Source organism: Lepisosteus oculatus, chromosome 7 (genome assembly GCF_040954835.1).
Source record: "Lepisosteus oculatus isolate fLepOcu1 chromosome 7, fLepOcu1.hap2, whole genome shotgun sequence".
NCBI lineage: Eukaryota > Metazoa > Chordata > Actinopteri > Semionotiformes > Lepisosteidae > Lepisosteus > Lepisosteus oculatus.
Genome location: NC_090702.1, coordinates 29,040,181 through 29,092,302, shown reverse-complemented (window position 1 = coordinate 29,092,302; position 52,122 = coordinate 29,040,181). Strand labels below are relative to the sequence as shown.

At 34.8% G+C, this 52,122-nt stretch overlaps 1 protein-coding gene across 1 annotated transcript; it reads left to right on the top strand.

The window, feature by feature from the left end:
* The first annotated feature begins 835 nt into the window (after positions 1–835).
* ano6 (anoctamin 6) lies at positions 836–51,325 on the top strand. The gene is made up of 20 exons (XM_015352937.2): positions 836–1,126; positions 18,833–18,903; positions 24,038–24,166; positions 27,035–27,100; positions 27,827–28,105; positions 29,039–29,152; positions 30,961–31,076; positions 31,317–31,451; positions 31,732–31,837; positions 32,273–32,333; positions 33,152–33,297; positions 34,604–34,681; positions 35,320–35,545; positions 36,339–36,508; positions 36,895–36,992; positions 40,372–40,502; positions 41,423–41,628; positions 42,330–42,547; positions 43,492–43,597; positions 46,731–51,325. The coding sequence occupies exons 1-20, from the start codon at positions 1,030–1,032 to the stop codon at positions 46,944–46,946; spliced, it is 2,769 nt and encodes a 922-aa protein (XP_015208423.1). The 5' UTR covers positions 836–1,029; the 3' UTR covers positions 46,947–51,325.
* The last annotated feature ends 797 nt before the right edge of the window (positions 51,326–52,122 follow it).

Sequence of the window (52,122 nt, the reverse complement as noted above, 5' to 3'; positions counted from 1 at the left end):
AAAAACACATATATATTATTGATGGAAAATAAATATCTAATTTATCTCTATTCAACACTACAGTGCTGGTTCAGGCGCATTGTGCAATATGTCGGCTGCTTTAACATATCTTAAGCAGCTCCAACAATTACAACTACACATCAAAGGACAAGACTTGGAACAGGACTTAGCAGGTCAACTCATGCTACATATCAAAGGGCAAGACGAATAACCATGAAGTGGTGAAACAAAACATCTTCCTGAGATCATACTGTATATAAGAGCTGGGAAACCCTTGCAGTGTTGTCTGTTCTGCGGGGCAGACCCAACGCGCGTTGATGTCGTTATTGAGCTCAAAAAACAACTGAATCCACGAAAGACTGTGTCCTGCTCCTTGGATGAAGGATTTCCCACAACAGTTTCCAGTCCTTATTCTGGGCCTCCACCACACCAAGCTCTCAGTTACACAACTGAAACCCAAATTAAACTACTAATAGGATTAATTTAAACTCTTTGATTGTTCTTAGTTCTTAAACATGTTGCAGATTAACAATTGCATTTCCTATGTGAAATAAAATTCCACATTTTTGAGTGGGAAAAAATCAAATTTTCCTGTATGTGCATCTCATACAGTAAAAGAGCTCAAAACACTGTATTTCAAAAGCGATAGGGAGCCCTTTTCAAAATTCCAAACCGTTTTATTAAAGATGACATATTCACAATTAGTTATGAAAAAAATAGTTAAAAATCAAAATGCAAATAAAAGTGGTAAGTGGATTGTCGTGCTGTTTAGACCTATATTATAAACAAAACTGCACAGCAAAATCTCCAGGGCGGCAACACTTACATTCTGGGAGGAGACTTATCATTTTACACAGTTCCTGCTCATTTGTGTGACTCGCAAATAAGCTTTGGAATAAGAAAACATAGCAAACAGACATTCTGAATTTGTATCAATGACAAGGCAAATATCCAAATCATAAAACTTCTTGACGAACTCGTTTCAGTTAACCGTTGTTTGGATTTTCTTTTACAACTGGTTTAACAAAGATGAATACGGATAATGCAACCGAAATATTTGAGATGGACTCGGATTCGGAGATTGAGCAAGAGCCGGAGGTTAACATTGAGATGATAGACGAACCGGGTAAGTTCTGGAGTCAGTCCACTTGTTGATTTTTAGGGTTTGTTTATTGTGTTCTTACCCCGAAGCAATCTGTCGAAATAAGAATGGGTGTAACAGGAGTGGTTGCAAGAACGCAAAAAATAGTTCCATTAGAAGGGATAAAGTGGTCAGCTACAGGTTATACAAAATGAAGTTTCAGTTAATTTTTTAAGACTTACTAGTCAATGAACTGCCATATTATAGAGTAGGTACAGTAGCTGCGTTAACGTGCGAGTTGAACGTGAATAATTCTGCACTGAAAAGTAGAAGAAAAATACAAAAAACAATGTTTTGATTGTCGATAATCCCCCCCACATACACCTGAAGAAGACTTTTTACCTTTAACGTTATTTTTTAATTGTAGCATTAATCTCTACTTGTTCCTTACCACATAATTGTTATGCTTATATGTTAAATTACTGTTGACGATTCAAAGTAAAAAATAAACGCCACCATGTTTTGAAATAGTCTCCGAAAAAGCCTAGTTTCTTTAACTGGAGAAGCATGTTGTACATGAATGTGCCGAAGGAACTTAAAGACAATGTTAAACCACGCCAGTCGCTTTATATGGCGTTTATAAAATAGGGCGTTTCTGCTAGTCCTCTGAATAAAAACATATATTTTACCATAATAGCTGGTAAGCAGCTTTTACGTTGCTTAAAATATTCCATCTTCTACAGTGTTATCGCCTTTATAAACGCTGTGTGAAGAGTTTTGGTCGGGCGTTACATTGTATAACCATTTTGGTTTTTTAAAATGACGTTTCGGCCCATCGTGTCTCGGGAGACACTTAGTCACAAATTCCTTACGCACATCTGTACTTCTCCACATTTTTTAAAATTTATTCGAACTAAGTGTACCCTGTCTCTTAAGGGAAGTTCTGACTCAACTTTCTTAAGGCAAGCTGAAACTAATGTTTACGCGTAAATAAAAAAAGTTAAATCTACTACTATGGGAAATCCAATCCAATCCAAATTAAGGACTTTTTCAATATTCAAGAACAAATTCAAAATCGTATTAGAGTTCCAATAAAAAAAAAATCGGTGTGGTGTCCGTAGGTAACATTAACATTATGTTACGTACTGTAAAACATTGAAAATCGTGATAGAAGCACAGCAGTCCAAGAAAGCTAAAGCCTGCAACTAACCGTAGTAAACAAAACTGCCTACTGTACTGTATGTGACATACTGAAAGCATGATAAAACCCTAGAAAAAATGTCCATGTTAAAGTCAAATCTCTCATACAGTTTAGCGTTTTGAGTTTGATAACTTGATTTTTCTTTAAGAAACATCTGGTAGGACTGTAAACGTTATTATACTGTATATGGATACCTTTATAAATTTATTTTAGTTAGACTACAGTACCAGGATCACTTTTATGTGATCAGTCTTTTGGAGCAATGCTTAACAAAATATCTAGTGAGATTTAGGGCATTGGGAATTATTCTGAAGACTCCTAACCCAGGGGTATTCAGTAACTGCTACAGCCTGTGCGCAAGTCATGCATGACACTCAGTGACCTGGCCATCTCTTTACTAATGTGAATTGAGATGGTAAAGAGGTTGAGTTGTTAAACATATAGTGTTTTGTAAAGGATGGAAATGTGCTGTACAATGCATTCCAACACAGAATCCAGCAAATTTTATTTTAAATTGTATTTTATGTCATAAATCATGACATAGGAGCATAGCGTCCTTAAATTGCGAAAGTTCTGTTTTTCTGGTGATATGGTTGCAGGAACGCATTATATTGACAGGATAAAAATATGATTCCTTACATATCTATTAGGTGTTTAGTTTACATACAAATATGTCATGGAGAGTTTAATTCAATCAGTTTTGGAGATTCTCAAATAGGAAGGCACAATGCAGTTGCAAAAACCTAGAAATGTACTGAATCTCACACTTCCAGTCAGTCAGCTTCCAGAGAACATTAAGCACATACTTTTGTTTACTGTATTGTCCTTGGTGCAGATGGTTTCACAACACAGCAAGTGGGAGGTGGAATTGGAAAAATCATCCGCTGACATGTTGTTACATGAGTTGCCCTTTGTTTTGCAACACACAATGACCACAGGAGTTAAAGTGGCTGCCGATTCAACCAGACCATCTTGTAGCGTACTAGATACTATAGGTTGACCAGTGTGTTTTTCAGTGTTTATTTGGATTGTCTTGGGTTATTAACATTTGTAAAATAGTACAGTAAATGTCAGATGCAGCCTGGGGACAAAGACTGGTTTAGAAGAGATGCATATCTCCATATTGTAAAAAAGGGTAAAGTTTGTTTCTTTTAAAATCATGGTGTGGCATAAAGAGCCTGTATTAAAGTGATCATTTGAATATGTTTGAATAAGCCTTCTATGCACTTTCATTTTAGTAGGATAGTGTGGTTTATGTTTCAAATTATGTCTAAAATGGGCAGCATGGTAGTGTGGTGGTTAGCATTGCTGCTTTTTAGCTTGGTGCCCTGGGTTCAATTCCTGCTACCTGCATGGAGTTTATATATTGATCACATGTTCACAAGGGTTTCCTCCAGGTTCTCGAGTTTCTTCCTACTTTCCAAAGACATACTGGTAAATTAATTAGTTTCTGGGAAAATTAACCCCGGTGTGAGTATATGTGTATGCTCTGCGATGGACTGGTGTCCCATCCACGGTGTAGTTTTACTTGCTCCTGTTGCTGCCCAGAATAGGCTTCAGCTTCCCCATTACTCTGTATTGGATAAAGTGGTTAGAAAATGGATAGATAGATGATCTCTAAAATACTTAATTGAATACACCACCTGTTTTTTTTGATTGATGATGATGATTAAATTGTTCCAGGCCTTTAGAATTTGATAACTCAAAGATCACGTATAAAACTTGGTGCACTGAAGCTCACCAGGACCAGGGCTAAAAACCTCTGTTTTAATTAAAGAAAGGTACTTGGTTATACAACAGACTGTGCATGACACATTATGTCAAATTTCAATGAAAACTGGTAACGGAGTAAGGCATTTGAGTCTGGCATGTAACCTCTTGTGGCATCTGCACAGTATTTATGACAAGTTGAAAAAATATAAATGCCTTGTCACCTACACATTGATAATCAGACTATAATGACTATGCATAGAATGTTGTGTTGCAAATCGTTTCAGAGACCACAATAGGAGTATTAAAACACATCTTAGATATTTCAAGTGTGTTCATACATTCACATGCACATGGCTGGGGGTATGCAAGTCTGGACCTTGAATCCTTGTTTGTTTCAGATTTTCTTCCATCTCGGACCTTAAAGACATTATTAAACCAATTACGTGGACAAGAAGACAAATCAGCTGTTTTCTAGATGCTGACAGAAGTGCCTATAACACCTGTAGTAGCCCAGCATTTTTTCTCAGGCCTGGTTTGTGTATGTGATGGTGGTTTTGAAGCAACCACTTTTTGCTATTGGGTTGCTTATTTCAGTTTACTATTTGAAACACATTTAATTTTTTTAACTATTGAATAGATTAATGGGATTGGTAATTGGTATCAACTATCCAGTTTTTGATTTTCCGAGCTTCCCCTTCCTTAGATAGTTGAAATGCTCCACTGATTAACAGGGATCTCTCAGGACGTGGTTGGAAACAACTGATCTAGGGCAGAGCTAGTCATTTACATAAAGGTTCATGGCCTCAGACGTCCTTCACACTGCACAATGTCCAGTCCTCCCATGGCCAGCTTTGTCTCATGGACAAGTCATAGGCTACTCTAAAACTAAGCAGGGGTCTGGAAATCATTTGGATTAACTTCTCACAAGCATTATACACCAATGTGATAGCATGATAGCCTCTATAAAAGTTGTCTTGTAGTCACAGATAGGTGAAGAAGCCATACAATAGCCTAATGTTATTTTTTTTTTTTCGTCTCTATTGAAATGTTAATAGAGCACAGGACATAAAATATAAAGACTTTTGTACACTGTTTTAGGAATACACCATCCATTGGTTTACAGGTTTATTTTTTTTTTTTTTGCTGTTTTTCTTATACCTCTGCAATGAAGCACTTAGTCATTCCACCTAGTCTTTTTTGAGTCAGGAGGGAACTTTGATGAAGTTCGATCAGTGACAACTTATTTATTTAGGATTTTTCTCTAAATGTTAGATTGATTTTGCATATTTTACTGTATGGTTGAAGTAGGCCTATGCTTTATCGTGTACACCAAAATTGTTGTACTTCAGTGAAATCCCCATAAAAAATATTAGTAAGCTCCTGTCACCTCACACACTCATACATAGTCCCTATATATTGTGGCTTAGGTTTGATTCAAGTTTAGAAGAAGTAGTGCTTTTGAATGCAATAATGTACTGTTCTATCTAAAAAAAAGATATAAGGTTTCCTTAATCTCCACTTAATTTACATTGTCTAATGTAACTCAGGATCTTTCAGTAAGTGCTAGTTGTGATTAAAAGATGTGTGGAGCATTGCAAAGGCTTGATTGGGAAATCAAGTGGAATGCCATTGCATCACTATCTGAAAATCTCTGCTCTGAGCTTGTTTTATATTATAAACCCCTGCTAAAGAGAGGAAGTATTTTCAAATTAATTACATGGTAATTTGGGACAATAGCCATATATTGTAAATACTTTCACCTTTCTGAAAAAGGACCACATGATAACATCCACAGAACCCATCGCCTTCTTTTATTACACCTGTTTCTTATGAAAGCTTTAAAGCTAATTCATGAAATTAAAATCAAGGAAAGTTAGTGATTAGAAGTTAGTGAAACGAGATTGTCTGTTTACTTAAAGTGCACTAAGCATGGGTGGTAGATAAACTGATTGCAACAGCACAGAGACCAGGATCACAGATTGCGATTTAGAAATTATGGCACTTTTTAAAATACTCACTTCAATATTTATATAATAATATATATATATAATGTTCATTCAATATTTAATATATGTTTTCACAAGCATTTCACAAGATATTATCAATATTTAAGAAACATATTTTGAAAACACTTTATATCCAAACAAAGTCTTGCCCCAGACTTATGAAAATAACTTACATTTGAAAACCAACCAAATTTGTGCTTTTGAGAATGCCTCTTTTCAAGGGCATATTAAGTATCAAAAAAGCCATATACATGTTTTACACAAAACACTGCTGTGGAAAATTAGCTTTAGTACCTATAAAATATTAATCTTTTGGAGACTCTACTATTACTTTATTTAAAACGTGGATAACCTGGCATTTTTTTATATTGATATGTTTTATGTTATCTTTTTTTGTGTGTATTTAATACAGTATGTGCTTTGTTGTAGTTGTTTTGTGTTTTCATAGGTATTTCATGCAGTACAGTATCATATAAAATACTTGACATATTTTGATGCACAGCAACCTGAGCAACTTTCTAAAGCCTGGCTTGACATAACACAAATTCACTAATTGTATGTCTGAACTGTCATTATGGTTACTACAGTACAATTATTTAAACTCAGCTACAGGCAAAACTGCTGTGTAGGGCTTCCTGTTGAGGTGAGAAACACCCGAAGCAAATATTGTCAACTGTAGACCATGCAGTTACTAAGTGGGGTTCTAGAAAGATTTAAGTGTGAAGTTAGGGGTTATAGGTCAAAACACCTTCACTCACAGTAGCTGAAAAGATTATATGAAAAGTTTTGATTTCATTAAGTCAGAAAGGTTTATGAAAACCTGCATTCGCTGCTTTAGAGGGAATGTTGGGAATGTTTGTATAATTTATTAATAATATTCTATTTTATTTCATTTCGGACTCTCAATCTGTGCTGAACTGCACATTTTAATGCATTCTGTGGGGGTGTTTTGCCATTTAAAATGGAACAAATGTACAAGTAATTTTGTAAGTATTTTTATAACAAATAAAAAAACTGAACAAAAATAAAACAATGCAATTCAACATTAATGTGTTGCATTTTAAAATTCTAAAGTAATGTGGGACAGGAAAATTACTTAGAAGGAGTTTATGATTGAGGAAAATGGGAGACTAACAATGACATATTTTTTGGAACAATTTTTACTAAATGCCAAGTATTTAATTATGGAGCCAAAATTATATTCTCCAAAATTTTGAATTGCCAAATGCTTTTTGTTATACCCTCCTGCTTTGCAATAGCCAATGATGTGTTTTTCACATTTCACATCTCAGCACACAGCTACAAATGCCACTCTGGAGGAATGAGGAAGGGTAGGCAGACTCCTCTGACCCACTCACATTTGAGCCACCAGCTACACAGCCCTGTGGAGGAGGTTTATGCAAATACAGTACCTCACCTTCAAGGGCTCTGGGTACTACACAGGGATTGCTGTGTGTTTACGTGAGTCCTGTCAGCTAAACTTTACCTCCAGATGTGCTCAGTCAATTGTGCATGCCACTTGGGGAGTCCCAGTTCAGCTAGTGACATGACCCAGACTCAGCCTGCACTCTGGTGAGCGCCTCAAGAGGCCCCTTATTCTACAGTTTCTAAGGGAACATAGAATAAATTCAGTGTTTTTCAATATGTCTATAGTGTTTTCCTATATAACTATATTTCTAATAAGAGGAAATCTATACAGTTACTGTACATGTAACAGTTATGTGTAAGAACGACTGCTAATATTTAACTCATGACATATAGTCATTTGTATTACTGTAAAAAAACTGTAGTAATATGTTTTTATAAGTATTTGCCTGATGACTTCACTCACATTGGAAAATAAGATGCTATACATTTCCTGTGCAATGAAACAACTGATCACAATTCAAACCATAATATCCATACTGCAGTCCCTCCAATTTCCTGTCTGGCCTGAGATAATATTTCATGGCATAAATACATGAACTGTTTTCTTTTAAATTGATTTGTTCTAAAATTTCTAGTCATGTGATTAGTCATGTGACAGCATGGTGCCTTGCAGCACTAGGGCCCTAGGTTTAATTTCTGGGGTACAGTCTATGTGGAGTTTGCATGTTCTGCCTGTGTTCACATGGGTTTCCTTTGGGTGCTCAAGTATCCTCCCACAATCCAAAGACATACTAGTAGGTTAATTGTCTTGTTGAAAATTGGCTGTGGTGTGTGTATATATTGTGTATGTGTATACTGTATATTTGTGTAGGCCTTGCGATGCGCCTGAATTAGATAAGCAGTTACTGAAAGTGATGTGATGGTGATGATGATACTTAGTCATAATTTAGTATGTTGTAGCCGGTAAATGTATGAAATCAACTGCTGCATCTTTCAGGTCTGCACAGTTCTGTGTGCTCGGACATTCTTTGTTTAAAGGCAAAGCCTCAGTTACACTCCTGCGAAAGGTATTTCACTCAGTTTGCTCCAGTAAATGTCCTCCCGTTTAATGTTTCTAGGTGTTCATTGTAAATAAGAAATTGTACACATATTGGTTAAATTTAATTTATAAATCCCACACCTCATCTGTGTGATAAAACCACTACATTTTGAGCACAATCTTCCTGTGAAGCTTTTACAAGTTTCCATAGAAGATTACACATAACAGGACCAACATAGTAAATGTAGTTCAAATACCCTACAAATGAATAACTATACATTGTTTGCATATACAGGCGATAATATGCACACAAGTTATCACTTGCAAATGTTTTTTTGTGCTTTCCCTGATGACACATTTCCTGATTTGACATAGATGTCTGATTAAAAAGCTCAGTAATGTATTTTTTATAAGGCCACAATTTAAAAAGGGAAAAGGTACTGAATGTTTGTGTTTTCACTAGATCAAAACAATTTTTTATTAATTTTAACATGCATAATGCATTTCTGTGTGTTAGGCACTTTTACATCAAATGTATTTTATAAGATTATCCACTTTTTAAAATCGTAAATTGTAACATTTTAAAATAAAAAAAACATTAAATATAAGCATTACATAAGGCTAGAGTATCAAAGTATTTTATACTTTATAGTATCATGACCATGATATACCTTTTACTATACAACAGGAAAGGACAAAGGTATTTATGTTTTAACCATAACGCTATACAAATAATACTAGTGAAATAAATGGGTTAGTTGTTCAATAATAGCTGTTTTAGTTATACAGCTATTATAGGAGGTAAAAGTCACTTGGCTTGGGTTGCGTGACGGTGCTTTGTGCAGGCTGTTCATAGAGTTTCAGCTGTGCAGGATGGCAAGTGTGAGTGACTACATTAGTCACTGACAGGATGACGCTGAAGATTCACTTATTTTTAGTAACCGTTTCACTTCCTGAGTTTAGTTGAGTTACAGTATGTGGCACTCACTGAAGGTTTTTTTTTATAAAACCGGCATCTTAGAAGTGAACAACAGTATATGTCATCGATTAAAGTTTTAAGTGTCTTAATTTGAGCACTTGGCCTCTCATTCTCTTTTAAATCAATTAAGCTTGAAGAGTTTTCTACAGATGCCATAATTAGGACTGCCTTTTCTTGTTTTTCAAAAAGGATGGATCACTTATAATGCATACAGTACATTTGCCACGTGGGAACCTGTTTTATTTCTAACGTTTATTCTTTCATATGAGAAAGGCTGAAGACAGGAAAAAAGGTATTTAGTGTCCTATGGGTAATAATAACTTGGATCTATAAAAAGATTTATAAACTCCCCTTAGATATTTAAAAATTCCCATTAATTACTGAAGATGGGTTTTAGTTTAAAATATGATGGGCTCTGTTGAAACAAAAATATGGATCAAATTCTGAACTCAAGCAAAATTGGTATGTAGTTTTAGCAATGATAACTGTTTTTATGCTAAAATCTTGTTTTCTGAAACTTTTTTTCAGAATATTTTAGTGGATTTAATTATTGCATTTAAAGTAGGTATGTACATCATTTGGGAGTGGTAGTGGGAGGCAATGAGAGTGAGTATTTACTAAACTGAATTTAAGTAGGTTAATTTTGAATGTTTTATTAATCTATGTATTGTCTAATAGCAAGACTCCAACTGGTTAGGATTCTGTAAAATAATTTTAGTTCAGCATAATGATTTTTTTCTAACAACACAAGTAGCAAAGATAGCTAAAAATATGGCTTTTTGAATTCTAAATTCTACTGTTTTTTACCTTTTCAAAAACATGATTTTAGTTTATTTGGGGTTTCATATAGCCAAATACCTGAAGGTTTTGCATGCCTCTGTTCTGATCTCCCAACAGATGAGTGACACCAACTTGTTGGCCATAGGTTCACGGGTGACTTGCTGACTATACAGAGATATAGTTTTTTGTATATTGCATATACTGTATATATATAAATGTACAGTAGTGATTCATCAATAAAAAGGTAATAATTCCAAAAATTATCAGCTTCAGTAGATGCTGTCTTCCACAGCATGGCGAACAACGTATTAATCTGCAGGTCACCACATGTGGAATCATATTTTTCATATGATCAGTACTTTATACAGATTATATTATTTAAAAACAAATTAAGGCAAAACTTTAAATTCCAGATTTACCTCCTGAAGTTGTCGTTCTTGTGGTTACATATACTACATTTCACAGCTTTGTGTATAGCTGTACCTACAGTATGCATAGTGAATATGGGGTAAGTAAAATAATATAGAATAGTCATTAAAATAAATCAGGGTTATCTGATGTTTAGAAACAGCATTAATTGCCCATGGAACAGAGAGCAAAATGTTTTATTCAAAATCTCACAATGGTATTGAAGCATGGAAAACGAACAGCAATTGTTTTGCTACACTAAGGCATTGTTTGGATGTCTCCTGGGTGGCTCTTCTGGCTCAAGCCTTAGTCTGGAGCTGCTCCAGCCTGGAGATCACAACTTTCAGTCCTGGCTGTGCCACTTCTCTGACTGAGACAGGAAGTTGTTTTTTTAATTTTATATATTTCCTTGGTATGTTTCTCAGAGCTGCTGCAGTGAATGTAAACAGTATGTTAACAGTAAGCTCTATAAATAGTATTGTGTACAGTACAATTTGTTTCAAACTACAATATGTTATTGAAACGACTTCATTTTTTTGTTTGTTGTTAATTTAGAAATGTTTGTTTCATTTTCTGCTTGGAGTGTGAGTGTGGGGAATGGTGTATTCATGGCTGTATTCACAGATACTCTATTATCAGTCATTTAGAGGGCAGATGCTGATATAGTTAAGGGTCCAAGCGACAGAGCCGTGCTGGAACTGTGTTTAAATTGCTTGTATTTTTTTTATTTCACAAAATGTCTTAAAATCTTTGAATTTGTGCTGTTTGACAAAAAGTCATGAAACTTCACAGGATTTTAGAGTCCTGGGGAAAATGTCTGAGTGACACTGATGCTGATTCTCTTCCAAGGCGTGTGACCTTATTGTATTTTTCACAATGCTTAGGGGAATATGTGAATTCTGAAATCAAGGTTTTAAAAAGCACAGTTCAGTGCCTGTTGTCTTTATTCTCACACAGTAATCTCTGGAAAGATAGGACTGACTTCTTCTGTGACAGCTGTTTTACATGCACTGAAAGGTGATCTTAACTTTAAGGCAAGCAGTTACCCTCAAGGTCAGGTTCCACCACTGGTCTTAGTTTGAAAGAAACTAAGCATAGTCATACAATTTGTTTTATATAATGACTTTTATGTCAAGATGTCTCAAAGCACTTTACAGTGGAGGTAACAAACAGCATATAGGTAAAAAGAACATAAAAACAACAATTAAAATTTAGGAAACACTAGTACTGTGGAAATGGCTCAGTGTTTGTTGCCTTGTCATGGGGACACTCAGCAAGCCAGAATTGAAAGAGCTGAGTAGCTGAGGTAGTGTTTTATAGTGTGACAAGTCTTTGAAGTAGGAGTGGAGGAATAAAGGTTTAGACAGAAAGTTGACATTCAGCCAATTAAAAAAATGTTTCACAAGTTAAATATTAAACATATTCAACATCACGTTATTCCCTGCAGAACAAACCACACCAGTTTTTTGTGTCTAGCTAGATTGGTGATAATTACCAAGCTGCCACATCTATGAGGTCTTTAGGGAAAAAATAAAAAAAGTTAGAACGAGGACTTATGCAGTCCTGCTGGAATGTTGTCACATCAGGATGAGCCCACAGGTGAACTCCAGGGATGTGATTGATGTACAGTCAAGCTGCCAGCAATCACTACAAGTGGACCTGTGTATCAACTAGACACTCATGCCCCGACCATCACATATGGACCATCCCTTAGGTTGTCTGTTGTGCACATTGTGCACAATAAGAACATAATTCTGCACATGTGACACTGACAACAGGGCATATTGGCTTTTTAAAATGTGTTTTTTCACCAAGCTTGCCATTCAGCGGGGATAAATAACCTTATCACTTGTCCCCAGTCACCTCCACTTATGATTAAGTGCTTACACAGTGGACAAAGGCACTTGAATTTATTATGGTTAACCAGACAGTTAAGTTCAGTCCCTTTTTCAGGCTATAAAGGCACACGGGGAATGGGGGGGCAAGGGCCACCATTGTTCTCAACCATCCAACACCGTTCAGAGCAATCTGAAAGAAATTAGAGCAAGTTACATCGCTTGCCCCTACCTGGGATTGAACCCGGGACCTTCCAGTCAGGACCTAGACACCCTTGCCATCTGAGCTACCACGGTTCCGTAGTTTCCCAGGAATGATCAATCAAAATGATGCCAAAACGTTTATTCACTATCAGTAATCTTTATACCTTATGTTTCTAAAAACAGAAGTGCAGAATAACAAAATTCTTATGATGCTCAGTATATATATTAAAATAGATCAGTATATATATTAAAATAGAAAAGGAAAGCCAGCACTCCTTAAAACATACTTTATTTAAAATAAACAGTGAAGCAAGATAAAACATTGCAGTGACGATGTCCTCATCATTGTTATTACAAACGAGACATTTACTGTAAACTCCATTAAGTAGACTACATTAAAACATCAGAAGCAAGTACAAAAGCTACCACTTACTCAGTTTGAAAGTTAAGGTTAAGGGTCAGGGAAAACAGTTGTGCACCACGTGCATTACTGCAGGTATAACAACCGCCTTTTTCTTCAATTAATATTTTATTACATGGGTGCTTATACCATTTATAATCTGATCAAATGTAAAATATTTCAGTTAAGATGTACATGTTATTTGGTTTTGTACATTTAAACTATTGTTACAGCCAATACTGTATATTTGTAGATGTTTCAAATGGTGCTTAAATAGTACTGTATAGTGGAAATGTATAGATGGACAATGCTGGTGGCTATAGCCAGGGGTTTACTGCAGGCTTGTCCTATTCCTTTAAGAGAAGGACAAGGGAAATGCAACATCTGGGTTTAATTTGCACAGAGACTCTCAGCCAGTGCCAGAGGGTCACTAAGAAACTTTGTTTCCAAAACATTGGCATTAGATGAATCTGACTTAATATAAGGTTCCCATTCTAATATTCTTGTATATATTGTGTATTCTGTATGCAGTGTTTCATGATGGGAAATAGATCTGTAGTGTACAAAATAATGATTGTTAATAACATTATTATTAAAAAAACAACACACTACTACATATTACAACTTAAAAACATACATTTTAATGTATACTGTACCTACACATTGAATTCCTCCCTAGTTTCATGTTCTTGTGATATGCTTAGTGATGTCTTGGAAACAACCAAATTAGTCATCCAGAATTAGTGAGACATATTTTCCTCCCTCTGGAGATCAGCATGGCTTCCAAACTTTTGACATAGATTTTGAAAACAAGTAGATATTTCCAGATTCCTTTTTGAGATGTATTATGCATGTGGTCAAGATGTACTGTACTTCTTTATTTTGTATCTAAAATATTTGTTATAAAATCTAAACCTTTGAGCATATTTAGATTTGGAGGCAAGTGCAACTGGTTTCCTGCTGTTAATTGATACAATGAAATCATTTCACAGAAGTATGAAGAGTTTCTTCTAGTTGGGCGCGCCCCATAGGGGGCATATAAGGATACAAAAGGGAGAGAGAGAGGTTTTTATATATACCTAATTCAAAATACCATTGAATTTTTCCAACTATAAGGCAACATTGTTACAGCGATTTGTGAATAGAAACATAAGACTCTCCTTCTAATCAAGCTTGGTTTGATATTTTGTGTTTTAGTCACTGACTTGTATTTGCTACTAACCAGCAAATTCTTCTAAATAACATTTTTGTTAGCAAAATCTTGCAGATGAAGTCTGATCCAATCACAGTAATTTAATAATAAAAACTTTTAAACCTTTCATGAAGACTGCATTTATTTTGGTTGCCATTTGTGGGATTTGAGTAAACAAGTGGCTATTTGCCATGTAATAATAAGCCATGCTGTTAGCTACACTGCAGCAGAGCTTAAGCAGGCATTGAATCTCACTAAAACAACAAATAATGTCCACTCTAGCAGTCATATTAAGAATTAAAAAAAACATTTTCTATCAGCGTCATATCGTAATGACTATCCACACTAAAGCTTACGAACGTGGTTTCATACAGGTTAGTAAACAATTTGACACTACATGGAAAGTAACAATTCAGTTATTATATCAGACTTTCACAGACTCTCTGCAGTCTTAATTGTCTGATTTTTTTTGTCATTTCAACTGTGAAGTTGAGTCCTTGCCAGAGAACACCCAATAGGAACGTTTGGGACTAAAATTAGACACATTTCCCGAGATATCTTCCATCGGTTAACTTTCAACCGATGGAGAAGTTTGGGTTGAAATACTTTCCTGTCTACCAAAAAACAGGCAAGTGAGCTTTGCACATCCTAGTCCCATTTTCATCCACTTCTCTGAGTGAGGCATGATTTTCTACACTTTTGATGATCACAAATAAGCACTGCAAGAGAACCGATGTTGGAAGTAACTTGTGTTGTGCTCTTTCTTCCAGAGCCGAGAATTTAAATTTTTTTGGCAATTGTGCAGCGTCAGAGCTCACTCTGATAATGTTTGAAGTGAATTTTTAAATTAAGTAATCTGAAGTTCAAATGTGAATTTGGATCATATTACTTCAATCTGCTGCACCATCTTTAAGTAAAGATTATATTTGATGTAAGATTAAATGCACAAAAAGCAAAGGATTTTTTTTGATTAAACATTAAAAAAATTATTATCTTTTACACCAAGGAGGGGGCCTGGAGTTTTGTTATTAACTGAAATTGGGACATTGTGTTTTAAAGGTTGAGAACCACTGCCACTGCCGTAAAGGAAGAGAACTTTTGGGCCTTTATGGGTTTGGTAATTGTCTGAGATATGCATGTCAGACACATAGAGGTGGATGTTAAAATCTGAAGCTCCATTGAATAAGCTATATCAGTAAATCTGTGATGGAGTTGTTTGCCATTTCTTTTCTTATTAGTTTAATGATAATTACCTCTTCCTTTCCCCCAGATAATATTAAAAACTGGGCTCTACTATAAAAATCTATTGCAGTGTTACAATATATATGAATGCTACAGTAATTAATTAAGCTGTGCTACAGGCCATCCATTCTGGAAATCATGTGGTTCTCTGGAAACTTAATTAATGACATTCACATGAAGCACAGAAATTCAGTTATAAAAATAAGACCTTATAAGTTCATTTGAAAGTGAGATGTTTCTGTAGCATTGAAATCCACTGATCGTGTTGCAGACATTTAATACTATAGTAAAAATGTCCTTTATTTAGTGACCGCCTTCTTTTTTAAACTTAGTTATTAAATGACTGTTATATAAATGTCAGTATTAACCATATGCCTCTTAATACTGAACTGACTTATCTGACTTAGCAATGTGACTTAAGAAATCTAAAGAATTATGTCAGGCATTGTGTCTTACTGAATATTTCAAGAATGTCATAGTGTGAAAAGCAGAACACTTAAACTTTGATGTTAAGTAATACTAAATTCCAATACTGTGTCATCAGTTAACATAATTACATGTGTACGTATGTTTGTGCATATCTATATATGGTGTTTATATACTGTAGCAGATCGTCCACTCTGGGTAGTGTAGTCTGGAGGACTCTGTGGCTAAGGATCTGCGCCTGTGGCTGGAAGGTTGCCGGTTCGTATCCTGCAGCCAGCAGAGGAATCCTACTCTGTTGGGCCCCTGAGCAAGGCCCTTAACCCCTGCTCCAGGGGCGCCATATAAATGGCTGCGCTCTGACCCCAAGCTTCTCTCCCTGTCTGTGTGTCTCATGGAGAGCAAGTTGGGGTATGCAAAAAGACAAATTCCTAATACAAGAAATTGTATATGGCCAATAAAGTGATTTTATCTTATCTTAAATACAGACTGTATAACCATATTTTGACTGTATATTCTGTATAACCCTAATAGACCAGAATGAGGTGATTGTCTGAACATGGACCAACCCTCTTGCTTAAACCTTCCCACCCTAGTGTGGTCCTTAACCTTAGCCATTCCTCTTTCCCTGTATGGCATATTTTATCTTTATCTTTTGGTGGATCCTGTTTGGCCAGGGACTCTCCCACTGCCACTGCACTGTCAGCACTGCACTATTTTCCCTTAAGATATAACCTGATCAACTCCTAGTCTTGCACTGATAATTATAATTAGTATAATAATGCATTGACTTGAGGCTATTTAAAATAAATGTTTAGTTCAACTAAATCAAACCACAGTAATCACAAACATCAGTAATCAAAATAACATGAAATCCTGCTCTGCGTCCAGTCTGCACTTTCTCTCTCTAGTTAGGTGATAAGAATGCCCCACTCTAATGAAAAGGGCAATAAAACTGTCAGTGAGCCCAGCCTGTCATTCCCCTCACTGCCGACACGGAACAGGAAGTGTTCATTACAATAAAAAAATAATAGAATACAAACACAAGACCACGTTGGGATGCGGATTCTGTGGTAATTGGGAAGACAATGGCTAACTCACTAGCTATATGTGTCCTGACCCTAGGCTGTTGCCATGCTAATTTGAAAGTTGCTCTTAAAAACCTTTGGCTCGGTTTCATCCTGGTCTGCCTCCATCCAACACCCTGTTGGTCAGACAGAATTGTAAATAAGCTAATTGACGAAAGTTAAATTTACAGATGTCAAGATCCTACTGTATTTAGTATATATTAAAAATTGAGGAAACTGCTTTCCATTTTAATTTACAGGATTGACTGTGAATATAATGCAACAAGAAATTTTAGCCAATAATTCACTGGCGGCCTTCATTCCATCAGATATAAATATTTACTTGGATAGGTTGTATTGTTATAATGAGGACCACTTTCTTAAAAGGTCCCAGTAACCCCTAGATTTTGTGCTAATTGAGTTCTTAATCAATACTCTTATCTGTAGTTAAATGTTAAAAACTTATTTTAGCTCTTAAGAATTTCATTGGGATTAGTAAATATTTTTGACCCCGAAGCACTATCTTAAGATTCATACTGTCCTCTTTCCGGTTGATGCAGATAACTTTTTTAGTAGGTGTTTTTGTTGCATTGCCATTCGTACTTGTTTCTCTATACCATTAAATGTGGAACTATTAGAAATCGTTTAGAGAAAAACAAGGAAACAACTAATTTAAGGAAGCTGTAAATTTGTTTACCAAAATTCTTCAGATTACCGTATCTGTTGCGGGGTATTTGTGAGGCAAGACTGATCATTAAACACAATTAATTCATTCCCTATTTAAAAGCATGATCAACATGTCCTCTGCATTCATTCACACTGCACATGTCAGATTCTCAGGTAAAGCTGAATATGTTTCTTGCTCAACTTGCTGGTTTAAAATCCCTAACAGTATGTGATTTCACCTGTAATAGCCGTCTGTATCCAGACAGATACAGTAAAAATAGTAAAAATAGTTTCAGGTGACAAGACCTGCCACACCTGTTTCCTGAAAGTCTCCTTTAGTATTCTTAATAGCTGAAGTTGAAGTATTGATTTCCCAATAACACAGCCTGAACCTCTTCCACATTTTCAGTTATGCACATTAACAGGCACCAAACATGGCTTTCTTCTCATTATTAATTTTAATAATCATAATTTTTATTAATCATTTTTATTCAAAGTCTCTTGTACAGCATGATACTGTTTTGATTAACAGCTAAGGTGTGTTGGGAAATAGCATGTTTTGAAGAATTAATTATAGCCTTTTAATTTTAATGAAAAACAAAAACTCTGTTGTCGTAACTTCATACTAAACATAGTTTGAAGAGCTTGAAATATATAGGTGAATGTATATTTAATTATTATTTGTAGTCAGCTTGAATGGCTTTAATAACATTAGTATCATGGATCCCTGTCTTTGTGTGTCACTAACTGGCTTTTCACTTGTGATTATAAACTTTACGGCCTTCCTCAAAAACATATAAATTATGTCTTTTAGGTACTTTTCTGACAACATTACATGTTCTGTAACTGTTTCAGTGGTCTGTAGTATCCCTCCTTTTTATAACATGTAGGGGAGATAATTATCTGATGTAAATGGACATTTTTGTTGAAGGAATATGTATATACTCTACAGTACGGTCTGTTGGTATTTTGTTTGACATAATTTACAATATATAACAATAATCACAGTTAAAAGAGAGGTATTCAACAGTAAATGAAAGTGTTAAAGAAGAAGAAGTTTGTTTGGAAAATGTCTTCTTGCCACTACCTGAAAATAGTTTTATAATTTTATATCTTAGAATGAATTTTGATGTTATAGTTATTATGGTAATTAGCAATATAAGTACAAATAGTAACTTGAATGTCACAAGACTCATTGTACTATGATTAAATCATATATATTTTTCAGAGTATGCCCAGGAATTTATACAAAACTGTGGAGCAGTACTGGAGGGCGAAGACATGGCCAAAGCTGAATTTGTGAGTAAAAAACATAAGCATTCAAAGCTGCATTTTTGGAAGCATGTATATAATTAGTTGATATGTTTGAAAATTCAATAAATACATAAAATTGCATTATTGGGTTTGGCAGTATTTGATTTTCACTGCAAAATTACCTTAACAATGTTCTTCCCTGTCAATTAATTCCATTTTGCAGTATACAACAAAAATGTACAAGGATGAGTTTGTTTGTCTGAAGCCAAAAAGATTAAAACTATAAAGCACTCTGGTGAAGCTACAAGTGTTGTCAAACAGAACAGGAGTATTAAAAAGAATGTACTCTGACTTCTCAAAACCTCTTTTCATCAAACAAGTTAATGCTTTCAGTTATTTGCCAGGTCATTGTGGTCATTTATCTAAGTCCAGCATTTGTTCCACATAAAGAAAAAGAAATGAGTGATCTAAGGTAGACCTAAAAGCCCACTGTTGCTTTTGATTACGGTGCTTATTCTCCACACAAATTATTTCATAAACAAAATGCTGCCCTTAGAAACAAACCCTTTCTCTTAACTGTGTCTTAATATAAAACCTCTTAGATTTGTTCTCATTTTCTGGAACAACAAATTGCAAAAATCCATAAACAAATTCTGGAATCAAAATTGTATTAAAAGACTAACCCTGCAAAATAAGGAACAGTAACAGACTAGTGTGTCTGCTGTTCCATATTTTTGTCTTTATTGATGTTATTTCTGATTGCTAAATACCAATGGAACCGCCATTAATTGAGGATTTGTTTAGGCCCCATTGTACTGTTGTTGGTTAAAAATGTTTTCTTTTCACTGTCTGACAATTCTCAGCACTCTCTAGGAGTGAAAACAGAGCAGGTACAGTTCTCAGATTTCAGTTTTGTACTCCATGTATTGTAGAAGCATAACAATCTTTTAGTCTAAAGTACTGACCATCCAGCACTCATATTTTAAAGTCCTTTTTTGATAATCTAGTGTTAATCTAGTGTTATTCTTGACATTCTGTCACTAGATTATCAAATCATTGTCACGTTTACATCCTCATATGCTACTAAAAATGTGGCAGTGATCTGCATATACAAATAGTCTAACCTCTTCCTCCTTGGCATTAAATCTAAATTCTAAAACGTCAGTTTTGTTTCAGAATCAATAACAATATGTTAAATTAGAAAGATAGAGACAAAGAGAGACTTCTGCTGTTTCAGTAATATTCAGACTGAGAAACCTATTAAACATCAGTAAGCCTGATAAGAATCATGTGTGTAATAAATATAAAATATATAACAGATGCAAAACATGTTTTCATTAACAGAGTTCTGTCTCAACTGGGTGGTTCCGTGCCATTAAATCATTGGTGAACCGAAATGAGTACACAGACTCAAACGTATTAACAGGAAAACCAGACCCGTCACATTTACTACCATGATCCTCACTTAAAGTCCGAAGTCAAGCTGCCTAGCAGCAGGTTCTTCACAGTCCCTAAGAGTTTAGGTAACTGGAACAATCTCTTGCTGGTCAATCAAGCTCCTTGAGCATCACTTAGTCAAGCTACGTGAGGAGGCACCCAACCAACTTTATTACTACACCTATGTGAAGAGTTTTGATTCTACTCTGTACAACAGATTATTTTCCTAAACCAGCTAGCGTGTGAAAGGCCATGCTACATATAAGAACACATAGTGACATTCAGTAATGGCCATTTGTCTGCTGCAGATGTAATGGAATCTGCAAGATGTAAATAATAAAAGCAGTCCTAGCAGCTTAGGCTCAATATTGTATGTACTAAACTACAGAGCAGGCCTTAAAGTGAAAAAATCCCTTTTTCACACAGGGCCATGTAGGTTTGGAATTTGTTTTCCCCTTAATAATAAAAACCTTCATTTAAAAACTGCATTTTGTGTTTACTTGTGTTATCTTTGTCTAATATTTCAATTTGTTTGATGATCTGAAACATTTCAGTGTGACAAAAACACAAAAAAACAAGAAATCAGGGCAAACACTTTTTCACACCACTGTATATCAGCATAATTTAAGTTCTTTAAAGTTCTTCACCTTTTCTGGTAAAAAAAATTCTGTTTGGCAGGTTACTGTATAACTGTATTGATACAAGATAAGGAATTTCAAAAATCACTTCTGTTTCTCTGATTTTTCACTGAGCTAAAGATATATCGTTTGTTTTAAGAACAATCTAGATCAATTGGCTAGTTAACCAGTTCTAGATCCAAGTGCATATATTACCTGGGATTCAATTGGCTTTTAACCTGATGATGATCATTTTATGTGAGACCATATCAAAGTTTTTCTGTGCTTTCGTCGTATCAACTTATCTTTTTAGCATTTACTCTCCTAATATCTAACAATACATGTACTGAATACTATGTATTATTTTTTCAGTGGTGAAAAGCAAGTATTCTTACTGATGCTTCTCCAACACATAAAATAATGTGTTAAAAGATCTTTAATAGCATTTGAAGAACACATTTTGACAGCTTATATAGTGTCCTGAAAGGTGATATTATCTCAAGCTTTAACAAAGAAAGTTCCCTCCCTGCCTTTTTTTCTTTCATGACTTGCTATACCCAGTGTTTGCTTCCATGCACAAGAAAACTACTGAGAATGATTATAATAAATAAATACATATTGTAAGTTATCATTGATGCATAAACCTGCTATAACAACACAGCTCTTTGAAAAGCCATGTTAGTCAAATAACCAATGTTATCCTTGTATTATAGTCTTGTTTTTTTTTCTTCTAAATTGAGCAACATTAGCTTAGGTTTTGCAAGAGTAAATTGTATTTATACCATATTCAGGTTGCTTGAGTAAAAGATTAGCATTTCTTTTAACCAAAAGTATTGCAGTAACCCAGTACTTATCACAGGATTGTAAAATTCACCTCCACCTAACTAAAATATAGCATTGCAAAGGGTTTTGTAGGTAAAGGTTTCCATGTTACTTTTGGTGTTTGATTAGCCTTTCACAGTAAAGAAATTAGATTATGCATCAAATACTGCATTATGAAAATGAGGTACATAAGATACATTAATATACTTTCCATTTCAAGATTAATAAAGAATGATTAACTTTCTGGATGTTTGTATTTGTACATTGAGTGAAAATAACATCATTTCCATTGTTTCACTTTATCAGGGGCATCAGAGGTGCTCCCTTTTTTTATCTTTCCTTGATAAAGCCCTAAGCAGCATTTAATAACTCTGTTATGAAGGGGCTATTTAAGGAGACACCTTTTCTCCTGTACCAAAAAGACAGAGAAAGAATGAAGAATTAAGTCCTAAAGAATGCATAAAAAGGTTAATGGTTTTCTGTGGTGCAGTACACCATTGCTGTATTTGGATGAAGTATAGTAGAAAAATGTGTGGATAGGTGTCAAATGTGACTTTTTATTAGGGCTGCCTGGTAAAAACTTTGATTGTCAGTTTGTCTTTGCATTATTGTTACTGTGGAAATCCTCACTCCGAGATGGTAGGTCAGAGACTTTCACACATGAAAAACATTCTAAACTGAAAATGGAAATGAATGACTTAGGGTATTTCCTGGCTTCATTAAAAGTTTGAAATGCAAATAAAGTAAAAGATACTTGAAAGATAATAAAATAAACAACTCTAAACTTAGTGTCTATACACTAAAATTTAAAATGGGTAATACTGAGACGGAAAAGGCTACTTATGAAAAAGGTGTTTGTTGACACATCATTTACATCTTCTAGACAATGTGAGGAAGCAATTAGAAATGTAAAACAATGTTAGGATATATATATATAAACATTACTTAAAACAAGAGATGTTTAAATTGTATAATGCACCAGTAAGGCCTCATTTAGAATATTGTGTACAGTTGTGGAAGCATGGAACAAGCTGCCCAGCCATGTTGTTGAAGTTGATACACTGGCTTGATTCAAGAAATAACTGGATGTTGTTTTGTAGATCAAAACTAACTTATAATGGGCTACATGCTCCCTCACATTTGTAACCTTTCTCATGTCTTCACTGCTAGCAGGTCTACCAACAGGCAATTAACTATAAACACTCTCAAAACTCAAAACTCTTTTCTGCAAAGCCCAACATGTCAACATTCAGACATGGTGACTGAACACATTCAGTTAATTTTAGTGACTTATTTCCTACAGGTGAGTGCCATACAAGTTGTTGAGGATGACCCCGTGACAGCCTCTAGTGGTGGTCTTATTGTCATTGCACCTTCCAGTCCTCTTCCACAGGACACTGCTTCATTATGCAAATATGAATTAATATCCATGTTTGGGCATTTTTAAAGATATCTTCATGCAGTTTGCCAAACCAGTGTCCATAGTTTTCATCTGCAGAAAGGCATTTTGAAAGAGAAGTTTTTTTTATCAGTATCTTAATTTATATTTCATGAAAATGACATATTTGCTGCTATGGTCTTTTTCTGTCTTGCATTTTAGAAATTTGTGCCTGTAAAGGTATCTGTGACCCACAGTATAAGTACCTGGCACTACAAAATCACAACCATAGTAGTTCAACACCACATTAAAGTTTTTCCATCCAGATAAGTTTACAAGCCCAATGTGAAAGAATGGTTTCTTAATTGAATTAGAGCCCTTTTAGAAAATAATGCATTAATTAATGAGCAGCAGTTGACAGCAATTGTCTCACCTCTGTTTCAATTTAAAATGTGAAGGACAAACTCTTCAGTGTGGTGTCCATGTACAAGATGCCTTTGTTGAGCATATTGTGTTTGTGTATTTCCAAGATCATGTTGTTGAAAAAAATAATGAAAAAATCTGAAATTGGGACATTTCAGGTCATGTGAGCAAAGCAGTTAAGTGCTGTGCAGTTTGCTTTCATTGCAAGAGGTGTGGTATTATAGGCCAGTTGCAGGTGAACCGAAGAAGGGGTGGAACTTCATGTTTAGATCTTCCCTTTTTATTTTCCTAATGCAGGTGACTCCCTTATTTCAGATCCTGTTCTCACAGAGCTTGCAGTATCTGGGTTGTTTCTGCTTGACCAGAGTGCAGTCCATTCTTAATTTGCTGCCAATTCTGAGCTGCTGCTCACAACTTAACAAACATGTATGTTATTATGAAAGAAGAACGTGAGTCTGAACACGATACAGATTTACCAGATATTCCTTGGACTTGCCCACAGGTGGAGTTTAACAACAAGCCGGACTCACTGTTCTTTAATGATGGAACACGAAGAATTGATTTTGTGTTGGTCTATGAAGATGAGGACAAGAAGGAATATGATAAACGGCACATGTATCAGAGACGAAAGGTAAGCAGGCTTAAAGCTCTGATATGACTAAATTAAAACATAGTTATTAAAGCACCGCTTCTCTTAATAGAAAATCATAATGTTCTTACTCTATCAACATTATTAAGCTGTGAAACCACTTAATACTTTTGGGCACACTTTAAAAAAACTGTGTTCTCTATAAAAGTAGACTTTTTCAGTGCACCTGGCTTGAAAATACATTTCAGAACATTTCTTTTGCCGGAAATTTCTTCAGGAATGTGCAATATTTTACAAATCTGTTTATGTTAAATGCACTTTAGACAAGGCGAGATTTAAGCTATTTTATACAAAAAAATATTTTTTAAACCGTGTTCATTGTGTCATCAACTAACTACAGGATTGTTTACTTTAGTCTTGAGATCATTTTGTATAATTTGTTTAGTCTTGTAGTTCCTGTTTCAGCTGTGTACCTTTGCATTTCATGTGACTTAGTTTAAAAATCAGAGGCTGGAGATGTGAAAGTACTCATCCAGTCAGATTATACCTGCAAACAGTTACATGTTTTCTTTCTTACATTATAAATTCTTCATCTGATTAGCAGCTTGTCTAGACTTGCTTAAAAATTTCACATTTAACTATTTAAAATGGCTTTTTATTCAATGTGTAATACCGTAACTGGGAAATAACCTTTTTAAGTATGTTCTGTGTTTTTCTGAATAACCCATGTAGTAGATAAAGTAATTGAAGAATCAGGAGGAACAGAACAAGAGACTGAAGAGTAGTGTGTTTTATGCTTGTCCTATAAAATTATTCCAGTTGTAGTGATGAGTTTTGCCTAGTTATTCAGATCTATATTTATCACGAAGTGATGAGTTAAAGACCATAATCAAAGTTGTAGCTGTCATTTTTTATAGTGAAGGAATTGTATATGCTTCTATATACAGTATAGATGCTTTGTACCTGTTTTCCATTGGATTTATGCATGCCACAAAGAGCAAACTACAGCAGGGTTTGCAGACAAAACATAATTGAGGAACCTAGTTTTTACTATTGTTCAACTCAATCAACTTTAAAAACCTGGGACTAAAGTGAAATATTTCAATATATGTGAAATGGTACAATATTTAATTCTCCAGTGCATGAATGTTGTGCATTTTATTTTAAACAGTAAGGCAAAAAGATTAAAAACCTGAATATTCAAATATAGAAAGTGTTACAAAATTACAGAAAGCTTTACTGTTGGTATATTTCTCTTTGAAGTAGAATTGTTTTGAGCTGCTGATCAATATTGAGGGATAATGTCTCTTCATTACAAGAAACAGAGGTCCTGAGTGCAGTACTGAGTAGTAGAAACGTTGAAGGGTAGTGGCTTCCATGAAATTGCAAATTGCATGACTGCTTTTGGCTGGGAAGTAAGCAGTTTTCACCAGCTAAGTTCCACTCCCTCCAGATCTTAGCAGCACAATTCAGCTGTATTATTATGCACAGTATCACTGTGGATTGTCTGCTTGTTGTTGTTTCTGGCAACCGCCAGCCTCATGGGTTTGGAGTTAAGGGTCAGCTACTGCTGTATTGAACTCTTACTCCATACTGTACAACATAAATTATACCTAGTTCTTTGTTTTCAATGTTATGGTATGAACCAAGTAATTATACTCAATTATAATGTGGTAATCGATTGTTTCACTTGTGAAATTAGGTTAAACATTTCATATACATACTGTACATATACATGTATATTAAAGATTCAACCTCAACATTTTTTTTTAATTGATCAGTCAGCCCATTTGGACAAGATATCCAGCCATTATCAGAATGCTAGTTATAATGGTGAAGGGAATTCGGAGCCTATCCTGGTAGCACATAGCACAAGACAAAACCGAGAGAACTTAGCCTCATTCTGAATGGGACTTTGTACAGGGAAATGGAGAAAGAGGCACTTTAAAATCAAAACTAGCCAGCATGACATTGAGATGCGGAAGGAAACCAGGACACCCAGCAAAAACCCATGTGAATGTGGGGGGCGTTTGCAAACCCCACTCAGACACCAAGGCCAGAATTGATCACAGGACCATGGACCTGAGAGGCAGTGGCACTAACCATTGCACCACTGTGCCACTTGTCAAGATGTATATGCATGGTCTACATTACACACTTTGTTTGATGGTATCTCCTAGTTTCTTCCCCTTACTATATCGTACGCAGCTGTGTAAATCAAAGAAAACCAGCTTAAACCTGCTGTTGCACCTGGCAGTAATTTATCATGCAATGGCAGCAGAAGTAAACAAATGGCAAGAATAAGATGGTTTTGCATAAGATTTGTTTTACTGTTGATTCTAAATTAAATGTGTGCACCCGTGACTTAAAGTTGAGTTCATAATATATAAAATGTATTTATATTTTTTAGTATGTTAGCTTCTTTGTAATATTTTACAGCCATCATTGATAGTCATCAATTCATGTTTAGTCCTTTGTGTACTTAAAGCAAATGCTTTCAGTTCAAAGGGTGTGTTGCTTTCAGACTGTTAGGATGTACTCTTTTCGTATCAATTTCTTCAAAATTTCATTGAAGGAAAAGCCTGAGAGCATAGGCTGGGTCTTTACAATGTTTGTTCCTTCATGTACATCAGATATGCATCATCAATTAAATGTAACAAACACATTATAATAGTATCATTTGTCAGTCTGATTTTTTTCAGAATGTAGTATTTAATTTTAAGATTAAGATTTTTTAGAACCAGAGAGTATTTTTGAAGCATTTTATGGTACTTGTTTATCTTGGATAAGAAAGGTATCAAAAATCAATAGAAATGAATAATTGAGTTTTACTGGATGAATTTACAGCAGATCTTTTTTAACTGTAGTAAAATTGTAGTTGATTTGTTGCTTTCATTTCAATTTCAACAGCGAAGGAGGGAGTATTTTGAAGCAAGCTTGATGAAGATGGGATTAGAACTTGAAGCAACACACTCTGTAAGTCTTTTATAAACTTTTTCATATCTCCCTACCCTGATCTTTTGAAAGTAAAACATAGCATATTTAAAAATGTATGTTTTTGGGGGGTGTATGAAGTTCATTTAGTCTTATTAGCTTTACCAAATGAGCTAGATGGGCCGAATGGCCACTTGATGGCCACATCTTACTGGAATTCAAAGTCTTAGCCTACATAAACTCCCATTTATCAAACTCCTGTGACCAATTACTTTTTCAATTTACCTGTGATTAGTTAAAAATTACTGTTTTTTCTATATGGTTCCAGTCTGAAGCCAACATGGTTTTTGAAGAAGCCCATAAATCAGGACTAAACCTGGTAAAATAATAATAGAAAACATTTTAATTTCTTAATTGATACCTCTTACAGCTAAACTATAACAAAATACTTTATAAAAATTCTCCAGTTCTCCTTTTTTTTTAAACCATGCTCCTTTGTTATTCATATGAGTGATGTACTGTTGTTACCAAATAACTGCACTGAAAATGACCGACAGTCATAAGAACATGTTTGCATTAGAGGAATATTGTTAAATTCAAAGGACATCAAAAATTTAATCCATTGAAAAACCTGCACAGACTTTAAATGGGTGCTTTTCTTCTGTTTTTGTTGTGGCTAATTCTGTTTTCAATACCTGCACTGATTCCAGGAATCCATTAACTGAAATATGGTTCATCACTTTGGTGTTGCTTTTTCCTTTCTCCAAGGTTTTGGATGAAAAGGTTATTTTTGTGAAAGTCCACGCCCCTTGGGAGGTCCTGTGCACATATGCAGAGGTGCTACACATCAAACTGCCCATTCAGCCCAATGATATGAAGTCTAAGGATTCGCCCTTCAATTGCTTTACGAAATACTTTTATCCCAGCAAGGAGCTGATCGCACCAGAAACTGAGTACTTTACTGCCCCTTTTGAGAAGGACAGGTTAGAGTACTTCTGCATTAAGGATCAGGACACATTCTTTACCCCATCCATGAGAAGTAGAATTGTAAGTACAGTAAACACTTTTCTGATCACATTGCTCGTCTGTGAAATAGAAAGGGTATAACATGGCTTATGGTAGCTTATTTAGCCAAGTGTTGTTTTTTGATCATGAAGTGCCCCTGAATTTCATTGATTAGATGCACGTTATAATTTGGTTTTTCCATGCTTTTATAATTGACTGCTCTCACTTAGGAAAATCTACAAGCTTGTGCCTAGCATTTTCCATTCACATTTTACATTTTATTACTAAACTATCATACTATTACTTGTGAAAGCAAGTGTTTTTCTTTGTTTACATTTTAGCTGTTGGAGATGGCCTCAGCTGTATCAATAATTATACAATTGCATAATAGAGTTTATTTGCAATGTACACATACACACTTATTTAGTTTTATTTAGTTTGGGGTTTATTAAGAAAAATATGTTCTTAGAGTCCTTACTTTTAAAACAGCTTACAGGATAATTTAAAAGCTTTTTTTGCTAGGCTGAAGAATTTAGTCACTTTTTTCTAATGACAATTTCTAATTACACTTTTATACCCACACACTTGGTCCTTGTCCTGAAATGTAAATGTCCCTATTTTAATTCTTTCTGGATATCTTATCTTTCTGGATAATAAGGAAATTGAGAATGATACAGGGATTCTCTCTCTGCCCAACAATATCTTAATGACCTATTAATAATAGCAACTCTGTGTTCTCAAGTATACCATCAGAAATTGATGTTTCATTGCATGGCAATTTGTAACATTTATATTTTCTACATAATTGTTATACACAAGGTATTTCATTTATTTGCAAATTATGCATCCCCTATCATATTATTGTCTTCTCTGTCAAACATTCTGATGGATAAATAATACCTGATGCTGGAAATGGATCAAATTCATCCTTAGAAGGAACTGGAAATCTTTAATGCCACCTGTGTTTTTTCCTAGGTATATTATATCCTCAGCCGTGCCCTTTATGAGGTGAGGGGCAAAATCAAGAAATTTGGCATCACTAAACTGCTGGGTAGTGTTGTGTACAAGGCTGCCTATCCACTGCATGATGTAAGTTTACCACTTTGACTTAAATTCTGCATTGCAGCCATGATATGGAAACATATCCTAAGGTAGTTTTCTCTGATTCGTTCCGTCTCTGAATTTACAGAATTGTATATCGCATATACAAAATAATATATATATATAATCAGGGTTGTCTGTTTAAAAGGAACGCAGATTTACTGACTGAAGTTGAAGCTGTCTCTTCATGAGAATAAATTGGTTTATTACATAATGATAAAATGAAATAATTTACCTTTTTCCTTTAATGTTATCAATTATCAAATAATGCTATATATATTCACAATTAATGCATATATTAAGTGTCTATTATATTTAAATGTATTATTAAACATATTAAAACTGATCTAAAAAGGTTTAAAAAAAGCTATCAAAGAATAACAGCCCATTGCAATGGATTAGAAATTCTTACTAGGCTAATCTATTAGTTGCTGCAATTTAACCATCACCATTATCCTCTAACCTAATTGTAAGCATACACTCAAAATGAACAGCCTGTCATTTCTGTTTTTAATGATTCGGTACGGTATATTTTGTGTCATTTCTGTAAAAGCATAAAATACATAGTTAAGTTTTGATTTGTTACTAATTCTAAGAGCAGATTTTTTCACCATAGTTCACCATAGTATATGTACCCCTTTAAAAGGTGTTTTATCTCACTTTATAACAACACATTTGAATGATAAGTAATTGAATTGTCAGAATAACAAGGCAAACATCTTCAAACTTCTATTTATCTTGCATTCTTGCAAAAGTATGATTGGCCGGGTTTCTCTTGAAAATCTTAAAATACACTTGTGAATAAAAAAAATCTAGTTTTCTTAGTGCTATATAAGTGTAAGGATTTATTTATGTATTTAGTCACATGGCTCAAGTCATGTTCATAACAGTTTAAAAAGGCATACAAAATATTTTTTCTATGTTTTATCCTCCAGCGTTCCTAAAAAATTAAAAAGTCTTGTAATTTCTAGTCCAATAAAATTAAAACTAGTAGTAACATTTTATCTTTTAAATATCTTGATCTACTTCTTAAAACCATTAAGTTCTTATGTATATAAACCAATTGTGTGGACGACTTCATTGGTTCAGAGCCCATTCACTGGTGACTAGTGGGATTCAGACTGGTGTTGCACAAATAGGAAGAAGCTAGTAGATGAAGGAGTTGGTTTATTGTTTTTGTTGCTTGCTATTTGGACCTTTCTAGTTCCACGTTTGTACTTATTTCATTTCAAATGTGCTCCTGGTAACTGTTTCTGAACAACTGTAAAGACCAAGGAGGAATTTGTCCCTAAGTATTTTTTTTTACTCCTAAGGAGCAATGTGGTCAAAACCAGAAACAGTTTTACATAAACAAGATATCCAATCTGAAGTAGTAACAATTTAAATTAAAGATCCACAGCAGGGTGTTATAAATTTGGGTTTTTTGTGATTTTGTTTTCACATATAAGTTTTCAACTGGGATTAATTTATCCATGTAGCACTGACTCATTTTTGTCTTTCACACAGTTTTTGAACTACTAACTACCTATTCTCTATCTCTCAATATGACTCAATGTATATACTAACTGGTATTGCAGTATATCTCCTTGGACAGCTGGTTAATAATCTGATAGGAGCTATCACCCTATGAATGATTGTGTGGATGTGATCAGAAAGATTTTTATGTGTTTTATTATTGGACAGTTTTTAAGAAAATGTATATGAGTAATAATGGTTTGCTATGCGTAAATGCAGTGTCATTGGCAGCCCCTCTTCTAAGGTTTTGAGTTTGATTGCTTTCTTTGTATCCTTTACAGTGCAGATTCAATGTGAAATCAGAAGACAAAAATTGTCCCAACGAAAGGTACCTCTTGTATAACGAATGGGCACACCCTAAGAGTTTCTATAAAATGCAGCCTTTGGATCTAATAAGGTAATACGTATCCAATAACTGATTTCATTTTTTGTCAACACTGTACAAAATAATATTGTCTACTGTTTTATAACCATTAAAATTGCTAATGTCTCGTACTAAACGTAAGAGTTCAAGGAAGAACTCTAACTCTGTAAGAGTTGTTGAATTTAATGTTTTGCATTATCTGCATACCATGAAATAAAAGGTTTAGAATAGTTCTACGACAGTATTGCAAATACAAGTTATGTTTGTTCACAGAAAGTATTACGGAGAGAAGGTCGGCATCTATTTTGCCTGGCTAGGCTTCTACACAAAAATGCTGGCCTTTGCTGCAGTAGTAGGACTGGGCTGCTTTATTTATGGATACCAAACCAAAGAAGTGAGCACCTGGAGGTATGGAAAGAAAGCTGTTCAGCACTTTGATGTTCTTCCTGGATATTTTTAGTCAGTTGTCAACATGCATTGCGGATTTTCTTATTCCTCACTCGATCTCTGGAGGTCCCTACAAAAGTTTATAGTTTTCTACCCCTGTAGCTATACCTCAGACCCCTGTGCTCTGTTACACATCCTATGTACAGAAAATGTCTCTGTTCTGCTTGCCATTAAGCATGTGAAGACTAAAAGCTGTAAGCAATGATTTGCATTAAATGGTTATTTCATTTCATTTTCAAAGCCAGGAGGTGTGTGATCCCCAGATAGGAGGCAATATTGTAATGTGTCCACAGTGTGACAGAGAGTGTGCATACTGGAGGCTGAACAGCACGTGCGAGTCCTCTAAGGTAGGTGTTAAATAAATCCTTGTTGATTCTAATTAGGTATATTTATTGTATGTAATTTTCTTCTTGTTAAATTTCCAAAATGTTTACAAAGGGTATACTGTTTTTTGTACAAATTTGTCAAATAAAAAGATATTAGTCAAACATGATTTTATTCTAGAAAAAATAAAATAACGCCAATCTGAAACCCAACTGTGAGATATGGATTATGTTCCTAATGAATATAGTCCTATTTTTATTGTCTTGGAGCTAATGGTATAATATTGTAGTAACGACATCTGTCACTTGTATTGAAAATACAAGGTTTTAGAACCTGTAATTAATGTGGAACAATGAAAGTCAGGTGGTCAAATCTATACAAAGGATGAACCTTTAAGTTTATATATGTATAACTGAATAGTCTATAAATGCAAACTAAATGTAAATTCTTTGTTTCAGAAACTCTGCATATTTGATAACTTTGGGACATTAGTGTTTGCAATATTCATGGCAGTTTGGGGTGAGTTTCATTATTAACTAAAGTACTTGGTGGCTGTAGGTTTTTGTTTTCATTTTTGTACTATTTTAAAGATTTTCAGCGATTAGTTTTGTTAAGAAATGAAAATTGATAAAAGCAAACCATGTTGCGAGAATCATATTGTGATAGGGCTAGTTCACAGTTAGAACACTGTTAAAGGAATATATAGGTAGTTGAGGACACCAAATATATTGAAAACAAGGGCTTCGACATAGAAATGGCTCATGTTATTTAAGCAGATAATTTCCCAGCATGCTTAGGTTCATTAAAAAAATGTTGGACAGGCCTGGTTGTAGGAGCTTTAGTAAACAAGACAGCTCAATGTGTTGATGTTTCACAAGTAACAGTGTTTAAGGTGATATCAGCAGACACTTTGAGGCAAGGACCTCTTCAAAGGGCAAAAGTGGGAGGAAGCACATTCTGGAGGATTATGAAATTCATGCATTAATTTGAAGTGCAAGGTGAAATGGGTGAGCAACACATGTAAACTGACTGCCAAGAGGCGTCAGTCAATCATAGAAGGTCAGATCAGATCGGTTTCTGGTGACAATTAATGATAGTCAGTGACAGTGACAATTAATGCAGTTTGCCAGTCAATCTGCCACAAGGTGTCTGTGAATTTCCTGCTAGGTGTTATGGTGATATTAATTAGATCACTTCTTGCTATCTGAATTCTTCCTGTTTAAGAGAAGGATAAATGCCAAGATAAGGAGTTTGGGGTTAGAAAGAGTTTACTTATGTTTTTGAAGTGCAAGTGTTTTCTCACTTTGAAAATAATATACACTTTTTTTTTTATCCAGTTACACTTTTCCTGGAGTTCTGGAAGCGATACCAGGCAGAACTGGAGTATGAATGGGACACAACGGAGTTCCTGGAGCAGGAAGAGCACCCTCGGCCTGAGTATGAAGCAAAGTGTGTTCATGAAAGACTCAATCCCATCACGAAGGTGAGGAGAGATTGTCTGACTTGCCTTGAGTTTATGATCATAAATACAGAGCCAATGGCAGACATGCCTCTGCATATCCCTGTGAAGAAACACTTTGTAATATACTGTACGTGGGTGTTATCTGTGCTCACCGCGACCACAAGGGTTCTGACAGAAAATGGTAATTAGTTATTAGCCCTCTCGGGTATTAAAAGTTGTTTCAAAATATATTTTTAACATTCCCACCTTTTTAAGTCTCAAATTCTGCTTTCTTAATTTTAAAAATATTAATTTAGTATATTTCATATTTATTCTTATTTTTTAGAATGTTGTGGAAATGTATGAAATTTTTGAAACTCGCATCCATGTTTAATATCCCAGTCATGAAATTAATCTTAATTTTTTCAGGTTGCTTCCCTTTAAAATGCAATTAGCTTTAGATCCCAGTTAAACATAATTTAAAATGTCATACTGTATATGTGATTATTGTATACCACATACATTTCTGTTCTGATGAAAAGAATATTGTCAGAACATCTTAGTCAAAAGCTGATGAAAATAAATGAACAATCATGTTTGTATATGTATATTTCTAGGTAAACTGAAATACCGTTTTTTAAATAGGATCTGGGCTTAGTATTTCTAGTGCTTTAAGAGGTGTTTACGTAGAATGTTAACACCCAGAGCCTGTGATAAGTGCAAAGTTGCTTGCATTCTTTCATAATTAGAAGAGCTTTGTTTTTTTTTATTGGGAACCCAAATCTGCAAAAGGCAAGGTTGAGTGTGACAAAAATAAACTCTTAATATGTGTATTGCTAGTTATCAGTGATACAAAAGCAGAAATAAATTAACTTTTACAGCTTGTTATTGCTCTGTGGCTAAACCTATTGTGTACCAATCAAACAAGTCTGCTTTACAGTCACTTCAAAGAAGAAAGGTAAATATCTCCACATCTCTTAAACTACACAACATTCTCTATCTACTTTTATTCTTTTTTTCATTAACATTTAAAATTCCATTTAGGCAAAAGCTGATGAGGAATGCAGTTGAATATATGCTGAAGTAAATCTGAAAATAATTGATTTTATTCAACTGAATTTATGAAATTATTGGAATTATTCTGATTTTAAAAAATGATTAATTATTGGTTCTTCCAGGGTTTTACTGTGAACTCTCTATGATGATGTTGTAAAATGAACAGTATGGCATAAGAGCACTTGATTCTTATGATTTCTGAAGGGAAATAGAATCCCAGAGAATAATATACAGTATGAAAAGACAAATGTTTTGGGGGGATTTTGTTAATGTGGATTGAACTTTCATTTAGGTAAAAGAGATGGTCCCTTATACAACTTGTGGGAAGTGCATGAGAGTGACATGTGGTATTGGGACGGTCTTTTTCTGGGTAAAGTATTCATGGTTTACATTCATACATTAATACATTATAAATAGAAAATGTACAAATACACATTATATAGTAATAACAAGTGTATCCCTTATTTGCTTAATTATTTATAATCTTATTTTCTTATTTAAAAAATTATTTGTTTCTGTTATTAATTAGCTCCTAGTGATTGGATAAGCTACTGTAGTTGGGTCAATGGCCTACTCTCATTTCCATTTTTATGTTACATGGGTAGGTTACCTTGCAAAATCTGTATGCGTGCATTAGAGTTGTGTAGTCCATAGGAAGACAGAAAGTGAGATATATAACTTCTTAAGATAAAATCTGTATACTTAGTAGAGACAATGAAACCTACAGAAGTATTTTGTAAAGGTTAAAGAATAAACCAGCCTGGTGACTATATTTCAGTATTAAAATCTACACAAATAAAACCAATCACTGAAGCAGGAGCAAATGTTCTTTTGAAATTAAGGTGTATAAATATACTGTGTAAACATATTAGTAATTGCATTGCTCATAATGTCATCAATTTGAATTTTGAAGTAAAATAGCTGTGTAGTTGAAAAGGCTCACATACACACTCATATATTATAAACTTCTAGATCTAACCCCCTGCTTTTTTGTGTTCTATTTTTTAGATCTTATTGATTATTGCCTCAGTAGTTGGAATTATAGTGTATCGTCTTGCGGTGTTCTTCTCTTTCTCTGCAAACTTGAGGAGAGAAATAAAAGAACTGGAGCCCTTCAAGGAGTATGTTACTCCCCAGATGGCCACTTCAGTAACAGCCTCTATCATTAGCTTTATCATCATCATGATCCTCAACATTGTCTATGAGAGAGTGGCAATCTTGATCACTGATTTTGGTAAGACGAAATCTAAAATCTAAATCCTGATCTTACTGAAACAATGTTTTGCAAATTACAAAATTACATTGAGTCCTATTGAGTTGGCTGTTGACATTCAACTCTGAATGTACACTCCCTCAGACTTAGAAATGTATTAAATTGATTGAAATGTTAGTTATTCATTGAATAAATTCAATTGTGTAAGATGTTAAGCAAAAAAAAAGATTTTCTTTGGTTGGTGTAATCCAAATTTAAAATTATGTTTTACTCTTTAAAGCAAACCTTTTAATTTAAAAATCATTTCAGAATGCTTTACTTTATAGCAGGAATCTCAAACTTAACTCCTGGGGGGCCCAGAGGGCCTATGGTTTTTGTTATATTGAAGTCATTTACATAGCTGGTCTAATTCTACATAATTGTGATACAATACACTACTTCTAACTGGCACTGATGTTATTCATAAGTGAATGTCTTGTGTAATCAACTGTAAAAAGATCATAAAAATATCTTATGGGTCTAAATTTGGAAAATGAGTTAATTATTTAATTGACCACTAAGGTTGGGGAAAAAAAAAGAAATCAAGGCCCCCAGGAAATTAATTTGAGACCCCTGTTTCATAAGAAAGAAAAGTTAACCATATTAGAAACAGTTTCTGTATGAATGGATATGAAATGCATAATTTAGATGCAGTAGTATTTAAGGTGTGTTAGTAATTTATATGTGGTATTTTTTAATAAATATGAAACCAAACACAACTTTGGTTCTTATTTGAGAACTAGATGCATCACTTTTTTAATTGTGCTATTTCTAGAACTGCCAAGGACGAAGACCGAATACGAGAATAGTTTAACCATGAAGATGTTTCTTTTCCAATTTGTCAACTACTACTCCTCCTGCTTCTATATTGCCTTTTTCAAAGGCAAGTTTGTTGGTCATCCTGGGGATCCAGTGTATTGGCTCGGGAAGTACAGGAATGAGGAGGTGAGCTCACAGATGTAAAAGCTAGACAATGAGGACATCCTGCTTATGGAAAGTCTACGTTCTAAGCATGAGTTTCAGACCCCCTTAGTTTGTGATGTAATACATATACTGCCCTCCAGAGAAGAAAAATAGGCAGATTCGAAGATCCAAAGCAAACTCTTCATTAAAGCAAACACTATAAGTTGTCAAATTTTACCTTTTAATACAAGATCATTTGCAGACTTGAAATCTGTAAGCATCTTCAGTTCTGCATGGAATTATATTGAAACAGTAAATATTAAAGAGCAGGTTAAAAATGTAATGCAGCACAGTTATTGTTAAGGATTTCAGACAGCACATGCATGTAGTATGTTCATTTAGAATCTGCCTTCTGTGTCTGAATGCAGTGCGATCCTGGTGGCTGCCTCCTTGAGCTGACGACTCAGCTGACAATCATAATGGGCGGCAAAGCCATTTGGAACAATGTGCAAGAAGTGCTGATTCCGTAAGTATAGCTATATGCCCCAGTACCTTCAACTAGAGCAGGGCACTGCAAGAATTTGTGCATTTATACCCGTCTCTCCGTCAAACCAAGTTTTGGGATTTGGTTTAATAGATGGTGTTTACAGGCAGCTGTATTTGATTGTCCACAGTTCAGATTATGCTGTCATACGTGACAGAGTCATTTGCTAAGATCTTTCCATGGTATAGTTCTTCACTTTTGTTAGCAAAAAAACCCTTTTGTCATCCCTCACGTCAGTGTTTGTAGTATATTAAAAAGTAGATCCTTTGAAGGATGTAAAAAAATCTCTTTGCATGTAATGCAAATTTAGATTATTCCTGCAATCTTGCAGATTGTTTCTTGCATAAATGTCTGCAAGGAATTAATACAGGCAGTTCCTAAACAAGCAGTAATTTTTTAACATGAATATTGCATGTCATGGACGTTTTGGAATAATGTTACTGCACATACAGTGGGTATTGAAAGTATTGACCCCCCATTGTATATAACTACAGGTTGTTGTGTTACCACTGGAGAACTCAATAAACTTACATAATTTTTTATTCATAGTCATACACCATCCTCTACAATACCAATGTGTTTAAAAGTTTAGCGCTAAAAAAATAAGTGAAAAACTTCGTTGAAAAGTATTCACCTACTTAGCATGATCAAATAAACTCTACTTCAACCAGTTGCCTTCAGAATTTGCAGTTTGTTGATTGGAATCCACCTGTGTGCAATTAAAATGGTTAACTATTCAGATTGAACACACCTGTTTTTGTCAATTTTAATTATATCTGTCAGTGTGAGTTTCTTCTGTTGGAAATTGCATACAAATCAATTAAAAGACGAAGGAGCACCACAGTGTACTGTTAAATTAATTATCAGGAATTGTAGGACAATAAAACTACACTGAATCTTCAATGACCAGGTGGTTTTCCACAACTCGGTAGCCAGGCTAGAAGATCATTAGTGAGAGAAGCATCAAACATCAAAGACCTACAGTGTCTCGTAACTGTGAGAGTCACTGATAGCTGAGGTATTCCACAAATCTGGGTAGTATGGTAGAGTGGTAAGGGAGGAAACCATATTTGGAAAAAAAACTCACATGAAGTCTCGTCTTGAATATGGAAAAAGGCATGTGGGAGGCTCTGAAATGATGTGGGGTAGAAAAAAAAACTTTGTAGTTTGAGTAATTTGTCCTTAATGCCAAGTGTTATGTCATGTGAAGAAGAGCACTGCTCATTACTCACAAAATGCCATTGAAAGATGGTGATGGCAACATAGTATTGTGTGGTTGCTTTTTGTATGCAGGGACTAGTAGGCATGTCAAATTAGAGGGCAGAATGGGTAGAGAAAAATATATTCAGATCCTGGAGCAAAACCTGGAACAATCTGCAAAAGATCTGATACTGGAGATGGATATTTCAACAGGACAAGGACTCCAAACACAAAGCCAAAGCAAACCTTGGGTGGCTTAAAAACAAGGTGAAAGTCCTTAAGTGGCCCAGTCAAACTCCAGACATAAATCCTATAGAAAATCTGAGACGGGAACTAAAGATTGCTAAACACCACTGCTCCCCCATTAACCTGCAAGAGCTGGAACAGTGAAGAAGAGTGGGTAAAAATTAAACCCACAAGATGTGAAAAACTAGTTGCAGTATGCCATAAAAGATTTTAAGCTGTATGTTCTGCAAAATGATGAGCAACTAAATATTAAATGCTTCAGGTCTCAAAGGGGTAAATACTTGTCCATGGTGGATTTTTTAAGTTTCTATTTTTCATAACATTTACTTTTACAATTAAAATGATTATGCCCCATCAAAATGTTAACTATGTTTTGTTAATTGTACAAAATGAGTTGCAATTTGAGGCTGTAACACAGCAAAATGTGACAGAGGTCCAAGGAGTCCAAAATCCAACTTTCTATACACACTGTATATATCCCAGGTGTGGTATTGGTATGGTAGAAAAAAAAGATAAGCTCACACATGAGTAAAATGAGGGACTATTAAACTGGTGTTATCCGTGATTAAATGGTTTTCTTCCTGTTTTTACCCATGTAAAATTTGATTTTTCAATGTTCCAATGTATGAATTAGCATATTCCGCAGAAGATAACATTAATGTGAAGTTTCCATATAACAATCCCTCTGCTCTGTGGGACTAGCAGTGAATCAGGTGTCATAAGATGAACCTGCTCGCTGGGTGAAAGGCAACTGAGACCCAGGGGAACTACTAGTACACTGAAGAGCTGCGCAGCCAGTGCGCAATCAGGAGATTAGAGCAGAGCACAGCAGCGTGCAGGCAAAATGGTGCTGCAGCAGGCTTAGGACTTGGGAAGTAAAGTTCATGTTTATGGCCAAGCAGACAGGGATCAAAAGCCAGTGAATCCAAGACAAAGCACAGTTCAGAGCACAAAGGGGGATCTAGAGGTATGGTAAGAATGAAGCATGGTAGATTTTGATCTTGACATGAGATGTTTTTCCATTACCCTGTGTGGTGGAGACCAAACTCACTAAATTCCTGACCATTATATAGGACAGGGCTGCTCAAACACAGTTCTTATTTATTTTATATCAATTTATTTAATGATTTGATGTTATTTCCACCTTTTATTTTATTAAGTAGACTAGAGGTTCAGTTATTTCACTTATACCATTTCTGCTTTCTACAAAGCATGACATATAAATAGTAAGTATAGCTATATAAACCCTTTGATTACTTAAGGAAAAGGCTTCGAATCCAAAGGGTTTCATGGAATTACATTGTAATACCCATAAATGTAGTGGGGTGTTCACAAATGATGTCGGTTTTTTTTTAGTTTTTAATATATTGCAATTAACTACATATACAGTTCATATGTAAAAGGAGAAAATAAATTATAATGACAACCATAATAGTAATTGCATATTTCCAATAAAATGGGTTGTACTCGCAGCTCTTAAGAAGCACCTTGTAGAATGTATCTTTTGTGACTCAGTGAGTAGGCAAATCCAATTATGTACTCACAACAAATAACATAACATCACTTTATTAGCCCTATACAATTTCTTGCATTAGGAATTTCTTTTCACAATACCCCAGCTTGCTCTCCATGAGAGGCAGACACACAGACAGGGAGAGAGAAGCATGGGGTCAGAGCACAGGGTCAGCCATTGTACAGCACCCCTGGAGCAGCTGGGGTTAAGGGCCTTGCTCAGGGGCCCAATGGAGTAGGATTCCTCTGCCAGCTGCAGAACCAGCAACCTTCCAGCCAGAGGTGCAGATCCTTAGCCACAGAGCCACCACTCTAACCGGGATGGGATTTGTTCAGTTAAGATTCTGATGTTGCATCTAATTAGAAAAGTGGCTTACAGTATGTATCGCCTTTTACATTTTAGATGGTTGAAGAATCTGATATCCCGTTACTGCATGAGTGTAGGATCAGAAAAAGTCATCCCACGGTGGGAACAAGACTACCAGCTGCAGCCCATGGGAAAGCTGGGCTTATTTTATGAATACCTGGAGATGGGTAAGCACCATTTTGAACTGCTTAGTTCTTGCGCCGTTTTATTTCCCATGGAGTAAGCAGAACAGTATTTGAGAAGTGCACTGCTATAGTTACATAATTGTTTCTTCATTTAGTAAAAAGTTATAACAAAACTGAGTTTTTGTAGTTTGGAATATTATTAATTTACTAGCCAAGAATATCAGACTTGTGGAGCTGTAACAAAAGACTTCATCCATAGAGAGGAGGAGGCTAGCATGGACTGGAATCTTGGCATTTTCTTGTTAGGCATAACACTTAATGATAAATGAGATATCAGCAAACTTGAAAATCTCTGCATTTGCAAAAATTTGTTGGTTTTACATAAATGAGAAAGGAGAAAATGAATAGATGTGAGTTTTAACTGTTGGGAAAACATAAAACACAATACCCCTCTCTTTCTTGCAAAAAAGGTAGACTTTTTTTTACAGTTAAAAGTTAAAATAACAAAATAGGTTTTGTGGGATCCCAGGAATGTATTTTATAGGCCAGGGCAGAGGATATCTTTAGACAGCCTGAAATCTCTCACCAGTACATGTGAATTCCTATAAACCTTCTCTGATCCTTAACCAAGGTTCCCTAACAAAGAAACCAAAAAAAGACTGCCATTCCTGTCCACAGGATGTCTGAACTTGTGACAGCTTTGAATATAGTAAAGGGCAGTACCACAAGCCCGGTCATATTGCATAAGTCTTGTGTTAAGAAACAGCAAGTGATTTTTAACTCCATATTCGAGCTACTGTGGCACAAAATGCATGACAACAGCATATCTAAAGTATAATACATCAGATCTGATGTATTATAAGACATTTTTATTAATAAATGGATCCACAGTACATTATATATATATGCAATACATTTTGGGTGGTAAGACCATTTCAATAACTGTGTTTTCTTTCATTTAGTGATCCAGTTTGGCTTTGTCACCTTGTTTGTGGCCTCCTTCCCTCTGGCACCTCTCTTGGCTCTCCTCAATAACATCTTTGAGATCCGAGTGGATGCCTGGAAAATTACTACTCAGTTTCAGCGCGGGGTGCCAGAGAAAACACAAGACATTGGTGCCTGGCAGCCCATCCTTCAGGGCATTGCCATTCTTGCTGTGGCAACAAATGTAAGCAGACGTTTATATGTTCCGTTAGAGTGTACTCTGTCAGCATGAGAATAGTTTTCAGTTCCTTACAAAAGGAGGATCTAAATAGTTACACACATACTGTAAACACTCAACAGCCAGTTCCGTGTTATGAAAATGAAAAAAAGTATATCCCAAACAGTCAGTTTAAAGTTTGTATTTACTTGGTACTTGTTGTACAGTACATACTTTTTTGTGTGTTTTGTACTTGCCACTGTTTTCACTGTTTATTGTTCCCATAACCTACTAGCATTCCCAGAAAAATAGTGTTGCAAATGGCTTCTACTATCTGACTGCTAAGGATCTATTTGGGGAATTAAATTTGCATACTGCTAAGCTCTGAAGCACATTGGTGGAGGATGGTCACAAGTCCTACGCAAATGTGTGAGCTACTCTGAAAATCTTTTCTGCCTGGCTTTTTTGTATTATCTTGGAGGTTTGTTTTTAGAAGGAGCTGTTTTGGATAATTATTAGAATAGTATAATAATAACTTCAACATATCAGATAACCATTAAAAACCATAAAGGTTGCAAATGAGAAGAAGCAATTAAGCTCTTTCTAGAATGTTTGGGTTTTAGTTACATAAATTAGAGCTAAACTGTGTTATACTTAATGAATCCAAATTTAGGAAAACATTCATTTCATTATTGTTTTTTTATTTCCATTGCTTTGTCTTCCCACAGGCCATGATCATTGCTTTTACATCTGACATGATTCCAAGATTAGTTTACTACTGGTCTTTCTCTGTGTATCCATATGGGGATCATGCTGAATACACCATGAGAGGCTATATCAACAGCACTCTGTCCATCTTTAGAATTGATGACTTTTCAAATGCCAGCAAGCCTTTGCCAGAAAAAAATCCATACTGGTTTGATACTGAAAATATCACCACTTGTAGGTAAGTATCTGATATTTAAAGGGATTTGAGCTTTGTAAACTGTTCGTCATACAGCAGTGCTATAGCCCAAATTACAAAATGCTTAAAATGTTTGAGATAATACGCTCTACAAATTGACACTCCTATACTCCAAAACAACTCCATTGTTTTGTTGTGCAAATCTTTGATATGAAGAATATACTGTATTTACCTCTACATATAAGCGTTCTAGAATCACACAAGTGACATCTTGGTTATTTTTGAATACCATTTAACAGGTCTATATAATACTTCTAAAAAACAAATTCTATTTTTTTCTACTGCTTCCTAAAAACAAATGCATAGTTCATAATTGTTCTCAGTCTATTGTTTCCTGAGGACAGTCTATGAAGCTCATGAAGTGTATTTGAAATTTATGGAACTAAGCTATCGCAGGTAGTTTTGTAAAGGTCACATAGCTCTTAGGATCTGCTGTACCAGTTGTTTCTCCCCATTTCCTATATAAATCAAATTTCAAGTTGTTGCTTTAATGACAATTTACAAAGAAAACAGCTTCATGAAACCTCAGTCTCATTTTCTATGGCATGCATGTAAGACAGCAGTATCCTATTCATTTACTCAGTCAAGCTTGTGCAACATAAATGTATATATGTGACTTCACAATTGAATAGAACACTTTGAATTTCACACAGTCTTCCATAAACCCCCAAGACTATAACGCTTTACCAAAGGAACTGACTTTGTCCTGAATGTTAAACACTACATTACAAAATGTTGAGCACTGCATTAATCATTGTAAATAAAGTAATGAGCATTTGACACTTTATTAAGCATGTTCTTTACAAACCTGCAGCATAAGATACTGGGAGATTTCAATAAAGGGATTGCTTACAAAAAAGAGGTTTACAAACAATATCACAACTTTTACAATACCACCTATTAACTGGTCAAGTTTATCTTTGTAGATACCGGGACCTCAGATATCCACCTGGACACCCCAGACAATACGAACACAGCATTTACTACTGGCATGTCATTGCTGCCAAACTGGCTTTCATTGTAGTTGTGGAGGTGAGTTATTATTTTTGTTTTGTTTTGTTTAATTTTAGTCAATTTGTACATATTGCTGCTTTTTTGCATAATCTTTCCAGACATGTACTGGATAGGCAGATAAACTTCAGGGGTAAAATACTGTATTTTGTATATTGTGTTTTTGATTTTGATTTTATAATGTGCCAACCAAAAATATTTGGAAAAATTGCTATTTTTTCTGCATACTACTTATGCAATTTGAGATGAAAAGGTTAATATGAGTAACAAATTATTTTAAGTTAATTTATCCCAATGCTTAGGTTATCCTAAAATGGGAAATGGAAAACAAAAAATATATTATTCTTAAACATTTAAAGCATAGAGCAAAAGTAGCAATTTTGACTTCTTTGTTCCAGTTCTTATGGAGGGCATTGTACAGTACCTCCCATTACAAGGGAATAAGCAGTCATTGTATCTTAACTAGATACCAGGTTTGCAAAACATTGCCGTCTGGAACATAGGATGTGTTAAGTTAATTGTGTTAAACAATGCAGTTGTAATCATTTGAAAGCAATATTATTGGGATGCATCATCATTCAAAAACTGGTGAAAATAACTGCATTATCATGTAAACATAATCAACTGCAGGACTTACAGTGCCTTGCAAAAGTATTCACCCCACGTGTTATTGTGTTACAGCAAGGAACCATGATGTATTTAACTGAGAATTGATGTCACTTATCAACACAAAGTACTCTATAATGTCAAAGTGAAAATCCAGAAATTTTACTAAATTAAAAATAAAAAACGGAAAATAACTGAATTTATAAGTAACTCCCTCCCCAGAGTTAATACTTGGTAGTAATTAAAGCTGTGAGTCTCTTTGGGTTAGTCTCTATCAGTGTTGCACATCTTGACACTGGAATTTTTGCCCATTTTTCTTGGCAAAATTGCTCAAGCTCCATCAAGTTGGAGGGAGACCGTTTGTGAACAGCAATTTTTAAGTTATTCCTCAGATGCTCAATTGGATTGAGGTCTGGGCTTTGACTGGGCCACTCCAGGACATTAACCTTTTTGGTTTTAAGTCACTCCAGTGTGGCTTTTGCTGTATGTTTCGGGTCATTGTCTTGTTGGAAGATGAATCATCTTCCAAGTCCCAGTGCTCTTGCAGATTCCAGCATGTTTTCCTCCAGGATTTGCTGTAGACAAGCATCCCCAAGCCATGATGCTGCCAACACCATTCTTTACTGTAGGGATGGTGTTCTCAGTGTGATGTTAGTTTTGCACCAAACATATAGTTCAATTTTGGTCTCATCAGACCATAGAATCTTCCTCCAAATTGAGTCTCTCACATCCCTTTGGGCAAACTCCAGCTGAGATGTGATATAGGTGATTTTTCAACAAAGGCTTTCTTCTTGCCACCCTTCTGTACAAGCCAGATTTATGAAGTGTGCGTGCTATTGTTGTCTCATGCACAGTTTCTCCCATCTCTGTCATGGAGGACTGTAACTCCTTTAGAGTTGCCTTAGGCCTTTTTGTGGCCTCCCTTACTACGGCTCTTCTTGCCTGCACACTCAGTTTTGGAGGATAGCCAGTTCTGGGCAGATTCAAATTTGTTAAATATTTTCTTACTTTCACTGTGATGGACTTCACTTTGCTTTGAGGAATATTAAATACCTTGGAAATTTTATTTTATCCTTGCCCTGACTAGTATTTTTCACGAACCTTGTCTGGGATCTGCTTGGGATGTTCCTCGGTCATCATGGTGTAGTGTTTCCTTGGAAATGCACTAAGTGGGGAAGCTCCCAGAATTCTGAAATCATGTGAAACACCTCAGCTGCACACATGTGGACTCCAGTCAAGTAATTATGTGACTTCAGAGGTATGACTTAATAAGTATTACTTCAGAGGTAATTTAGGTGTGTCTAAGCAAGGGGGTGAATACTTATGGATTCAATTATTTTCTGTTTTTTATTTTTAATTAATTTAGTAAAATGTCTGGATTTTGTTTTTCCACTTTGACATTATAGAGTACTTTGTGTTTTTGAGTGGCAAAACGTCTTGGGTAAATACAACATGGTTCCATGCTGTAACAATAAAATGTGAAAAAATCCAAGGGGGACTTTTGCAAGGCACTGTAAATGTGAGTCAAACACGCTAAAGGATTAGTGTTGCACATTGAGTGATTGAGAGGTGCTTGTTTTGTAATTCAAACTTGTTTACAGAATTAAACTAGGAAACTGCAAAAAACAAGCTTGAAAGAAAATCTGTATTTAACTGTACTCTTCTTTTTTATTGATTGAAGAAATTGACTCATTTCTTTGATTTTCTTACATTATATTTCTTTACTGTCTTTTAAAGATTGTAATGTGGTCCTGAACTTCCAAAGGTCTATGTTGGCACTACATGGCTTACACTAATATAAAGATTCCATAGCCACATAATCCATGATGTCTCATTGAACACTGTAGTTGTACAGTATGTGTTCAATTGTTATATCTTACAATATGTGTGATTAGCCTGTTGTTTGCTATTTCATAATTGTGTGATATGGGTAGGATTTTCAGAAAATAATGTATAGCCTGGACTGCACATTTAAACATTATTTTGGCAAGACCTTAAATCGTCATTGGTCTAAGCAACAAAGTTTGTTGGTTACTGTATATCATGAAAGGTAGAGTGGATTTCTTGACGAATGCTCTTGAATAGGAAAATATTTTGTTATCAATTCTATGAATGCCAAAAGAAGCACCCTATAGACAAATTTTGACAGTACAATGTTAATCCTTGAAAAAAACACCCTATGAACAAAATGACCAGACTTTATAAGGTTTTTTAATAGAAAATATGCATATATTCTATTTAACATACATTATGTCTCCTAATGAACATTTTTTCTGTCCACATCATGCTCATAATAAAATCACACCTCTGTCTATTACATGACACAATTGTTTTCCATTACATCTTCCTTGAACTATTCTGCCTGGAAGTATCAGTTTAAGGCTGTATTTGAGGCTGTCTCAACATTTTGAAGCTAGCCAAATAAATTATAGGTAAAAGGGGTATTGAAAAATGCACAGGTTCTGATCATTGGTGAAATTCATAGCAGCACTGAAAAATCAGGGTCATGTTTCTCTAAAACTTACTCATCTTGTGTTTTTATTTCCAGCACGTTGTGTACTTCACAAAGTTTATCCTGTCCTATGGTATTCCTGATGTGCCTTTAGAAGTAAAAGAGCAGATCAAACGGGAGAAGTATTTAACCCAGAAACTACTTCATGAAGCCAACCTCAAATTGGTGACCAAACGTTTGAAACCTGTGGCTGATAACATTCTAAGAAATACGGATGGTGAGTTTAGGCCACCATTTGTTCCAAGTCAGTGAACAGGAACTGTTGTCTAGAGGACTTTGTCAAGAAGAGAAACACATTGAGACTCTTGATTGTTATTTTTTAAATGTTGATATTATTGTAACACATCAATGAATATTATGTTTTTGGGAAAGCCTTACAATCTCAACAGAGAACTCACAATGAGAATTGCTCAAAGCACTGTAAAATTGTGGTTATATCTTGTATCTTGTGGAGGACAAGTCTTTTTTTATATTATAGCAGCAAGTGCTAGATGGCACATTAAACAAATATTAGGCAGCCTCTTCAGGGGTTACACTGTCCAAAGCCACACAAGTAACCTAGTCCTTGATTATCAGACCTACAGCTTTCTGGTTTTCTTTCTTTACTGTATGCTGGTTCAGAGACAACATACCAGATCCAGCACAGGATGGCCAGACCATGTAATTCATGATGCTGATAAAGAAAAAAGCATGTGAAATGCATAAAACAGTCACTAGCAAAACTGACTCAAGGGGTACAGTAAGTATTCTTGAGGTACAGTTTAGTCACACTATTGTATATCCTCAGTGTGAAAACTAGTAGAGAAGAAGTTGAAAGGGAAGTGGCAGATGTCTGCTCAGAGAGTACTGAAGTCTTTAGAAATTACCTTAGCTCATTGTGCAGAAAAAAAAGTTTCAATTAAATAGTAATTAAGGCTCTGTGTGTTAGCTTATGTGTAGAGGGCATGAAAATATAAAACCTGCCCTATTTTGAAGGGGTACATAAAATGTAAATGTTATGTGAAATGCGTTTGTCAGCCTACCTTATATTTTGTATCTATGATCATATATATATATCATCCAGCAAATGTAAAGTAAATTGACAATTAGTTCAGAAATTAATGGGTAAAGGTTCCACATTTGGAAAGTAAAAATGTTGTGCTGGCTGTTCCTTTGCAGCTCACACACTCACAGAGCTCACCTTTCTAAAGTCAGGAAGCATGCATAGTAAAATCACATACTTGGATTGGATATGCCTTGTTTTCGTAAACTGTAGCATACTTTCCTCTTGAAATTAATATGGGCAGCATGGATGAGAAAACAAAATCCCTCAAACTCCTACAGTATAAATAAAAGAAAACCACTCTATGAGTTGCCACTGTTGCACTTTCAGATCACCTAGTCTTTAAATTATTACCATCATGCCTTTGTTTTGGGAATCGACCACTATCCCCACCACTAAAGACATCCTGTGCTTTCTGTGCTTTGACTTTAATCTTTCACCCTAAGAAGCTGTGAATATAATTGTTTTTTGGGTGTTTTCCTGTAATGTCACACCTAGCAGAACGAAAAAGCGATTGTCATGTCTTGAAACTTTTTCTTGTTATAATAGTGTAAAAGTCTTACAGCGTAACAATACAATATTTTTGTTTGTTTAGTTAGGTTTTATTAATATCTGCGTCCAGGTGTATGTCTTAAAATGTGAAAAAATAAGTATGGTACAGCAGTTCTATGCCTAGTATATACTGCAGGGAAAAATGGAGAAATGGAGGAAAAATTGTGAGGTGAGAACTTTTAGTCTTGACCCTCAGATATCAGTGGTAAGACAAAGTTTCATCTGATATTTTACTTTATTAAACCTTTATAAGATTATGTACATTTTACTGGGGGTGTTTTTCTGACCTGTTGGCAATAGCCATGTATGAGTTATAGCATAATTTGTCAAGCCATAAGGAATTCTGACACTGTGTCTTGTCAGATGTTCTGTTCTAAAAACGTTTTTATTTAAAAATAATTTCTGGTATTGGATATTAGCTATGCAATATATGAATCTGAATGTATCTCTGCATATTTGAGTTGTCATATTCAACTTGCTCTTCAGTGTTCCTGTTGTTCATGTTTTATTTCCTTACTAAATATATAACTGGTTTTATTCAGAATTATTAAACAAGAGTTGGCGCATCCAGTTTGGGAAGTTTTGGGAGTGCAGCTGGATAGTACCACAATATATTGTTTCATATTTGTTTATTTCAACATGTATTTACAGCATTTGCACAATATAGATTTAGTCAGAAATGAAGCTTGTGGTTTTCAGCTTTTTTTTATGAATGCTTTTACCCTTTTATATTTGTCTGTAATTATGATGTACCTGCAATTACAGTTACTGCTTATGTATCTTTAGTTTTAAAATGGTGTTACTAAATAAGGTCATATCGCATAACTGATACCTCATCAATTAGTTATTTTTCTTACACAGAATTTTACTAGATGATTACTTCTGCAGTTTGACACATATAGAATACAAGAAACTTATAGTGCCAATTAAAGAATTTACAAATAGCATTGTATTATATTTAAAAAGAAGTCTTTATTATATATATGCTTAAATACAGTATATAAATAACAAAAATGCACAAGCAAAAAAGCCCTAATTAGTTACAGTAGGTAATTCCATAAACACTGCACACTAACATGACAGCCTCACGTGCCTTGAAGCCTTCAATGATAATGCTAAATGTATAAGATACTGACTTTGTGACTTGCATTTACATCCCCCGTGTGATGTTAATGGACCTAGAATTTAAAAACATGGATAACAGAGGTGTGTATACTGTTTAAGGAATGCTTCTTGCATTTGAGATGTTGTGTTTTTTAGTATTTATAACTCAAGAGTGAACCAGTTTATGTACGTCATGGTGCCAACTATTCAAAATTATAAGCAGAGCTTATCATTACACACACACATTTTACTTATTATTTTGACAGACGTTTTAAAGTAACAGATTGTTCATCCATGTCTATCAAATCCATTCTCAATAAATGCAGATTCTGCTTTTGTAGAAAACTTTAATTAGACCCCTGCCTTGACAACTCACATGAATGCTAATGCTTTCTTTTGCTGAAAGGTCTTGCCATTATTAAGCTTTTAGGCATGTTGTCATACTTACACCTGCATCAACACCAGTCCATGCAATCAAAGCACCATTTTCAGGATGAAAATCGATATGACCTGTGTGTAGTTAATCAGTACTTACCCATGGATTTTTAGGAGCAGAAATGATGGTATTCCACCCAGAACGTTTCCTGGCTCTGTGCTTGTTTGATGGTTCGCTCTTGGCTCCAAATCTGTTTTGTTTTTAACCACATCTAGTGGATCGCCCTTGTGTTTTGCTTGGATTCCCGTGTACTGAAACTGCCTGTCGGTTTTGGACTAACCTTGTATTTGGAAATTTGCCTGACTCACATTTTGTTTTTGGATTTTCCTTTTCACATTTTGTTTTTGGAACCCCAGCTCTGATCCCTGCTTGCTTTCGGTTTTGATTTTGTCTTGTGCTTTGGGTTGTCCTGCTTCACTCTTGCTAGCTGCTTGTTGGAGCTTGATCACCTAAGAGCCCCCTAGAGTCGTCAACTTCCACTTTCAAGACCACTGACCAGATCATTATGATTCGATGCAGCCTTTTTTGAGGCAGTATGTATTTAAAGAGTACATTATCAAAAAGAGAGAGAGGCTTGATTAACATCTGAGTACTAGGTATATTTTGTTTCACTAAAAATTACTTTCCTAGTAATTGAAATTGAAATATGTTGCATACCTCCACTACGTAACTAAGATGTAGGTTGTCAATACCCAAGTTTGTGGTGCTACTAGTGTTTACTAAAGTGTTACAGTAGGCTTTTCACACTTTTGATTAGTTGAAATTTAATAGCCACAAAATGATGACAAATTGTTTCTCTTAACTGAAACAGGCATGCAGTGGTTTAATTAGTAGATTTTGTGTATCAGGATCTTATGTATGTCTTTATCCTGTTTGTGCTTTGCATTTCTGTACCATTGAAATGGTTTCAGTTTTTAATGACCAGTTTCGTTACTGCTTAAGTGAAGAACCAGACTAAGGTTGAAAGCAATTATTTACATCTTACTGAATAGCTGAGCTATGCAAAAAAGAAAACCAGGCAAAGGAAAGGATATGTAAAGAAAAAATACAGAAAATAAAGACAATTGATTCCATGTAAATAAAACTTTGGGGATTTCAGTTCTTTATATAAAATGGCTAAATTCATCAATTGTATTGAACTAAGGATGTATGAATTTTCAAGTTTTTTTAAATGTAGAAACTGACAGAGCTTGCACAGTTGTAGTGAAAATGCTGCATTTATCATGTTTAACTTGTAGTAGTTTCAGCTTGTAAAATCTGTGGGCCATATTGGTTTATAAAATATTGCCTTTGTATATTAAAGTTTATTTGATATAATTGTTTTTTTTCTAACATATAAAGCTCACTATTTCTATACAGTATGCACTTCTATTGTGGAACAAATGTTTTTCAGCAACCTGTGGTTTATTAATACATGTCTTTTGTATTCTTATACAACATATAAATGCATACTATTTATATTTGTCTTTTTGTTTAAATAAAGAAAGGGAAAATGTATTTTGTCTGTTTTATTACGAAAATGGAAAATATTTAATTCCAGAAAAATTAATGGATCTTTTAAACAGTTTTAAAATTCTCATACATCATTTTTCAATCGAGTCTAATAATCCCAATTTATAAATTTAATTTATAGAGCACATTTATAAAGACCTTTGGAGCTTTTAGATTGACGGCTGTTTTTGCAGTAATAAAACAATGCAGAACAAAGATAGTGTATACAGTGTGCATGTACAGTACATTCTTTAAATAAATACATAATAGCAAAATGAATAAAATATTAGAGTGCCTTGTAATTGTTTTCACCCCCCTTACAATAATGCTACATTTTATTTAATTGCAAATTGATAATACTTGCAAAATATTTTTTGTATATGCAAAAAGGGAGTATTTTAATCAAACTATGCAGAAAATGGAAATCTGATAACTTTTTCCTAATTGGTGAAGTTAAGTCACCAAAGAAAAATCAAAAGCTAAATTACTTTGAAAATCTGTGCAATTAGTTGAGTTGATTCTGTGTGAAATAATAGCGGTTCACATAATTTCAGAATAAATACATCTGTAAAGTTTTTCACTCCTATTCAACCAAGAGCTTTCAAACTAGCTCAGGGACAAATTAGAAGTAAGGCACAGATGATGAGAAAAGTATAAAAAAAGTCAAAGGGACCGGATATTGTTATTGTATTATTTAAAGCACATTTCTCTCTTGCTTCCCATTTCCCTTAATATCAAGATATTACAAGAACAACTCATTAATAACTCCATAAAAATGTCCTCAATGTTTCTTATATATTGTT

Bases quoted from the DNA above. Each gene is read 5' to 3' on its own strand.
- ano6 (XM_015352937.2), top strand. From the start codon at position 1,030: ATGAATACGGATAATGCAACCGAAATATTTGAGATGGACTCGGATTCG. The intron at 35,546-36,338 runs GTAAGACGAAAT...TGCTATTTCTAG, and splicing joins AATCTTGATCACTGATTTTG to AACTGCCAAGGACGAAGACC. The intron at 43,598-46,730 runs GTGAGTTATTAT...TTTTATTTCCAG, and splicing joins CTTTCATTGTAGTTGTGGAG to CACGTTGTGTACTTCACAAA.